This window comes from Malaclemys terrapin, chromosome 15, assembly GCF_027887155.1.
Source record: "Malaclemys terrapin pileata isolate rMalTer1 chromosome 15, rMalTer1.hap1, whole genome shotgun sequence".
Classification (NCBI taxonomy): Eukaryota; Metazoa; Chordata; order Testudines; family Emydidae; genus Malaclemys; species Malaclemys terrapin.
The window spans coordinates 5232294-5302714 of NC_071519.1; the positions used below are offsets into that span (position 1 = coordinate 5232294).

At 50.3% G+C, this 70421-nt stretch overlaps 1 protein-coding gene, 1 long non-coding RNA gene and 3 other non-coding genes across 7 annotated transcripts; 2 read left to right on the forward strand and 3 right to left on the reverse strand.

The window, feature by feature from the left end:
• Positions 1–10694: 10694 nt before the first annotated feature.
• On the reverse strand, positions 10695–10767 carry TRNAC-ACA (transfer RNA cysteine (anticodon ACA)). The gene has a single exon. It is a non-coding gene; the product is annotated as a tRNA-Cys (tRNA).
• Positions 10768–11154: 387 nt separating this feature from the next.
• On the reverse strand, positions 11155–16280 carry LOC128823126 (uncharacterized). Its single transcript, XR_008441678.1, has 2 exons — positions 16175–16280; positions 11155–12538 (listed from the first exon to the last, which is right to left on the reverse strand). It is a non-coding gene; the product is annotated as an uncharacterized LOC128823126 (long non-coding RNA).
• A 3017-nt stretch (positions 16281–19297) lies between these two features.
• Positions 19298–19369, forward strand: TRNAG-UCC (transfer RNA glycine (anticodon UCC)). The gene has a single exon. It is a non-coding gene; the product is annotated as a tRNA-Gly (tRNA).
• Positions 19370–34438: 15069 nt separating this feature from the next.
• On the reverse strand, positions 34439–34511 carry TRNAC-GCA (transfer RNA cysteine (anticodon GCA)). The gene has a single exon. It is a non-coding gene; the product is annotated as a tRNA-Cys (tRNA).
• A 7500-nt stretch (positions 34512–42011) lies between these two features.
• Positions 42012–56711, forward strand: LOC128823006 (zinc finger protein 154-like). Of its 3 annotated transcripts, none has more exons than XM_054005003.1 (10): positions 42012–42241; positions 43317–43403; positions 43936–44157; positions 45378–45400; positions 46741–46856; positions 47000–47032; positions 48636–48703; positions 49379–49505; positions 54609–54722; positions 55079–56711. In XM_054005003.1, the coding sequence occupies exons 1-10, from the start codon at positions 42179–42181 to the stop codon at positions 56014–56016; spliced, it is 1791 nt and encodes a 596-aa protein (XP_053860978.1). In that variant the 5' UTR covers positions 42012–42178; the 3' UTR covers positions 56017–56711. The 3 variants fall into 3 exon arrangements, with proteins under 3 accessions (XP_053860978.1, XP_053860980.1, XP_053860979.1); XM_054005005.1 differs by having other exon boundaries at positions 55082–56711; XM_054005004.1 differs by having other exon boundaries at positions 46744–46856.
• Positions 56712–70421: the final 13710 nt, after the last annotated feature.

Here is a 70421-nt window from a genome sequence, read left to right on the forward strand (position 1 = left end):
GGGAGCAGACGTCCGTGGCCGAGCTCCCGCTTGGGAAACAGCCGCAGGCCGCGACCGGCCTGCTGAGTCACCAGGCCGGCCGAGCCTACCTCTTGCCAGCTACCCCGAGGAGGACTGGCCAAGCCTGCCCCGTGCCAGCTACCCCGAGGAGGACTGGCCAAGCCTGCCCCGTGCCAGCTACCCCGAGGAGGACTGGCCGAGCCTGCCCCGTGCCAGCTACCCCGAGGAGGAGCCGAGCCTGCCCCGTGCCAGCTACCCCGAGGAGGAGCCAGTGCTGGTGGAGAGCACTGACGACAGCAAGACGGCCCAGGTACCATCCGAGGGGGAGTGTGGAAGTAGCCCGGGGACAGCCGACCACAGTCTGGCTGCTGCACTGCCGGAGCTGATGTCAGTGTGTTGCGGCCAGGATCCCCACTGACAGCAGCGAGTATCCGCTGCTGCTAGGGCCCCGGGCTGGGACGCAGTGGAGTGGGAGGGCCTGCGTCCCCCCTGCCACCCACTCCTTGGGTGGCAGACTCCCCCTTTTCCCCTGGCCTAGAGAGGCTGGGTATCTGACTAACTATTTGCTTGCTGCCCCGCCCTGACCTAGGGCCTGGGCTGCTACAAACCCCGACCGAGCCTCTGCTTAAGGGCCTGGGCCTCTGATTGACTATTTGCTACTGACCCAGCCCCTGCTTAAGGGCCTGGGCCTCTGATTGACTATTTGCTACTGACCCAGCCCCTGCTTAAGGGCCTGGGCCGCTGATTGACTATTTGATTACTGCCCCGCCCTGACTTAGGGCCTGGGCCGCCATAGGCTTTGCCTCAGCCCTTGCTTAAGGGCCTGGGTTTTGGACCTCTGGACTCAGCCCCTGCTTATCGGCCTGAGCCCCTAACTGTGTGCCCATTGCCCTGGACTCCCGCTGGACCAGAGCGAGGCGCTGGGACACCCCACAGCCCCGCTGAGGGCCAAACCTCGGCCCAAACCTACTACACCTTAGTAAACGACAAGGCTAAAGGGAAAGGCAGTGGTGCCAGATACAAGGAATGAAACACAACACAATCATAGTTATGCCCATAGTGACTGCAAAATCTTTTTATATACTTCTTATTATCATCAGTGTATTATTTTCTCTGGAGTCTAGACCTTAGAATCATAGACTCAGAGAAGATCAGGGTTGGAAGAGATCTCAGGAGGTATCTAGTCCAAGGCCCTGCTCAAAGCAGGACCAATCCCAACTAAATCATCCCAGCCAGGGCTTTGTCAAGCTGGGCCTTAAAAACCACCATCTCCCTAGGGAACCCAGTGCTTCATCACCCTCCTAGTGAAATAGTGTTTCCTAATACCCAATCTAGACCTCCCCCACTGCAACTTGACTATACCGTGACCAGGGCCATTCTTACCCATACGCAAATGACGCAGCTGTGTAGGGCACCAGGAAATGTGGGTGCCCTACGCAGCTGCGTGCTGCTCCAGTGGCCAGCCCAATCCCCCAGCCAGCTGAGCCAGCCAGGAAAGCTGCCCCCAAAGCCCCCAACCCTGCTCCGCCCCAGCCCCACCCCCACTCCACTCCTTCCCCTGAGCTGCATCCCAGGGGACTGCAGCAGGGGGTCGGACGCTCCCCGCACTCACCGGGTGGCGGGAAGTGGACCGACTCAGACCCAGCCCACTCTGCGCCGCCGGCTCCCAGCCATGCTGCCAGTGACTGCTGGGGGGCGGTCCCTCTCTGTCCCCCAAGTTCCAAGGCTGGGAGCCAGGGGAGCAGAGCAGAGCAGGCTGGGGCCAGGTCACTCCACTTCCTGTCACTCTGTGAGTGTGGGGTCGGCCCGCCCTGCAATCACCGGCCGGCAGGAAGTGAAGCGACCCAGCCCAACCTGCTCTGGTCTGCCGGCTTATGCTGGAGGGCAGTTTTCCCCCCTACCCCCAAGCCTGCTCGTGCCCCTCTGCGGGGGGAGGGGGTTGCATAGGGCACCAAAATGTCTAGGAACAGCCCTGACCGTGACCAACAATTTTGGATGTTGATAAAAATAATCGCCTACCCCTGGTTCAGACAATGGACTTGAGACCCACTGGGGTGTCCCTACACAGGTACAAGTACTAACAACAATGGCTGCCCTTTAGCCATAGCTTTTAATCAGGGCAATACATTGATACAAACCCCTGTTAAATCATTTCTCAGCCTGAGCCCTTCACCCACTTTCCTTAGGATAGGGGTGGGCAAACTACGGCCCATGGGCCAGATCCAGCCCACCAGCCATTTTAATCCGGCCTATGAGCTCCTGCTGGGGAGCGGGGCCTGGGGTTTGCCTCACTCCAGTGCTCCCGCCAGGAGCAGGGTCGGGGGCTCTCGGAAGCAGCGGGATGGATCCCTCCAGCTCCTACGTGTAGGGGTAGCCAGGGGATTCCGCTCTGCATGCTCCCCCCACCCTAAGCGCTGCCTCTGCAGCTCCCATTGGCAGACAGGGCAGCGTAGGAGCCAGAGATGGGACATGCCACTGCTTCCGGGAACCGCTTGAGATAAGCGCTGCTCAGAGCCTGCACCCTTGAGCCACCCCCCCTGATCCTGCCATCCAAACCTCTCGATCCCAGCCTGGAGCATCCTTCTGCACCCCAAATCCCTCATCCCTACCCCAGAGCTCGTACCCCCAGCCAGAGCCTGCACCCCTTCCCACACCCCAACTCCCTGCCCCACCCTGATCTCCCTCCTGCCCTCCAAACCCCTTGATCCCAGTCCGGAGCATCCTTCTGCACCTCAAACCACTCATCCCCAGCCCCACCCCAGAGCCAGCACCCCCAGCTGGAGCCTTCACCCCCCTCCCACGCCCCAACCCTAATTTTGTGAGTATTTAAGGCCCGCCATACAGTTTCTATTCACAGATTTGGCCCTAAGGCCAAAAAGATTGTCCACCCCTGCCTGAGGGCATTGGGCCATGTGGATGTTTCATTTCCCACCTCAGTTTCACACAGAGACACAATTTCCTTTGCACAGATCCATGAACAGCAAAACCTCCCTGTGTCCCTTGTCTGAGCCAGGGCATTCAATTCCATTGAAACCTTCTCTCCTGCAATGGCAATGGTCAGACAGATGGGGCGTGGCCACCTTCAGCCCTGACAGTGCTCCAGAGAAATCCTGACCCCGGCTCTTGGAATGATTTGCTGGAGATTTGAACAGGAAAGGGACTGTCTGAATTGTCAAAGTGGGGAATGAACAACAATCGACAGCAATGTGATTAACACAAACACAGTGTAATCACGCTCCAGCCGGAAGGGAAATGGGCAGGAATTCTCGCTGTTCGGCCACGGACACACTTACACTAATGCACAGCTGTGAGTGTGCTGGGGCAGCTGCTCTGAGCAATTTAAGTGATAATTCAGTGAGAACAGGGTCATAGCATCATGAGACAGCTATCCATTGAGTAGTTGTGGCTGAGTGGTTAAGGCAATGGACTACAAATCCCTTAGGGGGTCTCTCCCCACAGGTTTGAATCCTGCTCCTGCCAGATACAGAAGCACTCGGGTGGTGGTGTTGCTGTTGTCTTAGTGCCTGAGCATCCACAGTGTAACTGGAGCCAGATCTGGTCTCACTCTTAAGCGCCTACACTTAAAGCGGTGCTGTGACATTACTACAGCACTTTGTAGCAGACAGGGGTGGGGGAACTTTTTGGCTTGAGGGCCACATCTGGAAATAGAAATTGTGTGGCAGGCCATGAATGCTCACAAAATTGGGGTTGGGATGCAGGAGGGGGTGCGGACTCTGTGGTGGGGCTGACAGGTTTGGGGTGCAGGAAGCTCTGTTAATGAACTTCTTGAATGCAATGCGTTCATCTTCAGTGGCTTCTCGTGTGTCCGGTACTTCCATTCCTTCAATTGATATGCTCATTAGTTCATTCACATGATCAGGCAGAAGGCGACTTCTTTCAGAACACAAAATTCTATTCAATGATGAAAAAGAACACTCAACTGTAGCTGTTGTGACTGGAAGTAGCAAGAGATGAATTCCTACATCTTTCATCCCAGGAAACATAACACAAAGATCGGGTCGAGCCACTAGTGATGGTAAAAAAGAAGTTGAAGTCAAATCTTCATTCATTCGTCGTATGATATTCCACTCTGTGTTCAAATTCTCTATTCTGTCCTGATCACATGGCAGCCCCATTGCTGGTAGTGCCTCATTCCACTCAACTGTTGGTGTTTTATAGGACAGGCATCTGTAAAAGCTACATAGAGGTTGAGTAGAATCTATAAGTCGCTGTTGTAGATTTTTAAGAATCAAGTCTGTGTACTTTTTCAGTTGTCTTAACAAACACTTCTTGTCTTCTTCACTTAAGGATTCAATATAAATGCCTTCATTAGTCAACTTCTGGACTGAAGTCTTTGCTTCTTCCAGTACTTTTTCAATGGATAGCTCTCTGATTGATCCAAATGTAGCTTCTATTGCTGGACAATGATCTGCTACTGTTTGTAGCAGATGCCTGGATGGCATTGTTTAATGACCCAAGTGGTTTCAACAGTAGACTTACGAGAGAGAGAATGGCAATAATCTTCTCTGAACGTACTAGCAAAAGTAATACACCAGCCTCACTACTTAGAATCATAGAATATCAGGGTTGGAAGGGACCTCAGGAGGTCATCTAGTCCAACTCCCTGCCCAAAGCAGGACCTAATCCCAACTAAATCATCCCAGCCAGGGCTTTGTCAAGCCTGACCTTAAAAACTTCTAAGGAAACAGATTCCACCACCTCCCTAGGTAACCCATTCCAGTGCTTCACCACCCTCCTAGTGAAAAAGTTTTTCCTAATATCCAATCTAAACCTCCCCCACTGCAACTTGAGACCATTACTCCTTGTTCTGTCATCTGGTACAACTGAGGACAGTCTAGATCCATCCTCTTTGGAACCCCCTTTCAGGTAGTTGAAAGCAGCAATCAAATCCCCGCTCATTCTTCTCTTCTGCAGACTAAACAATCCCAGTTCCCTCAGCCTCTCCTCATAAGTCATGTGCCCCAGCCCCCTAATCATTTTTGTTGCTCTCCGCTGGACTCTTTCCAATTTTTCCCACATCCTTCTTGTAGTGTGGGGCCCAAAACTGGACACAGTACTCCAGGTGAGGCCTCACCACTGTCAAATAGAGGGGAACAATCACGTCCCTCGATCTGCTGGCAATGCCCCTACTTATACAGCCCAAAATGCCATTAGCCTTCTTGGCAACAAGGGCACACTGACTCATATCCAGCTTCTCGTCCACCGTAACCTCTAGGTCCTTTTCTGCAGAACTGCTACCTAGCCACTCGGTCCCTAGTCTGTAACAGTGAATGGGATTCTTCCGTCCTAAGTGCAGGACTCTGCACTTGTCCTTGTTGAACCTCATCAGGTTTCTTTTGGCCCAATCCTCTAATTTGTCTAGGTCCCTTTGTATCCTATCCCTACCCTCCAGCGTATCTACCACTCGTCCCAGTTTAGTGTCATCTGCAAACTTGCTGAGAGTGCAGTCCACGCCATCCTCCAGATCATTAATGAAGATATTGAACAAAACCGGCCCCAGGACCGACCTTTGGGGCACTCTGCTTGAAACAGGCTGCCAACTAGACATGGAGCCATTGATCACTACCCGTTAAGCCCGACGATCTAGCCAGCTTTCTATCCACCTTACAGTCCATTCATCCAGCCCATACTTCTTTAACTTGCTGGCAAGAATACTGTGGGAGACCGTATCAAAAGCTTTGCTAAAGTCAAGGAATAACATATCCACTGCTTTCCCATCATCCACACACCCAGTTATCTCCTCATAGAAGGCAATTAGGTTAGTCAGGCATGACTTGCCCTTGGTGAATCCATGCTGACTGTTCCTGATCACTTTCCTCTCCTCTAAGTGCTTCAGAATTGATTCCTTGAGGACCTGCTCCATGATTTTTTCCAGGGACTGAGGTGAGGCTGACTGGCCTGTAGTTCCCCGGATCCTCCTTTTTCCCTTTTTTAAAGATGGGCACTACATTAGCCTTTTTCCAGTCATTCAGGAGCTCCCCCGATCGCCATGAGTTTTCAAAGATAATGGCCAAAAGCTCTGCAATCACATCCGCCAACTCCTTTAGCACCCTCGGATGCAGCGCATGGACTTGTGCTCATCCAGTTTTTCTAAATAGTCCTGAACCACTTCTTTTTCCACAGAGGGCTGGTCACCTTCTCCCCATACTGTGCTGCAGTCTGGGAGCTGACCTTGTTCGTGAAGACAGAGGCAAAAAAAGCATTGAGTACATTAGCTTTTTCCACATCCTTGGTCACTAGGTTGCCTCTCTCATTCAGTAAGGGGCCCACACTTTCCTTGACTTTCTTCTTGTTGCTAACATACCTGAAGATGGCCTTCCTGATTTCACTTCTGCATCCCTGAGCAATATTTTTATACTCCTTCCTGGTCATTTGTCCAATCTTCCACTTCTTGTAAGCTTCTTTTTTGTGTTTAAGATCAGCAAGGATTTCACTGTTTAGCCAAGCTGGTCGCCTGCCATATTTACTATTCTTTCTACACATCGGGATGGTTTTTTTCTGCAACCTCAATAAGGATTCTTTAAAATACAGCCAGCTCTCCTGGACTCCTTTCCCCCTCATGTTATTCTCCCAGGGGATCCTGCCCATCAGTTCCCTTAGATCCATCCCATCTTGGTAGATACTTTCCAAAGCCAGTAATAACGGCTGGAGTAATTTTAAGACAACAGCCAAGGATCGCTCATGAGAAAGCCAGCGGGTTTTCCCAGGTTGGACAAATTTGAACTTCAGTCCCAGTATATCTTCTATATTTTCCAAGATATTCAGTCTTTTTGGACTCTTGCTGAAAAAAGAATATAATGAAGACATTAAATTTATAGCTTTTTTAATGTCTTTTGAAGATTCTGCAGCTCGTACTAGTGCTAGTTGGAGTAGATAGATGGCCTCTGCAGTGTGTATAGAAGAGATTAGGGTTACACTTTTCTCTGAGCAAAGCTTGTACTCCACCATGTCTTCAAGAGAAGTTTGCAGCTCCATCAAATGCACAAGCAGCCATCTGTTTGGGGTCCAATTGACAAGCATTTAACTCTTCTAAGATGTGGGTTGTCACAGATGCAGCCGATATGTCTTCTATAACTTGAACATCTAGAAATGCATCTACTGGCCTACCCCTGACATCAAGATAACATACACAATGACTTAATACTTGATGCCCATTTGCATCGGTGCATTCATCAGCCATGTATGCAAATGTTTTGTATGTGGTGAAAGAGTTCTTCACTTTTTCAACTGTTGAGTCTTTCACTGTTGCACCGCATGCTCCTAGCCAGTCAGTTGAGTTTCTTGCAGAAAGATAGTGAGCATTTGCTGGTCTTGTTCAGAACCAGTGTTCCACTTCAGGATGAACAAGTGACAATGCACTTAACATTGGCCTCCAGTTTGTAGTGTGTGGTATCTCTTGCTTAAATAGAAAGTAGGATGCCACAGCCATGTTTGTTCGCATGAACTGTGTTGTGTCTCCAGCATTCTTAACAGCCTCATTAAGTCCTTCTAAAATTGGCTTTGAAAGTAGGCTTATAAGGCTTTCTGCATGTTGATGCACTGCAGAGGCCTGGTGTTTCGCTGCCTTTTCACATAGTTTGTCAGCATTGGCTCTTCTGATTGGTTTGACAAACCAACCTCCTCCACTTCTACCAATTATAGCATTGTGAAGCTTTCCTTCTTCGTAAGCTTTTTTGCAAGAGGTGCACCAATAGCCATCTTTTGTAACTTCAATAAATGGGAACACTTTGACTGATAAACATTGGGAACAGCCTTTAGGTTTTGGAGATACTGTTTCTTCAGTAGGTAGCTGTATTTGTGCTGATAATAAAACAGAAAATATCATATCGACTCTATATAAATCCATGGTACGTGCACACCTTGAATATATGTGCAGATCTGGTCACCCTATCCCAAAAAAGATATATTGGAATTGGAAAAGGTACAGAGATGGGCAACTAAAATGATTAGGGGTATGAAACAGGAGGAGAGATTAAAATGACTGGGACTTTTCATCTTAGAAAAGAGACGACTAAGGGAGGATATGATAGAGGTCTATATAATCTTGACTGGTGTGAAGAAAGTGAATAAGGAAATGTTATTTAATCCTTCACATAACACAAGAACTAGCAGACACCCAATGAAACTAATAGGCAGCAGGTTTTAAAAATAACAAAAGGAAGTACTTCTTCACACAACATAAAGTCAACCCGTAGAACTCTTTGCCAGGGGATGCTGTGAAGACCAAAACTATACCAGGATTTAAAAAAGAACTAGATAAATTCCTGGAGAATAGGTCCATCAGTGGCTATTTGCCAGGATAGCGAGGGATGCAACACCATGCTCTGAGTGTCCCTAGCCTGTTTGCCAGAAGCTGGGAATGGGCAACAGGGGATGGATCACTTGATGATTACCTGTTCTGTTCATTCCCTCTGAAGCAGCTGGCCTTGACCACTGTCGGAAGACAGGATACTGGGCTATATGGACCATTGGTCTGACCCAGTATGACCATTCTTAAGTAAAAATTAATTATAATAATAAAAATGTTTAGTACAGAAACTCCCCAACATAATGACCTCTCAAGATAGCAACGATGTGAGATAACAACCTTGGCAAACAATGCATTTTAAAAATCTTGGCCTACTAGGAAAAATATTTATATAATATTCCATTCCCAGTCACAAATCTAGCATTCTGGAGCAAAGTCACTTAAAATATAGGCCAACAAACAAATGTTTATTTAACGTGCCACTCACTTTTCCCTCCACCGCACCTCACTCACTGCCCTTGGTCAGTGGAGACTCAGAGTTCAGAGGTGCTTTCACATGAGTTCACCTCCCAGGTGGGGGGCAAGAAGGCACCTTGCTCGTTCCTCCAGCTGCTCACTGTTTGCTGTGCCACCATTCACTCCACCACTCTGTTGCCAATGGCACTGCGCAGTCACCTTCTGCTGCCACTGTGACCTCTGCGAGTTGGTCTCTTGAGGTTCCACCAGCTCTCAGTGATTTCAGCTGAGCTCTCAGTGGGGGAACCTCGCTGCTAGTGCAGGCTGGGCTGTCTCTTCCACAGAAACACTGTCCCCACAGCAGGTCTAAGCACTTAGACCTGATTATCAGTGATTTCAGCTGCAGTGGTCACTTAACAGAACAAAAGACTATCTATGGAGCCTAATCAGCTCTGTCTTTAAACAGTGGAGAGGGGCAGGTCCCCACCCTCTCTCTTGATGCCCTCAATCAGCACAGACTAAGTACAGTTCTACTGCCCTTTACTCATACACTAAGAACAACAACATTTTTCATTACACTCCCCCCCGCCCCCGGGAATTCAAGTGATTTGTAACCCAACCCCAGCCAAAATCTATCACTTGGGCAACACAGCTCTGTGTGCTGGATACCTAGGGAGATTAGGTGTGAATGTAAACACAATCTGGTCCTGAAGCCTTTCTCCCCAGCCCCAGCTCATCACTAGCTGTCAGGGAGAGCTCATTTAGACTTTGCTTACAAAACATCATTTGAAATTATTAGGATGGCCAACATCACCGAAATGAATGCACTGACATTGTCATAAAAAACAACAGCTGTAGAAGGGAGCTAGTCTATGTTCATACTTTTCAAATCTATGATACTTTTTCAGATACACATATTTTATCATACACTTTAAAAGCATATAAAGTGTGTATTAATGTTTCAATTTCAATTCAAATTTCCAAACAGTCACTAAATTGGCATGTAACTAGTTCACAAAACTGGGGGGGAGGGTGTTGAGGAAATTCGAGGGGGTGTAGGGAAATCACTGCTTTGGGATTGGTTTTAGCCTTGCTCTCTCCTGTCTTGCTTTTAGATGGGCTGTTGACCACCTTCTGGGGCTTGGCAGCTTTGACCTTTTGGGAGCTTTTCTCTGCTTTTTTTGTCCCTGCTGCAGCCACCACTTTCTTAGGACTATTCCTAGCCCTGGGCATGGTGGCCTTTCTGGGGATCCTGAAAGTTTCTTGGTGGCTATTTTCCTGCTCAGAGCCACTGGCTTGTACTTGTGCCTTGTCCTGGGGGCCCAGCTGCTCCCAGCTGGCTGAGTGTGAAGGAGCCAGGGCCGGCTCCAGGGTTTTTGCCACCCCAAGCGGCGGGGTGGGGGGGAGCCACGATCACGATCGGCTGCACTTTGGCAGCAGCCCCACCGTGCCGCTTCATTCTTGAGCAATTCAGCGGCAGGTCCTTCCCTCCAAGAAGGACCGAGGGACCTACCGCAAAATTGCCGCCGAAGAGCTGGACGTGCCGCCTCTTCCCATTGGCCGCTCCAAGCACCTTCTTGGTGCGCTGGTGCCTGGAGCCAGCCCTGGAAGGAGCCAAGGTGCTGGTGACCTCGGCCTGCACCAAAGTGCCTTTGCTTGTCAGACTCCTAGCCCCAGCTGATGTGGTTCTTGTTCTTCTGCACAGCCCAGCCCATGGTGACCAAGGACCTGCGAAATGTACATTCATATTATACCTTTGTTTAATCAATGAAAACATAAACTAGAGCCTTGGAGGACTGGAACTGATTTCAGCTGATGGACAGGTTTGCTAAGTTTTTATACATTTGCCTAGGGAAATGTTAAGTGTTCAAATTCATTTTGAGCATCCCCATTCAGTGGAATTCCTGAACATACTGGAAATGGATATGAAAATATATTTCCATTAAAAAAAAAAAAAAACAACCCTCTCAGGGAGCACCTGGATTTGAACCAGGGAATCTCCTGATCTGTAGTCAAATGCTCTACCACTGAGCTATACTCCCTATGATAATGCATTGTTGGACATACTCATCTTGTGGATTATGAAGGATACACCCAATTTCAAAAGGTTTTTCTTCTATTCAGAGACATGGGTGGTTTTAAAAATGGCAGTTCATTAAATTTAATATATGCACATAAACACCACACCTTGCACAATCCCCACACCTGCTTCGGCTCACCAGAGCACAACAACTTTTGAGGGACCACACCCAGCTTCCCAGCTCTGTGCCCTTTAACCTCCTCACCATTGCGCCAATCCATTAAAGGCACAGGGCACATGTAACTTCAACCCATTAATTTCTATATCATTGTTGCCCGCCCTAAAGGGCTCGAGGGGACAACAATGGTCCGTCGCCCGGTGTGCTTGGCACCAATAAAGACACCGAGGGGAGAAAGCAAGCCAAGTTTATTTCAGAGCTCTGAAATGGCACTAGGAGACCAGCATGTCTCAAATCCAGTGCAACAAATACAAACAACTTTTACCTTTTATACTTCAAACTGTTTACATACATCTCTTTGTCTGGCTGTTCCCCCTTACCCCTCCCTTCCAGACAACTGTTACAATAAGCTCTACAGAAGCTTGTGAGAAAACTTTCTCAGTCTTTGCGACCTTGAGTTAGACGCCTGCAAACTAACTACCCCGCTTCTTATCTCTATTATTTCTGCTAGTGTGAGTGAAACTGCAGCCATCTGCTAGAAAGTTGACATTACATTTCTGCTTCAACCTACTTCAGAGCATGTAAGCTGTTAGCATAGAAGTAGGTGAGAGTTCCCAAGATGGAGTCACTGTGGTTCACAGACCCAGAGCAAAAGAGCTTCATCGGCACTTGTGGCCTTCCACTCTCCCGAGTTACCTGGTAGCTATGCCTAGTGGACCCCAACAATCCCTCCTTTGAGAACACTCAACAAACCTTTGTCAGAGTTTTCTCATACTCTAAAGACAGAATGCGATTAAGCTCCATGCAATCAGGATTATCAATGAGAGGGTATAAGGGAACTTCTGGGGTATGGGAGGTACAAATCTTACGTATGAGCACCTTACAGCAAATGAGCAAAAGAACAAGAACAAAACATATCACCACACCTGTGAGCAAGATGCGAACAATGTTTCCCCCTATATCCCCTAGTTCCCCTAAACCAGGTATCCAACCCCAAAGGGAATCCAAAATAGTGGGTTCTCTTTCCTGGGCCTTCCACTGGTTAAAGGCCCGTTCAGCTGACAAGATGTGCTTGTTAATGTCCTGTGAAAACTCTGGGACATAGGTACAACACTCTTCTCCAATAAGGGCACATACAATTACAACAACCCAAATGCCCAGAAGATAAGAAGAATTGTTGACACTAAACAAGTCAAAAAAATAACAAGACCAAATACATAGGCCAGGTCGGCCTTCTGTGAGAAAATAAAACCAATGCTCAGGGTTCTCGCGGGGAGTATGCTGTGACTGTTCAGAGAGATCACAACGCATTCCCAGTGACCCTTACTGTCTTTTGAATAACAGCTTAAGTCCCAAATCGTCGTTAGCAGTCTTCTCTGCAGGCTGGACAGTCCACTGTTCAGGAGCGGGTACTGCTTTTAGTTGAGAGTGATGAATCCAGTTCTTGTGTCCTTCGACCTTTGCCGCTGTATGGGTGACAAGCAGGACGATGTGGGGTCCCTTCCACTTCTCTTGGAGAGGCTCGTCCTTCCAGGTTCACACGAGAACGGAGTCACCAGGCTGCAGGGAGTGGACCGGAGTATCCAGCAGAAGAGGCTGTGAATCTTTGGTATACCTGTGAAGAGAAGAAAGAACAGCAGACAGAGAGCACATGTACTGAGACAAGAAACCACACCCCATCTCCCACTCCCCTGCCAGAACTGGGGTACCATTCATAGGCCATGCTCTTCCAAACATAATTTCGAAGGGACTAAGCCCTATCCTACCCTTAGGGAGAGCACGAACGCCAAGTAACACAAGGGGCAAGGCATCAGGCCACTTGAGAGGCCTCCTGACAGACCTTTGAGAGGTGTCGCTTGAGTGTCTGATTTGTGCGTTCCACTACTCCACTGGCTTGTGGTCGCCAGGGAGTGTGGAGCTTCCAGGGGATTTGCAGAGCACTTGATATCTTTTGAACCACTTGAGATGTGAAGTGTGTTCCATTATCAGATTCCATCCACTGAGGAAGGCCGAAGCGAGGAATGATTTCCTTGACAAACTTAAGAGCCACTGTCTTGGCAGTGTTGTTGCGACATGGGAAGGCTTCAGGCCATCCGCTGAATCGATCCACTAAGACGAGAAGGTATCTGTACCCTTGGGTCCTGGGAAACTCAGTAAAGTCTATTTGCTACACCAATCCTGGGCCTGGGGTAGGTTCCAGGGTGGCTGGTGGCACTGCTACTCCTGGTCGAGGGTTGTTCTTTTGGCAGATTAAACATTCAGCCTGTACCTGTGATGCTAGGGGTTTAAGTCTAGAGGTTAGAAAATCTTTATTCATAAGCTGGGTAAGAGCCTCTCTGCCTGCGTGTGTGGTTTGATGCAGTTTTTGCAACACTGGTCGAAGCAAGCCCTTGGGCAGGAGGATTTTTCCCTCTGTGGAATAAAGCCATCCCTCCTTTTCCTGGAGACCGAGACTGTCAGCCAGGTTTCTGTCCTCTTGGGAGTAGTGAGGAGCTGCAAACTCACCCACTGATGGGATGAGGGCATGCATTTGGGCATTCTCCTCAGTTGCTGATTTCAGGGTAGCAGCTCGCTTAGCTTCCCTGTCTGCTCTGGCATTGCCCTTGGTTACATCTTGATCTTCCCTTTGATGGGCTTTGCAATGCACCACTACTACTGCTGAGGGGAGTTGTACCGCTTCTAAAAGCCGGAGAATTTGAGACCCATGCTTGACCGGAGAGCCTTGGGCTGTTAGCATTCCCCTTTGCTTCCACAAACCAGCGTGAGCATGCAATACCCCAAAAGCATACTTTGAGTCAGTAAAGATATTAACCCGTTTGTCTTTTGCCAGCTCGAGTGCACGAGTCAGGGCCACTAGTTCAGCAAGCTGGGCAGATGTTCCTGCCGGTGAACTCTCAGCTTCCACGGTATCATGAAGAGACACAACAGCATAACCAGCCCTCCTTTGCCCATCCACAACAGTACTACTTCCATCTATATACCATTCCAAGTCAGCATTTGAGAGTGGCTGATCTTTTAGATCTGGGCGGCTAGAGTACTGAACATCTATGATTTCTAAACAGTCATGTTCCTGCTTTTCTGTCTCTGGTAGCAGGGTAGCTGGATTAAGGGAGGGACAGATCTGCAGGGTGACTTCAGGATTCTCTAACAGCTTCGCCTGGTACCGAGCAACCCGAGCCTGTGTGAGCCAAAGACCACCCTTAGTGTCCAGCAAGGCTCGGACCATATGGGGAACATACACTTGCACAGTTCCTCCCAGTGTCAGCTTCTCAGCTTCCCCAAGCACTAGAGCAGTAGCTGCGACCGCCTGCAAACAGGCTGGCCGTCCCTTTGAAACTTGATCCAGTTGTTTAGAAAAGTATGCCACAGGACGCTTCCAGGCACCTAATAGCTGGGTAAGCATTCCCAAAGCTACCCCTTTTCATTCATGCACATACAGTTGGAACGGCTTAGATATATCGGGCAAACCCAGGGCTGGAGCTTCCATTAGCTTCCTTTTCAAGATTTTAAATGCCCTGTCCGCTTCTGGGGACCAGTGAAAGGGGTCATGATCCGCTCCCTTAACACATTCATACAGAGGTTTAGCCCACAGTCCAAACTCTGGAATCCATATTCTGCAAAAACCTGCCATGCCCAGGAATGCCCTAAGCCATTTACGGTTGCTGGGGATGGGAACTTGGCAGATAGCCTCCTTCCTTTCGTTTGAGAGCTGTCTCTCTCCCTGCCTGATGTGAAATCCCAGATATTGAACCTCTGAAAGAGCAAATTTGGGCTTTGCTTTGAGATACCCTGTATCCTCGCAGTCCAATAAAGTTTAGGAGACTCTCAGTAGCTCTGAGACAAGGGCTTAGACCCACAGCAGCAATTAACAAATCATCTACATATTGCAGCAGGAGGGCTCTGTCTGAATTATCCCACTCCTCCAAGTCTCTGGCCAAAGCCTGTCCAAACAGAGTGGGGGAATTTTAAATCCCTGGGCCAATACTGTCCAGCAAAGCTGCCTTTTAACCCTTCGTTTGTCTTCATTATGCCTTGCAGTATTTTGCAGATCTCACAGTTGCTTGGGCACATTCAGGCCCCCCTTTCTCTTGGTTGTCAGCCAAGTCTTGGCTGTGAACACTGTCCTTGGATGAGCCAGCATGACTGAGCTGCTAGCTGTATTTTCCTCTCAGTTAACTCATTCTGTTCTCTTTTTCCTCTTCCTTTCTTGCTTCTTCTAACTTACAAAGGAACCTTCCACTCTTCACTTATACACCTTTTCTCGAACCATTAACACATACACATTGCCATCATACATCTTTCCCGTAACATAACTTCTGTACAGAACTTTGAAGCAACAAACCAGGACGAGCACACCCACTTCTGAGGATTCCACTCTGTACAACCTCTGGTATCCAATAGCTTTTCTTTTTAAACCTTAAATGCCTTCTCTGTGTTCATCCTTAGCCTTGGCTATAACCTGATTCCGCTCTACTTCAGGCAACAGGGTTCTCATAAGTATATTGCAATCATCCCAGTCAGGCTTATGGCTAGCCAGACACCCTTCAAAGATAGAAATGAACTTGCTTGGATTCGTTGAGAATTCTCCTGCCTCTGCCTTAAAAGCAGCCAGATGTACAGGGTTAAAAGGTACATGCGAGTATACAGACACTATCTGTGCTGGCCATTCTTGTGTTCCTGGACGGGCTACCACACTCTCAGTAATCAACGGATACAATCCCACGGGGGGGGGGGGGTACTCTCTGAAGCCTGTGGGGGTGGAGGAGCCGAAGGGGACACCGATTCTGGCATTACAACAGTGGGAGGGTTCTGGGGTTTAGCAGCCGTCACTACCGAGCCTGTCGGAGTCAAATGGCACTTGAGCAAAATATCAGTCCTATTTCTTAACACCATAAACGTATACGCATAGAGATGTTCATTCCATTTACCTGTTCTCTGACAGAACAAAAGCAATTGAAGGATCGTGTTGTAATTAAGTGATCCTTCCGGTGGCCACCTTTCTTGGCACTCTAGCTGGTACTGAGGCCAATCAACTGTACAGAACCTTTTCAATTTACTTTTAATCAACTGATCAGATCCAAACACCTTCCAGTTCACCAGAATGCATTCTAAAGGTGTACACTGTACCCTGCCGGCTGTACTCTGTCCCTGCCCCATACCAAGGGAGACTCTGGGCGTCCCCAGGTCACAACAGGCAGACACTGGGCGTCCCCAGGTCACAACAGATAAGTCCCCACTGGACTGTTCCTACCTTATCCAAGGGTCCGGTTCTGCACCGTCACCGTCGCCCTATCAACGGGACCGGTTCCCCACCGTCGCCCGCAGCTGCTTCTCCACTGTCTGTGTGCGTTGCACCGTTGTGCCCTCTGGGGTCGAGCAAACCACGTCTCTGCCGAGGCCCCCGATGAAGTCACCGGCGAGCTCTGGGCGTCGGTCATCGTCGTAATCCGTCGGCCACCAGGAGGGATCCGGGCAAGGCTAAATTTCAGCCTCGAGCCCACCCAGGGACGCCAAAACTGTTGCCCGCCCTAAAGGGCTCGAGGGGACAACAATGGTCCGTCGCCCGGTGTGCTTGGCACCAATAAAGACACCGAGGGGAGAAAGCAAGCCAAGTTTATTTCAGAGCTCTGAAATGGCACTAGGAGACCAGCATGTCTCAAATCCAGTGCAACAAATACAAACAACTTTTACCTTTTATACTTCAAACTGTTTACATACATCTCTTTGTCTGGCTGTTCCCCCTTACCCCTCCCTTCCAGACAACTGTTACAATAAGCTCTACAGAAGCTTGTGAGAAAACTTTCTCAGTCTTTGCGACCTTGAGTTAGACGCCTGCAAACTAACTACCCCGCTTCTTATCTCTATTATTTCTGCTAGTGTGAGTGAAACTGCAGCCATCTGCTAGAAAGCTGACATTACATTTCTGCTTCAACCTACTTCAGAGCATGTAAGCTGTTAGCATAGAAGTAGGTGAGAGTTCCCAAGATGGAGTCACTGTGGTTCACAGACCCAGAGCAAAAGAGCTTCATCGGCACTTGTGGCCTTCCACTCTCCCGAGTTACCTGGTAGCTATGCCTAGTGGACCCCAACATCATTCCTAAAGAATTCCAGTCTGACCAGAAACAGAGAACTCCCAGGAGTATCAGCCACACCCCTGTGCCCTGTAGCAGAGGGGGGCTCTGGCAATGGGTAGGGCCCATAGTGCATAGGTCACTTTTTATATTTTGCACACTTGTGGTTCAGTGGGAGAATTCTTGTCTCTCATCCAGCAGGCCCGGGCTTAATTCATGGCCAGGGCAGACCTGAGTTTTATGCTTAGATGTAGAAATTGCAGAATTTAAGCTTGAAATATGGGCCAGTTTTCCCCCGTAGCATTTCACATCTTTACATCCAAACACGATGACTTTCTGCATGATCTGGCCTCGTTTAACCTTAAGATGTTGGGGTTCATGTAGGACTCACTGGGTAAAATTCTCTGGACTGTTAGGCAGCAGGTCAGATCAGATGTTCACAGAGGTTTAACCTGCCTTTAAAATCAATGAATAAACACAAAATATGGTGTTAAATTAATCCTCAGAAGCTGCTTTTCCCATAGCCAGATCCTCAGCAAAGTGCAATCCAATCACTGTTGGGCCTGGGCACTTCTTGATCCTCAGGTGATTACATGCACCCAGGGTGGTATGGAACTCTACACCCAGCATGTCATCAGTTATAGAGGGGAAAAGAAAAAAAACTGGGGGTTGTTAATTGGCTTATAGCTTGTTTAACACTTCTTTAACACAGGTACTTTGTACACTAAATAAAAATAAATAGAATCTGCTTAAAATCTGCTTGCTTTCTCTAACAGGCACACCCTGTGTTACTGCCATTATCTCCTCTATTTTAGTTAATTGTTTTTCACTCCACTAAAAATGTAATTACTTAATTTTAACATATGTGACTCTTTTATTAAGAACAGTAATTTATTTTTCTAATTATTTTGGCATTTATGTTTGTCGAACACAATCATGTATGTGACTCACTAACATTTGACTCCGTCATTGCTATTAGTATATTTGGAACTACGTTTATTTTCATAGGAATTAAGTTATTTTACAGATATAACTAAAAATACAATTTTCACCCTAACCCTAAGCTATTATAAGAGACCATTGCATGTTAAGTGGCCTGTTAATGCCTCTCCAGTCAAAGGGGCGTTAGTGGGTTACAGACTATTGTCTCTTAGAACTCCGGGTAAAGGGAACTGGAGCGAGGACTCCGATCCTTTCCCTATCCGATTCCACCAGGGTCGTGCAGAAGCCAGGAAAGTTCCCCACAATAGCAGGACCATTCCCCCATTTACATAATTGGCATCATGAACAGGATACTGTCTGTAGGCTCCACCCCATTAGTTGACTGGTTGCGTTCTGGTAGCACTGTCCAGGTCTGGTTGATAACCCTACAATGGTGGAATAGAAGAACTACAGATCCAGTTTGCTGAACTTCAATGCAAATTATCGGACAAGGCTGGGGCATTACGACAAGCTAGATCTGAGCAGAGAGAAGTTTTATTGTCAGCCAGTGCGGTAATGGACCTCAGCTTGCCCCCCCCCAGCCCCTGAAAACTCAGGGCAGGGCTGAGGATTTCTCCTTTCACTCCCACTGCCGTGTGTAGGGATCCTAGGGGGGTTTCTAGACCAGCATTTTGAACTGAATTGGGGAAACCAGCCTTTCATAACAGAATGCTCAAGTTCAGATTATTTTTTAAACATTTGTTTCATATGATTTAATCCTTCAACCCTAGTGTCACAATCGATACAATTGTATCAGACTTGTAGGTTCCCAAGGGTAAAACTGAACAGCTCTTCAAATACGAATGAGGGGAGATCAATCATTCGTCAGTCACGCCGAGAGGAATCCTTATGTCCTGGCGCTTTCGTGGGGCCATTTCCTTTCCCTTCTTTTGGTGAAAAGTTTTGTTATTTTGCACAAAAACTTTATTCCCCCAGGAGCAGGGGCTGCCACATGTACCACACACCCAGAGAAGGGGGCAGACAACCTGACTGACAACCCCACAGACTGGAATCAGCAGCAGCAACGAACCCCGCTGTACACAGCAGGAACTCACACAAACGTTTACTTTCACAGGAGCTGTCTCCACTAAGGTTTGTCATTCTGGTGATTTATCTTCATTCCCCTTCTTGGAGGGGAGGGGTGGGTGACCCCTCACCCTGGGATGTAGCACCTCCCTCTCCACATTTCAGCCACTCTGGGAGCCTCTCTCTGCTTAGAGCTGACAGGTTGCCGCCTTCCCATTCATCTTGCTCACTAGCTTTGCAGGAGTGTGTCATTTTGCTAGTACATGTGACACCTGGGAGAATGCATTTTGCCAGATGCATTGGTGGTATAGTGGTGAGCATAGCTGCCTTCCAAGCAGTTGACCCGGGTTCGATTCCCGGCCAATGCAGTGATGTGTTTTTTCCTTGTTTGGAATTGGTTTAATTTCAGTCACATTGTGCTCTAATCACATTGTCAACACAAGTGTCAGAGGATTTATGTCCCAAATTCCAGCAAGTCATTAAAGACACAGTGAGGGGATGCAAGGAACAGGGCTAGAGAGGGAGTAGTAGGAGTCATCCTTGTGTCCTAGAGCCCTGCGCAGATACACAATTCGTATCCACAATTTGCAAAAATTGTCTGCAGATTTGCAGGGATGCACCAGTGACGTGGGGTTGTCCCAAACCCCTGACCACCAACCATCCTCCACTTCTCCCCAGAGACTTCCTGCCCCACTGCCCGCTCCACCCCAGATAGCCGCAGATTTACAGGGCTCTACGTGTGCCATTTGAGAAAATCAGAAACCGTGGGGACATGCATCTGTATCTCCTTCTCTTCAGTCACGAGGAGTCTGGTGGCACCTTAAAGACTAACAGATAAATCGTGGGTAAAAAGCCATGACTGCATGCATCTTCAGGTGACTCCATGCATATGAAGAAGTGGGATTTTTACCCACGAAAGCTTATGCCCAAATAAAACTGTTAGTCTTTAAGGTGCCACCAGACTCCTTGTTGTTTTTGTGGCTACAGACTAACACGGCTACCCCCTGATACTTGTCTTCAGTGTTATAATTCCAGCTATCGGAGGTGTTTGTATCTTGCTCATGCATGATGGGGAGAAAGTGGAAATATAAAGGTAAGCAGAAGATCACGGTTAAGCCAAACATTTCAAAATAATAATAGAAAGGGGGGAAAGCAAAGGCTCAGGTATATTGAGATTCCACTGCTAGTTGAACTCAGATTGCTAGAAGCAAAGTTCAGACTGTTACACTGTAGCCTATAATTTAATCTTTATTATATTGAACAGGAACAGGGGGCACTTACAGGCCTGTATCAGCTGTAAAACGTTAGCTTCAGCAAGTTAGCGGAAGTGTGGTAGGCCTGTGACTCTTGCCACAGATACATGGCCTGACAGCTACCCTCAGATTTAGGGGAACTAGGAATAGCTTGCTCCATAGCAGGAGTTGGGAACTGTCAGTACCAGACAGGAACATTGACGTGACCCTGGGCTTGGACATTTTAGGTTAGAATCGTTGGCAGATGTCAAACCACCAACTTGTCTGAGCAATAGGTGGTGTGGGTGATAATGAGTTAAACAGCATCAATATGTTAACCTATCGGCTAGGTGCACCCCAGTATTGTGAGGGGGAGGAAATTAGATTTGGATGTGGAAGGCTGGGCACGAGAATGAATATTCATGGCCGCGCTCAGGCCCTATAACAGGGCAAACCACCGTGTTGAGGGTGTTTGCTTTGCATCCTCTGACCTTTCAGCTCTATTGTTAGCTACCATCAATCTTGGGCATTGAGGAACCTGGACCGTTGAGCAGGCCTTTGTCTCTCACCTTAAGGAAGTGTGTGAGTACGTAAGTCCAAGTTCATATGCAAACAATGACACCACCGATATCCCCAATCCTGGATTCTTGCTGTCTATGCCTGTGGTTTGGAGCTTTTCTGTCTTTTATACTGATTCTAATAAAAATCACTGTGGCTTTGCTTTGCCCTCAGTGTTAGCATCCTCGCCATACCCCTGGAAGGTGTGTAGCCTGATAGTGAGCTGTGTAGCCTGAACCCGAGACAAGAATCCTACTACCCTCAGCTTATTAGTTAGGATCAATTGGCAATCAGTGCAAGAATTAACCATTCAAATGGGTCAGGCAAAAATGCCATAGGAAATCTGCTACTTCCCCTCTTGCTGAACACCTGTGATGAGCAGGATTGAGTTGGGACAACCTCCTGGCTTCAGCCACTGAGTGTTTCTTTGTGCTCCTGATCCCTTTCTCTCCCCTTCCCCCGTATTTCTCGCCTTCACTCTCTCTGCTGTTCCCCTCCTGCTCTCTCGTCCCCTGCACTCTCTCAGGAACTCGTCCCACAGCATTTGGAAAAGCCAGAGACTCTATAATCCGCACAAGTAGGAGGGGATGTGACCCAGTTCATAACCACTCACCAGGAGAAAATGAGCCTTTATGTGACTCTATTTCACACAATGCACACTCAACCTGTGGAACTCCTTACCAGGGGATGTTGTGAAGGTCAAAACTATAACTGGGTTCAGAAAACAATTGGATAATTTCCTACGGGATAGGTCCATCGATGGCTATTAGCCAGTGATGATCAGGACTGCAGCCCCATGCTCTGAGTGGCCTCAGCCTCTAGCTGCCAGAAGCTGCGAGCGGATGACAAGGGAAATGATTTTGTCTGGATATGTTACTGGCCACAGCAATAAAGTGAGTGGCTGCAAATCCCTTTTCAGAGCCCAGGCACACAGAGGAATCATGGGGCTCTTTGTTCCTTAGGCCCTGGCACCAGCAAGTGGCTGTTTTGGTTCATAAAGCTTTAGCAAAGACGTGTTATCTCCCTGGGAGGGAGCCGCGAGCGAAACCAAACCAACCAACCAACCAAAAAGATCAAGATTGAAATGTTTTCCAGGTTCCTCAGTCCCAACCTGCCTCTTGTTTGGCCGCCGATGCAGCTCCATCCCTCTGCCCCCCAGTAGATGCTGATTCCCTTAGCCCCAGCTGGGCAGGATGTGAAGCCCTGTCACTCTGCATTGCCTAGTTCCCCTAACTCTGAGGGACTTCAGCTCCTCTGTGTCCCCAGGGACCCTCCACCCCGCTCCCGACCAAACTCCCACATTGCAGGGGGCTGGGTCCCTGTTTGCCTTTGCTCTCTGTCTAGCCCAGTCCAGGCCAAGGGTCATGGATTCTTCCTAAAAGGAGGGGGGGCACTACGCCCCTGCCCCTCCTCTTCCCCCTGAGGCCCTGCACCCAGCCAAGCCGGAAGCCAGAGCCAGGCCGGGGAGCCCGGCTTGCTCCACCTGCCCAGGAGGTGACGAGAGCAGCCCTGGCCTGTGTCCCCTTCCCCTGGGCCCCCCTGCTCCTCACAGCTGCTCGTGTGGCTCTTAGCCTGACCTGAATCCAGGGTGCGGGCTGGGGCAGGGGGTTGGGGTGCAGGAGGGCGTGCAGGGGTTGGGCTCTGGGAGGAAGTTAGGGTGCAGGAGGCGGGCTCTGGGCTGGGGCAGGGGGTTGGGGTGCAGGAGGAGGTGTGGGGGTCGGGTTCTGGGAGGGAGTTAGGGTGCAGGGGGCGGGCTCTGGGCTGGGGCAGGAGGTTGGGGTGCAGGAGGAGGTGCGGGGGTCGGGTTCTGGGAGGGTGTTAGGGTGTAGGCTGGGGCAGGGGGTTGGGGTGCAGGAGGAGGTGTGGGGGTCGGGTTCTGGGAGGGAGTTAGGGTGCAGGGGGCGGGCTCTGGGCTGGGGCAGGAGGTTGGGGTGCAGGAGGAGGTGCGGGGGTCGGGTTCTGGGAGGGAGTTAGGGTGTAGGCTGGGGCAGGGGGTTGGGGTGCAGGAGGAGGTGTGGGGGTCAGGCTCTGGGAGGAAGTTAGGGTGCAGGGGGCGGGCTTTGGGCTGGGGCAGGAGGTTGGGGTGCGGGGGTCAGGTTCTGGGAGGGAGTTAGGGTGTAGGCTGGGGCAGGGGGTTGGGGTGCAGGAGGGCGTGCGGGAGTTGGGCTCTGGGAAGGAGTCTGGGTGCAGGGGGTGGGGTCTGGGCTGGGTCAGGGGGTTAGGGTGCAGGAGGGGGTGCAGGCATCAGGCTCTGGGAAAGAGTTAGGGTGCGGGCTGGGGCAGGGGTTTGGGGTGCAGGAGGAGGTGTGGGGGTCAGGCTCTGGGAGGAAGTTAGGGTGCAGGGGGCGGGCTTTGGGCTGGGGTAGGAGGTTGGGGTGCAGGGGTCGGGTTCTGGGAGGGAGTTAGGGTGTAGGCTGGGGCAGGGGGTTGGGGTGCAGGAGGGCATGCGGGGGTTGGGCTCTGGGAGGGAGTCTGGGTGCAGGGGGCGGGGTCTGGGCTGGGGCAGGGGGTTGGGGTGCAGGGGTCGGGTTCTGGGAGGGAGTTAGGGTGTAGGCTGGGGCAGGGGGCTGGGGTGCAGGAGGGCGTGCGGGGGTTGGGCTCTGGGAGGGAGTCTGGGTGCGGGGGGAGGGGTCTGGGCTGGGGCAGGGGGTTGGGGTGTGGGAGATGGTGAGGGGTGCAGCACTTTCCTCGGACAGCTCCCAAAAGTGACCTGCACCCTCCTCTGGCAGCAGCTCCTAGGCAGGGGGCCGGAGGGGTCTCCACACGCCGCTGCCTGCAGGCACAGCCCCCACAGCTCCCATTGGCTGCAGCTCCAGGCGTGGGCAGAACACGGAGAAACACACACACACACACATACCTGGGGCTGCAGGGACATGCTGGAGGCTTCCGGAAGCAGAGTGGACAGGCAGGAAGCCGCCTTAGCCCCATTGCGCTGCCTATGGTGGTGGCGGGGACACTGGGCCCTTTTAAATTGCCTGGGGGCAGCAGCCAGCGGGGACGCTCTGGGGGAGGCATGCAGGGGCAGCAGGTGGGGCCGGGGGGATGCTCTGGGGGAAGCACGCGAGGGCAGGGGGGACGCTCCAGGGGAGGTGCATGGGGGCAGCTGGGGGATGCTCTGGGGGAGGCATGTGGGGGCAGCGGGGGCAGCAGCGGGGAGGGCGCAGGGGCAGCACACGGGGCCGGGGCAGAGAACCGGCTCCAAACTATTGGAGCACGGGCACCGTGGGCCCATACAACTCGCCGCCCCAGCATTTCTTCTCTCCAGCAGCAGCAGCATCCCAAACCCTTGCCTCCCTTCTCCTCACAGGGCAGTGTCTCTGCGGTGTGAAAATCACTGGCAGCTTTGCTCTCTAAGCACCAAACAACTCCCATCAGCATGGGAACTAGGGGTGCAGTGGGTGCACCCCCTGCCACCGGCTCTGCTCCTGGCGCTGCCCCCAGCTCTGGCGCCAGCCTTGGCTGCCTTACCCCTGTCCATGCCCCCGCCCCAAGCCACATCCCTGCTGCCGGCCCTGGGGGGCGGTGAGGGGTGAGGACAGGGGTATGGGGGGGTGCAGCTCAGCACCCCCATGCTAAAAACTGTTCCAGCTCCACTGACTACTCCCCTTTTTCTTGCCATTTAGTCTGTGCTTTTGCAACCTTTCCCTTCAGGACTCAGCAGTTCCCTCCTTCTTCATCATCAACCGTCAACCCAAGAGGCACAGGGGACAGGAATCTCCATAGAGCCGAGGGGATTTAGGAGCATAAACCCCACAGACCTTCCATGAGACTGCGCATCTCTCCTGCAGTGAACAGGAACTGAGCTTGTGCAAAGCCGTAACTAGTAGATCATCGCAGCTGGGCAGGACAAAAGACACTGAGGATTAAATCCAGGGCCTAATGTAGGCAAAGCACACACCCTACCACCGAGCTACGCAGCCCTCCCGGTAGCAACACCCCATGAGCAACACCCCATGAACTTTCCCCATCCCAGCATCTCAACCCCCTTCCCCAGCCTGGGCAGCGCTTTAATGCCACTACTTCGATACAGGCCATGGCAAAGCGAGAGGCCCCTCCTGATTGTTTAATAACAACTGGCGACCCTGGGGATGTTTTATTGTGCAGATTAGAAATGGCAGCTAAAACAGCCAACTCCCCAACCCAGGATTCAACCCAGTACAGGAAACCCTCTTTGCAGTCTAATTACTCACGTCATCATTCAGTCACATACAGACAACATACAAAAGCCTGCTGCCAGGAGTGTCACACACATTCACATGCTAGGCTCCCCAGCTACAACGCTCTGTTGCTATCCCAATGGTGAGAATACCAGCATGGTTTCTCTGGCCTTGGCTACACTCGGGACTCAAGTGTAGTCGCATCGCCAGCTCTCGCAGCGCTGCAAGAGCTGCCTCGCAGTGCTGTATGTACTCCACCTCTCCGAGGGGAATAGCTTGCAGCGCTGCGAGTGAGCGAGCGTGCAGCGCTGCAGGCTCTGATTACACTGGTGCTTTACAGCGCTGCACTCGCTGCACTCGGGGGGTGCGTTTTCACACCCCTGAACACAGCAAGTTGCAGCGCTGTACAGCACCAGTGTAGCCAAGGCCTCTGTGTTCTTATTTCACCTGCTGCTGTTGTTCACAGCAATGAGTGATGCATTGTTCCAAAGACTAAATAATCCCCTAAACCTGCTTTGATCAATCAGAATAAGTTACTGTCACCTGATTTTTGTCTGTCCTAGTAAGAATTGACTTTTGTAGCTTTTAAATTTGGGGACTTCAAGCTCTGTGTTTGTGGTGTGTTTCCTAGCACACACCGAAATACTCACGGGGATCTAAGGAGGGAGAGTAGACCCAGGTCCGGTGGGGGGGTCGTGGATGGTCAACCACTAAACCGCAGCAACAATAACATGGATGCTCTATAGTCAGAAGGATTCAACCTGTGTCGGGAGACCTAAATGGATTTTTTAACAGAGGGGGTGGCTTAACAACTTGGCCACAAGCACCTAACACCCAGTTTTCTCACTCTGCTGCAGTTGTGTTCTCTTGGGAAGTCACTTCTAGCATCACTGTGTCTATTAGTTGCTGTTGGTCCTGCTTTGAGCAGGGGGTTGGACTAGATGATCTCCTGAGGTCTCTTCCAACCCTGATATTCTATGATTCATGATATATTCCATGAAATAACAACAGCAGCAGAAAGAAAGAGGAGAATCATTATCCCACTTTCAGGGCAGAAGGTAGCCATGTCCCATCTGCTATTTGCATTGTAGGAGAAAAAGTGTCAATGGAATTTAATGCCCCTGGTCAGAGAAGTAATACAGAGATTTTGCTATACAATCACTTGTGCAAAGAAAATTGTGTTTCTGTGTGAAATTGAGGAGGGAACTGAAACAGCCCCACAGTGGCACCGTACGCTAAGGAATGAGCGTGAAGGACTCAGAACTGTTCCCCCGGAGAACTGAATTCTTCCATTCACCTGTAGGGTTGCCATCCATCCGGGTTTCCCCGGACATGTCCGGCTTTTTCAGCCTTAAATGGCCGTCCGGGGGAGGATTTCTAATGAAGTAGAAATGTCCGGGATTTCCCCTCCTGCGGAGTGCGGCGCAGTTGATTGGACGCCTGGCCTGATTGAAAGCCGCTCGCAGCCACTAGGGCCTCCAGCAGCCAGAGTCCCTCCCCCTCCCCCACAGAGCAGCTCGGAAGTGTTTGAGTCCACGTGGAGCCTGCATTTCTCCCTCTGCCGGGTGAGCGGGGGGAGCAGGGCAGGTGGCGGCGGGGCTGTGTGTGTGGGGAGCAGGGGGCACAGAGGCTGCAGGGGCAGGGGGGGCGCAGAGGCTGCAGGGCGAGTGGGGAGCAGGGGGCACAGAGGCTGCAGGGGCGAGGGGGCGCAGAGGCTGCAGGGCAAGTGGGGAGCAGGGGGCACAGAGGCTGCAGGGGCGGGGGGGTGCAGAGGCTGCAGGGCGAGTGGGGAGCAGGGGGCACAGAGGCTGCAGGGGCGGGGGGATGCAGAGGCTGCAGGGCGAGTGGGGAGCAGGGGGCACAGAGGCTGCAGGGGCGGGGGGCACAGAGGCAGCAGGAGCGGGCAGGCAGGTGGCACAGAGGCTGCAGGGGCAGGGCAAGCAGGGGGCGCAGAGGCTGCAGGGCGAGTGGGGAGCAGGGGGCACAGAGGCTGCAGGGGCGGGGGGATGCAGAGGCTGCAGGGCGAGTGGGGAGCAGGGGGCACAGAGGCTGCAGGGGCGGGGGGCACAGAGGCAGCAGGAGCGGGCAGGCAGGTGGCACAGAGGCTGCAGGGGCAGGGCAAGCAGGGGGCGCAGAGGCTGCAGGGCGAGTGGGGAGCAGGGGGCACAGAGGCTGCAGGAGCGGGGGGGGTGCAGAGGCTGCAGGGTGAGGAGGAGCAGGGCAGGCAAGGGCATAGAGGCTGCAGGGGCTGCGGGGCGAGTGGGGAACAGGGAAGCACTTAGCAACCCACAACCAAGATCAGAGCGGGAGGGAGGAGGGGGAATGCGGGGTGCTCAGAGGAGGGGGCAGAGTTGGGGCAGGGACTTTGGGGAAGGGGTTGGAATGGGGGCGGAGAAGGGGTGGGGTTGGAGTGGGGAAGGGGGCGGGGAAGGGGGCGGAGTTGGGGCAGGGGCGGGGTGGGGCCCTGTGGAGTGTCCTCTTTTTTAAATGTTTGAATATGGTAACCCTATTCACCTGGGACTAAAGAGACATTTGGTTGTTCCAAGGAGACATTGGGAAATCGTGACATTAAGTCAGATCCGGGTGGCTCAGGCTTCTTTATCTCTCTTAAGAAAGTGACCTTGATTCCTAGGAAGGGAGAAAAGGCCTGGAGCTGCCTTTAGTCACATGCAGGGGTCTCCTGGCTAGGGTTATCATACGTCCGGGTTTTCCCAGACAATGCCTCTTTCTTGAGCCTCTGCTTGGGTGGATTTTTCAAATAAGAGCCAATGTCTGGATTTTCACAAAGCAGATGCTGCAGCTCAGAAAGAGCCTTGATTGGTCCAGTTCCTGATTTGCCTTTCCCCATCTGCAGCTGATTGGTCCATTCCCCTGCATATGCAGCTGTCCTATTGCACCCTGCTCCCAGCCCTGAGGAAGGGTGGGGGGTCCTGCAGGGAGTCACTGACTAGTGGCTGTTGCTGCATCCTCTGCTTGCACCAGCCGCCCTGCCACCGTGACAGGGAGTGACACCTCCAGTGAGTACCCTGCAGCAGGTACCACTTCCAGCAGCCCCAGCTCCTCCTCCAGCATCCTGAACTGCGATTCACCCACTTTTCTCTTAAGTGTGATAATGGGGAAAGAGTTATTTCTTTGCTAGTCTCCGTTTTGTATTTTTCTTGTATCAGGCTTTTTTTTTTTTTTTTTTTTTTAAACTCTATCTAGTTAATTGAACGTGTGGTTAATTGGTTAGCTGACTAGCTAACTAGTGATTTCAGAGGAGGAAGAGTTTGCATAGATTCCAAGCAAGGATTTCTCCAAGCAAGGGGAAATTGGGAGGGAAGAGATTGCTGTTGACTGTATAGATCTGGTGATCAAAGACTCTGAGACTCACATGAACTAGTCTCCGCCTAAGGTTTGGGGGAACTCTGAGTTTCTTCTCACTGTGTTTCTGTGGGGACTGACCTGTTTAGATTGATGTTTTCTTTACTGATGTTTCCGTGTAACTGTGAAGATCATGTAGGTGGATTATAAAGTAGCCATATCATGTTGTAGAAATTACATTGCAGTGATTTATTATTCATGTTTCTTTATCATAAGATTTTATAAAGCTCGCACTTAAGAATTACGTTTATTCCTTTTGTTCTTTTGGTGACTTGAATGTGGGGAGGTTGACCCTGTGCAATCCTTGCTGAAAAAACGTAGAGACTAAATTCTGGGTTTCCAGGTGGTTTTCTCTGGGTTTTCTTTACGCACCGGAGAAGAGCAACGCCATAAACTCTAGCCCACCCAAAGGTGACACTGGCTCAGAGCTGATCAGCAGGAGGCTCTGAGTTAGTGTCAGAATCACAGCTTTCCAATCAGGGACTGAAGCCCAGTCCCGCATGTGACAGCTGGGGATAGTCACCACTGTACTCACGAGGTAGGAATTGGCAGCTGCCTCTGCACAGGGATGTTGGGGCACTGTGGCTGCCAGGAGCTCCAGCTGGGCTCTGCAGGGTGGTTTCAGCTGGGAGAAGGGTGAGACTAGGGTAGTTTGTATCTCATTTATCGGAGGCTTTGCCAACAGGAAGGCTGTGGGTCCCCTGTTGGGGGGTATCAGTGAGGTCGTTGCTGGGGCAGCAGCAGGGGGCAAGATGGGGAGTTTGTCACTTGATCACAATGAAACTGGAAAACCTCTCCCTGTGCTCCAGCAAAAGACTCTCCTCTATCCCTTAACACTCCCCCTCCATGAAAATCTCCATCCCTGCCCTGACACTCAGAGACCCCCTCACTCCCAGGCAGATTTTTAGCTTTTCTTATTTTCACTTGGCCTTCTACAAACATTTTATCCACCAAGATGATCAAGGACATTTACAGTGTGAGAAAGAAACAAATAAAAACCAAAGAACCCCCCCATCCTCACCCCACCCCCACACATTGATCTCCCCACCACACAGTTTGGATCTGACATTTTCTAAGCAATAAAATGCAGCCCTCTGTTGGCCAGAGAACAAAGCCCGGCCTCCCATGCTGCAGGGAAGATGCCTGCTCCCGACCCACCAATCCCCTAGCTGCTTCTGTGTGACATTTCCAGCTGTCCAATACTGCTACTACCCCAGGGGAGCCATTGTTGACTGCAGTAAACGTTTGTCTTACTCTGGGTCCGGTGACTCTATAGCAAAGGGCAGTGCACGGTTCTGTGATCCTCATTCTAATCAAGCTCCAGCCCAGGCATCCTTTCCCTTTCCCACCCTGTAGGAGGGGAGACTTTTAAACGTGCTCTCTGTGCTATTGTACACAAGTAAGGAATGAGAACAAACCCTGACATTCACTCTCTGCTTTGGGAGCCAGGTTTGCAGTTTGAATTCTGTATTTCAGACCATTTCAAGTGCGGGCATTGTGATTCTTTTCCTGTTTCTCTGAGCTTGGGGTTTCCATTTGCTTCTAGCTGTGATGGCTGATGCATTGGACTCGAAATCCACCAGGGCTTCCTACTCAGGTCAAATCCCGCTCCCAGTGAGGACTGCCTTTTAGCTGAAGTTCCTAATCAGGGCAATAAATCATTCCGAACTCCTGAGACAGTCTCAATTCACTCCCCATCAGTAAGGAGAGGAAGGGCCAAGGGTGAGGGGAATTGTCAAAACCCTAACCTCACCCACCCACTCCTGTAATAGACCCCTAACCTCTGGCTGAGTTCCCGAAGCCCTCAAATCATGGTTTAAAGACTTCATGTTACAGAGAATCCACCATTTGCACTAGTTTAAACTTGCAAGTGACCCATGCTCAAGAGGAAGGCGAAAAAATCCAGGATCTCTGCCAATCTGACCCAGGGAAAAATTCCTTCCCGACTCCAAATATGGTGATCAGTTAGACCCTGAGCATGTGGGCAAGACCCAGCAGCCAGACACCTGGGAAAGAATTCTCTGTAGTAAATCAGAGCCCTCCCCATCCAGTGTCCCATCCAGGGCCACTGGGGATATTTGCTGTTAGCCATCGCAGATTGGCTACATGCCATTGTAGGCAAGTCCCATCACACCATCCCCGCCATAAACTCATCCAGCTCAGCCTTGAAGCCAGTTTGGTATTTTGCCCCCACTGCCCCCCTTGGGAGGCTGTTCCAGAATTTCACTCTTCTGATGTTAGAAACCTTTGTCTAATTTCAAGGCTAAACTTGTTGATGGCCCGTTTATGTCCATGTGTTCTTGTGTTCACGTTGGTGCTTAACTGTTGTTTATGTCATTATTATTGTAGCATAAAAAGAATCGGCAGTGGCAAAAACTGAGCCAAAACTTTATTATTTTAGATTGTCCCCATCCTGCGGCTGCATAGTACAAACACCTCATACAGCTGGAATTATAACACTGTGTAGTAGGAAGAGAGCCCAAGACATACGCCCTTGTTTCAGAGGCCTGGTATGAGGCCTGAGGCCTGGGCTAAAGTAGTAGTCAAAGCTTTACTGATATAAAGCAAAGACAAGCTATGAGCAAGAGGCAGGCCCTGCTCACAGAATCTGGCAAGAACAGGGCTGATATTGCAGAAATTCAGATTCCTAAGAAGTGCTAGGCACAGAGAACTCATGCAAACGCGTCCCGATATGAAGTGGTACCAGAACATCCTGATATCAAGGACGGTACAAAAACCTTCCCCAACGATAACAGGAACACACTGAGCCCTCCTCAAAGATAAGGTCAGGATGATAGTACGTAACAGAGATGTTTTGATTGACCCAACATGTACAAGGTGATGGGTGATAACTAGCCACGTCAGGGGACAGTAACTAACTATGTCAGAGGGGCTGTACTAACTTGTTTGCATTGGGGTATAAAGAGTGTCTTTGTCTACCCTATGGAGGAATGGAAAGTCCCACTGAGCTGATCCGTTGTTACGGGCATACATGTCTTAGTGGTCCGGTAGGGTCTGCGGGATACTAGTACCATGCTTTGTCAACAATAAATATGGCCTGGAGCCTTCGTACCTTGACGTCATTGGGTGAACTCGAGGTCTGCTTTGCCAGCTGTCTGCGCAGAGCTGGGGCAGCACACAGGGAGAACACACACACGCACACACAGCCGAACATCTAACCACACCAGGGACCCTGACGTGACATCTACCTACACACTGAAGACAAGGAGATACAGATGCATGTTTCCACCATTTCTGACTTTCTCATATTTCACAATGGTGATTCCTACAGATCACTGTATAGTCCTGCCCCCTGCAGGCCCCCTGTGTTTAATGACCTGCTGGGATTTGGGACATAAATCCTCTGACACTTGTGTTGACAATGTGATTAGAGCACAATGTGACTGAAATTAAACCAATTCCAGACAGGGAAAAAACCCATCATTGCATTGGCTAGGAATTGAACCCAGCTCAACTGCTTGGAAAGCAGATATGCTCACCACTATACCACCAATGCTTTTGCTGAGAGCAGAGCTCCTAGGTCCTACTTGTGCAACCAAAATGAGTCATTGCCACACAGTAGGATGGATGGTCAGGAGGCAGTCTGTCAGCTCTGAGCACAGACAGGTTCCCAGACCCAGGGTGGCTGGAGATGGAAAAGGGGCTGCAGGCTGGAGCCGCATCACCCACAGCATAGGGGGCAGGCTGTGACAGAGGTCCCTGAAAAATACTAGGATCATGTCTACACTACAGAGCCTGTACAGCTGTGGTACTGTAGCTATGTTGGCATAACTCCATAGTACAGACACACCCGACAGTGATGGGAGGGGCTGGACACTGTGGCTCAGAGCCAGGGGACTAGTCCCTGTCCCCCGCTCAGAGCCAGGCTCCTCCCCCTGAACCAGGCAGGGGCAGCTATAGGAATGGGCTGCAGCTGCCATGGACTCCTTGCACTGCGGCAGCTGCTCTGGGGCTGGGATTGTCACAGACAGAGCAGGACTGCTGGGGCAACTGAGATATGACCAGCCCCTGCCCAGGGCTCTGCCTCACTGCCCGACCACAAGTCTGTGCCTCTCCCTGCAGCAATGGTGACTCTGGACCCAGATGGGACAGATCCCCAACTCCCATCTGGGAGGGCCAAAGGACCAGGTTCTCCCCTCCACTCCAGCCATCTAACTGCTCCCCTGCATGCTGGGCTGGAAGGGAGTTATCACTGGTAGTTGGGACAGGGGCAGTTACTGGGTCTGCGGTGACACCAGGGAATATGTGTGACAGTCTATTCATCCTTTTGACAATGTCCAAGTTTGTGCAAAGTATGCCTTGTAAGATATCATTTAAAAGCTCATAATTTGCTGATCATTATTGTCCTGGTAAAATATGTCCAGCAACGTTATATGTGAAGATATAAGATTCTACTGCATGATAGTACTAAGACAATTCTGGAGGATGGTCCCAAACAGAGACAAAAGGCTAGCCAGGTGAAAACAAGATCACCTGAGGAAGTGGCCATTCATCAGCAGGAAAGAGTGAGCCTGTTGCTTTTCATTCCTGATGTGGTGTCATCGTGTGGCAGTCCCTTTTATTAAATAAATGTGTTTTTTTCCCCACAAAAATATTATTTTCCTCCTAGAGACACGGGAACTGATTAATTTCCAAAGGGGCAGGTGATCCTGAGGCAGTGCTGCAGGGAGAAGGAAACATTTTCAGCATTACTAAATTAATGTGTTGTGCTTCACACACAGAGAGAAAATTAACAATTATTGGAGCTACCAACGCACTTCACAGAATGAAATAAACACCTTTACATGCAACGGGAAGGATGCATTAAATAACTCTAAAATCTGTTTTAGGCAATGCATAAAAAAGATATTGCATTGAACAATCCACTTGATATAATTAATGTACTACATAATATATAAAGAAGTTAAGAAAGATGTGGTTAAAAATTAATGTGTTGTGCCTTTTACACACACACACACACACACACACACACACACACACACACACACACAAAACTGAATGATTTAAGCTACTCACATTTCCACTTTCTCATGGCATTTTAGTTCTGAAGGTTGTTTTAATGTGGCCAGAATGTTAGAATGAGGCAGAGTACTGTGAAATTATCATAATAAATAAATTAAAAACTGGGATTAAGCAAAGCTGAGATGCAGACACAGCCTATTGTACAGCTGGTGAAGTGACAGGGACACACTCCCACTAGTGCAGGTTCTGAAAGAGAACGAACTCATGTCAGGAGCTATGGGCAGCTGCCCTGTCAGCACATCACTCACCTGGGAGGTGTTTCACAAAACACAGCACTTCCCCTCTGGGAGAGAAACACTTCCCTGCTGTCACCAACTAACTTTACTCTCCATGAGGCGATTTGTCCTCGGGGACCTGGCTCTCTCTGGGAGGTCCATGGGGATTCTTAAAAGAGCCGTTGGGGGGCAGGAGTCAATCCCATGGAAATCTCTTGATTTTTTTCTCAGGGCCACCTGCTTAGCCCTGGCTTTGGGGTTGGCTTTGGCCTCGCTCTCTCCTGTCTGGGTTTTAGGTGGGCTCAGGACCACTGCCTGGGGCTTGGCAGCGTCAGCCTTTTGGGGGCTTTTCTCTGCCGTTTTGGTCCCTGCTGCAGCCACCACTTTCTTAGGGCTATTCCTAGTCCTGGGCATGGTGGCCTTTCTGGGATCCTGGCAGCTCTGACCAGCTTCTTGGTGGCTATTTTCCTGCTCAGAGCCACTGGCTTGATCTTGTTCCTTGTCCTGAGGGCCCAGCTGTTGCTGGCTGAATGTGAAGGGGCGAAGCTGCTGGTGACCTCGGCCTGCACCAAGGTGCCTTTGCTTGTCAGACTCCTAGCCCCAGCTGGATGTGGTTCTTGTTCTTCTGCACAGCACAGCAGTGGTGACCAAGGACCTGCAAGTATGCATCATATTATACCTTTGTTAAATCGATGAAAACATAAACTAGAGCCTCAGAGGACTGGAATTGATTTCAACTGATGGACAGGTTTCCTCGCTGTTTGTACATTTCAACAGGAATATTTAAATTCATTTCACAGCCGCATTCAGTGGAACTCCTAAACATACTGGAGATGGAAATATATGTTCATTAAAAGCTGCAAGTGCTTAGGGAGCACCTGGATTTGAACCAGGGAACCTCTTGATCTGCAGGCAAATACTCTACCACTGAGCTATACTCCCAGTGCCAATGTTTTGCTGGATCTAGTATCTTGAGGATTATAAAGGACATGCCCTATTTCAAAGAGTTGCTGTTACATTCTCAGATATGGATGGTTTTAAAAATGGGGTTTTGTTAAACATTATAGGTGCATGTAAACACCACACCTTGCACTACCCTGACCCCCTGATCATTACATACAGTTCAAGCAAACATAACGTATTAACCAGCAATCAATTTAAAAAATAAGGACAAAATAGGAAAGGTTACAGGAAAACCTGTCACCCCGCTCCATGGCACAGGGACACCACAACCAGCATCTCTGGACTGCAAGGGCAGTTCACAGTCTGTTCCTCACATGTCCCAGGCCCCTGCCCAGGCCCTGGCTGTGCTGCAGGGATGCCGCGGGTCAGACACTTGCTCTGGCTCTAGGTGACAGGACCCTTCTTCCCAGCATCAGCCCCCATGTCAGGATTATGATCCCCCCAAGCCTGGCCTGCAAGGCCTTTGGCTGGAGTCATCTACCTGTGCTGGGCCCTTGGCCCAGGGTCCCCCTCATTCTCCCCAGCTGCTCACCGCACTCAGCTCCAGACTGCTCCAGGCCCAGCTCCAGCCCTGCTGCTGCTGCTCTGCCTCCAGCGTAGCTTCCTGGGCTGCGCCTCTGGCCCTGCTCCTCAGCTCAGCTCGGGCTCCTGCTCCCTCCTTCGCTCAGCCCTGCTCCGGCCCAGGAAGCTCCAGCTCACGTGGAGGATGGGACCCCCCTGGCCTCCTGACTCCCTCATTAGCCTGCCCGCCCTGTCAATCAGGCTAACCTGGGGCATTGGCCTCTCCCCATTGCCCCTGGGGACTGTCAGTCTCAGGGTCCTGGTTTCCCATCAACTCTTCCCTTTCTTTTGGTGCTGGGAGAGGGCGAACAAAATACCCCACTAAGTTTTAGTAAGGGGCCAACAGTCCCCTTACATTGAGAGGTAGAAGTGACTGAATTTAAACTTTAAATAAGGGCCAGTTTTCCCAGTATCATTTCAAGTAATTTCATCCCAACATGACGACTTTCTGAATGAACCATCCTAGTTCAACCATAAGATGTTAGGGTGGATGTAGGACTCCCTGGGTAAATTTTTCAGGATTCTCTTATGCAGCAGCTCAGACCAGCTGTTCATAGTGATCTCGTCTGCCTTTGAAATCTAGGACTAAACACAAAATATGGTAGTAAATGAATCCTCAGAAACTGCTTTTCCCCTCTCCTGATCCCAGCAAAGGGTAATCCAAGGAAGGGGGCTGTTCAGGAAGGATAGATTAAGGATGTGCTCCCCGGGGAGGAATCAGATTCCAGCCTTGTTATGCACCGAGATGGCCTCCTTTCGCCTAGTTCTCAAGATGGTTGAGCAGCGTGTTCAAGTTAAAGACATCCTTGGGAGAAATGGGTTTGAATTGGGTCACAGTGGGTGGGGGAGAGGTGCTTGTGTGTGGTAGAGCTGGGGGCAGGCACTGAGTCACAGAGAGAGAAGAGGAGTAAAATAATAGTATTTGGGGAAAGTCTGTAGAATCAAGTGAAAGTGGAATGTAACACCAACGGAGTGCCGGCTCCAAACCAGCAGGGCCTCAGCAAGGACTGTGTGTTAACTGGTTGGGATTCCTCCCCCAATCCTGATTCTCCCCCGCCAACTCCCATCTCCTATGTCCCACTGACCCCACCCCCCACCTCCGCTTAGTCCCGTTTCTCAAGACCCCCTGAGATGGAGTTGCGGCTGCTCTGCAATACTGATGAATGCTGCATGTTGTCTGGGCTGTTGGGGTGGTGACGGTATGATTGATTTGGTTTAGTTTAATAGGGGGCTGTATGGAAAAAAAGAAAAGGAAGAAGACTGAATTGCAAACCGTGAAGGCAGTTTGCAATTTTAAAATCATTTTTCTCTTACCCTTTTTTTCCTACAGCAAAATAAACATGACTTCAATTTGCAGAAGGCGCTCTGTCATTGTGCACCACTGATCCCAGACAGCCAAAGGTGTCTGTGTAATGCTGACAGACTGTTGGTGGGCAGGATCGAACCAGGGACCTTCTCAAGCTTAGTGCATGAGCCTCTACAGCATAAGCTAAAAACCAACTGCCTGTTAGGTAAGAGTAGAGCAGATTCATTAATTGCTCTCGCTAAGTGGTCTCGGTGCCACTAGATGAGACAGACCACCACACCCAGAAGGTGTGTGGGTTACATCTGCACACTTCTTGTAGTTTTGAGAGGGGGAAGAGAAGGAAAATCGGTGGTGGGTTTGTTTCTGTATTTAATAAATGGATAGGAAGTTACCAGCATCCCCTGCCGGGGTATTCACACAGGCAGAGGGAGCTCTGGGGGATGCTTCTTTAACAGAATGGAAGGGATGGAGGGGCCAATTTCCATGCCCTGTCACTGGCAAATAGCAGCCACCATGGACCCACCCCAGAGGTGGCTACGTCTCAGCACTGGATGACGCAACCCCTCCTGGAAAGCGTCTGTCATGGGGTGTTTGACTCCTGGTGAAATCGGGGATGGGAATGTGAGGGGTTAATACAGTAGTATGGTGATTCTCAGACCTCCTTAGACATTGAGCATTGAGGGGAGTGAGCCCCTCCTCCCCTGCCCCATGGGAAAAAGAAAATTGTTCAGCCAGCTATCTTGTTAGCAGCAGGAAGCCACTGATGCCCCAAAGAGGGGGAAGGCTCTGGCTTTGATGTCTATTAAATATGGGGCAAGTCTCTTTTTTCAGCAAACATTTTAATGGTGATAAAGGGGGGAAGGAATGAGTCCCCACCAACAGGGGAAAGTTGATCATTTGGGAATTTAACTCCCTGTAACCTTCACTATGGAGACTGACTCCAGGCAACCAGTTACCCCCCAAAAAAGAGAAGTTGCTGTAATTAAAAGACATAGGGAACAGCCCTTGAGCTGAGAGGATTTGTAATTGACATTTGATCATTACACAGAAAAGGCAAACTCTGAGACTTGATACCAAAGTTCAGTCATTAAAGAGAGAAGGGTGGAAATCTGAAGAATGTTGGATCAATTTTTGCAAATTAGAGAGGAAAATGGAGAAAGTGGGAGAGATTTTATACCAATAGTCAATAATAAATAGAGGTTATTTTTCAGGTAATGTTTCTCAATATTTAATAAAGAGACAGACAAGGGACACAGTTTGCAAGGATGTTCTCTCCATATTCCAGAATTTGAAGAAAAGAGCAAAATGGGAGGAGTTTTTATGTTAATACACCTCTTCCCCGATATAACGCGACCGGATATAACGCGGTAAAGCAGTGCTCTAGGAGGGCGGGGCTGCGCACTCTGGCGGTTCAAAGCAAGTTCGATATAACGCGGTTTCACCTATAACGCGGTAAGATTTTTTGACTCCAGAGGACAGCATTATATCGGGGTAGAGGTGTATTTTATAACTAGAGACAGCAAAAATCTCAGGGTATATTAAAATAGTAATCGAGAACTCAGGAGAAAAAGGGGCAAAATTTGAGGGTATTTTATATCAATCTTTGAAAAATTTGTGAGAAAATGGGTCAAGACTATTTGATAATGAGAGAGAGTGAAAAGCAAGAGCTGTGGGATTTTATATCCATATGAAACAACTAGAGGGAAAAGTGCGTCAGTTATGAAAGTAAAAAAAAAAAAAAAATTGCGTGAGCCCCGGCACCTCTTTCATTACAAATGAAGCCCTGCCTGTCCCTGTCTCAGGCCCTGTTGGTGGCAGGGAATGAACACCTCATTCCCATGCAGAGGCAGCCACCCACTGTCGATACAAGGTGAGTGAGGGAATAGCTTTGATTGGACCAACTTCTGTTGGGGAGAGAGAAAATTTGGTCCAATCAAAGCTATTCCCTCACCCCACTTGTCTCTCCAATATCCCGGGACTGACATGGCCCCAACTCCCACCCCAGAGGCAGCTGTGTCTCAGGGCTCCCCCAAGCTGCACCCACTAACCCCCTGCCCAGCTAGGGGCTGACTCCAGGCAATGATTTCCCACCTAATCAAGGACAATTTCCCACAGATAAAGTGGGTGGGAAAATATCCCCAGTGTGAGAATTTTAATTGAGACTTGAAAATCAGAGGGAAATGGGGTAATGTGTGAGGAGGAGAATGGGGAAAGGGCCAGTAACGTGAGAGAAAGGGGGACTCTAGGGGGATTTTACATCCCTATGTGAGAGTTATGCAGTAAAGGGAAGAACTGGGGAGAATTTGATCGGGGATTTGACAGGGAAGCGGCAAACCAGAAGAATTTCATCACCCCTTGGTATCTCCTGTTTCCTCCCTACCCCCCCAGCCACTTCCTTCACACTGTCTTTCCCTCCCTCCTTTTCTGGCTCATTTTTCATCCCTCCCTTCCTGACCTCATCACCTCAGGGGACACCTGCTCTCGACCCCCCCAACATCCCTCCCCAGTTGTGCCCCTGGAGCAGACCCTGGCAGGGGCTTTGAGCAGCGACTGCACTGTAGTTAGCTAGCTCTGATCACTTTTAACAACCAGGGAGCAGGTTCCCGAGGGCTGCAGATCTGAGCCCCCAGGGCCCCCAGTGCAGAGAGTCATTTCCTGCCCCTCCCCAGCATTTCCTAGGTCCCTCTCATTGGCCTGGAGTCTCTGGCCCAGGGGCTGGTGTGGGCAGAGCCCGGGGATGCCCCAGGGGGCTAGTTGCAGCTGGAGAAAGTCTAGGGTTGCCAATTTTCTAATAGCACAAAACCAAACACCGTTGCCCCGCCCTTCCCTGAGGCCCCACCCCCACTCACTCCATCCCCCTCCCTCCGTTGCTCATTTTCACTAGGCTAGGGCAGGGAGTTGGGGTGCAGGAGGGGGTGAGGGCACCGGCTGTGGGCTCTGGGCGGGGCCAGAAATGAGGGGTTCAGGGTGCGGGAGGGGGTGAGGGCTCCGGCTGGGGGGGTCAGGGTGGGGCAGGGGATGAGGAGTTTGGGGCGGAGGAGGGGGATGAGGGGTTCAGGGTGCGGGAGAGGGCTCAGAGCTGGGAGTTGCGGTCAGTGGCATAGCCAGCTTCTATGAGGAGGGGGAGCAAACATAAAAAAGGCAACCCCCCTTGGCTCCTCCTCTGGCCACGCCCCCTTGGCTCCTCCTCCGGCCGCTCCGTGCCTCCCCGGCTCCTCCTCCGGCCGCACCGCCCCCCCCCATGGCTCCTCCGGCCCTGCCATGCCACCCCCGCATCCCCCCTCACTCCTCCAGCCGTGCTGCAGGCCGCCAGTCTGTGCCCCCCCTTGCTCCTCCGGGCGGGGCTGCCGGCTGCGCTGTGGGCCCCCCCTGCTCCTCCGGCCACACCTGCCGCTCTCCCATGGCTGCCGGCCACACTGTGGCCTGCCAGCCTGCGCCCCCCCTCACTCCTCCAGCCGCTTTTGCAAAGGTTGGGGAAGCAGCTGCTTCCCCTGCACCCTGCTAGCTATGCTACTGGTTGCGGTGCAGGAAGAGGTGAGGGACGCTTACCTCAGGCAGCTCCCAGGAAGCAGCCAACATGTCCCTCTAGCTCCTAGGTGTAGGGGTAGCCATGGGGGCTCCACACGCTGCTCCCACCCCAAGCACCAGCTCCGCACGCTGCTCCCGCCCCACGCACCGGCTCCGCAGCTCCCATTGGCCAGGAATTGTGGAGCCGGTGCTCAGGGTGGGGCCAGCGTGTGGGGCCCCCATGGCTGCCCCTACACCTAGGAGCTGGACAGACATGCTGGTCCTGCCCATGGGCTGGTGTCGGCAGAGCCTGGGACTGCCCTAGTGGGGCTAGTTTAGGGTTACCATTTGTCCGGAATCCCCCAGAAATGTCCGGCTTTTGAGCTAAAAATAGCATCCGGGGGGAATTTGTAAATGTCCGGACTTCCCCCCCCCCCCCATGCAGAGCGCGCGCGGCTAACAGGGCAGCCGGCCGGATGGTGCCACTTACATGGGGCCCCGACAGCCAGAGAGAGCCCCTCCTCCGCTTCCCCTGCAGCAGAGATCACTCCCTCCCTCCTTCCCTCCCTGCATTCGCAGATCGCCTCTGGCAGTCTGGAGCTCCTCCCCGGCTCCTCCTCCCCTGCTGCCCAGGGTGCCGGGACCAACGGCTCAGGCCGTTCCTGAGCAAGTTCACAGAGACATTAGGCGAAGGCCAACAAGGGGGTCAGGGGGTCGGAGAAGGGGCAGGGAGGTTTTGGATGGGGCAGTCAAGAGACAGGGTGCGGGAGTTCGGGGGGGAGCTTTCTGGGGGAGGTGTGGATAAGGTTTTGGGCAGTCAGGGTACAGGGAGAGGGAATGGTCCTGGGGGGCAGTTAGGGTGTGGGGGGTCTTAGGAGGGGGCAGTTAGGAGACAAGGAACAGGGAGGCTTAGGTAGGGGGTGGGGTCCTGGAGGGCAGTTAGGAGCAGGGGTCCCAGGAGGGGTAGTCAGGGGCCAAGGAGTGGGGGGGGGGGCTGTCAGGGGGCAGGGGTAGGGAGAGGGATCGGAGCAGTCAGGGGACAGGGAGCAAAGGGGTTTAGATGGGTCGGGAGTTCTGGAGGGGGCTGTCAGGGGGTGGAGAGTGGTTGGATGGGGCGTGGGAGTCCCAGGGGTCTGTCTGGGGGTGGGGGTGTGGATAAGGGTTGGGGCAGTTAGGGTACAGGTAGGGGGTGGAGTCCTGGGGGGCAGTTAGGGGCGGGGTCCCAGGAGGGGGCAGTCAGCGGACAAGGAGCGGGGGAGGGTTGGGGGTTCTGAGGGGGGGAAGTGGGAGGGACAGGGGCGGGGCTAGGGCAGGACGGGGGCGGGGCTCCTCCCGTCCTCTTTTTTGCTTGCTGAAATATGGTAACCCTAGGTTCCATGTGGAAAAAATCCCCCTTGCATGGCACGGAGCGGTTAATGAAGGTCTCCCCCCTGCACAGACTCCATGGAGGGAGCAGCAGCTACCCAGCCCAGCTCCCGGTCAGAGCCCAGCCCACTGAGGCACCAGCCCCTTGTATTCACAGAGCCCAGGAGCTGGGCAGCATCTGACGCATTTTTGTTCTCCCTGCTTCCCATCCCACCCGCCAGTCTCAGCCCATCCTGTGCCCACAGCACCCAGGCAGCGCTCACTGGGCAGGGGCTGCCCCTCCCGCTCCCTGCCAGTCCCGCAGCCCTGCGCAGACTGAGCCAGGCGGCCGGGCCTGATCCAGCTGCGGGAGCGAATGGGCACAGGCCTTAATTTGTACGAAAGAGGTGCAGCGTTTGTACATTGCTGGCTAACGCAGAAGCCCAGAGGTGCCCCAGGGGCTCTGAGCGGCCAAGCCCAGAGCACAGGTGCTGGAACTAGGGGTGCCGGGCAGGGAAGGCGAGTTGTATGGGCCTGTGGTGCCCGTTCTCCACCAATGAGCAGCGGGTCCCCGGCTCCACCAAAGTTCGGAGCCGGGTCTCTCCCCCAGCCCCGCCTCCCCCGGAGCGTCCCCCCCAGCCCAGCCCAGCCCAGCCCAGCCCAGCCGCCGCTCCCCGGCGAGTTCCCCCGGACGTGGTTTCCATCCTACACAGGGGTTACGGTTTGGTTCACCGGCTCTCAGCCCCGCCCCCCGGCTCAGAGGAGCGGGAGCAGGAATTACAGCCCCCGCACGGAGCAGGGGGAGCGAGGGGGGTGTCCCCGGCAGAGCCCGAGTCCCCGCGTGTCACAAACACCCCGCGAGGGGCCGGGCCGGGGCCGCCCCTTCCTGTCGCGGCCCCGCGCACTCCCGGCGCGTTGCAGCGGGGCCATGGCCGGGGCCGGGAGCGCAGCGCGGACGCTGCTCCAGCCCTGCAGCCCGCAGGGCAGCGCGGTGGGTCCGGGGGCAGCGCGGAGCGGGCAGGGCCCGGGCCGGGGGCGGAGACACGCGTGGGGCGGACACAGTCCTGCCGGGAGGGGCCGGGCCCGGCTGCCTGGTTCGCCCCCTGCCCGGGTGGGTCCCCGAGCTCCCCGCGGCCGGAGAGGGGCTGCGGCGGGGGGCGAGTGTCCCGGGCGGATCGGAGCGGCCCCTGCTGCGGGGCCGGGGCGACGGAGCCCGGGAGCGGCTGGGCCCGGAGCCTGGTTCGGCTGCATAGCTCGGAGCCCAGGCTGGGCCCCAGAGCGAGGGGATGGTGGTATCAGAGCCGGGCTGGGGGTCGTGGGTTGTTTGGAGCTGGGAGTTTGGGGGATGTCAGTGTTGGGGAGCAGAGCTGGCAGTTTGGGGGATGTCAGTGTTGGGGGGCAGAGCTGGGAGTTTGGGGGATGTCAGTGTTGGGGGGCAGAGCTGGGAGTTTGGGGGGGTCAGTGTTGGGGGCAGAGCTGGCAGTTTGGGGGATGTCAGTGTTGGGGGGCAGAGCTGGGAGTTTGGGGGGGTCAGTGTTGGGGGCAGAGCTGGCAGTTTGGGGGATGTCAGTGTTGGGGGGCAGAGCTGGGAGTTTGGGGGGGTCAGTGTTGGGGGCAGAGCTGGCAGTTTGGGGGGTGTCTGTGAGGGGGGCAGAGCTGGGGATTGGGGCTATTTGGCTGCGGGGGTCCATTTTCAGATCCGGCACTGATGTTAATGGTAAGGGTTGTGGGTGGGGCCAGAGGACGGTTGGAGGGGGGAAGTTGGGGGCAATGCTGGAAGTTGGTTGCTTGAGATGGGTGGGCACAGGGGACATTGGGAGCTGGGGGGTTGGGCTGCACCCTGGTCACTTCTCCAAGGGGTCCTGTGTTTTCCCTGGGAAACTTGGTCCCCGTTTCACCAGCCCCTCAGAGCTTCCTGGCTAAGGTTGAACTAGGCCTGGGGAAAAAAATTCAAAGTGCATCCCAGGGACTCTGCTTGGGCATCTGCAGGGCAGGATGGGCCTTGAAATCTAGCAGTTGTGAGGCCGTTTGCAGCAGTTTGTAACCCCCTCCCCCGCTTCTTCCAGGAGCCCCCACGAGAGCGTCTGGCCCCTCTGGGAAAAGAGAGAGAAGCAGCCAAAGCCGAGGAGCAGCAGCAAAGCGAGGAGCTGCTGGTAGGTGCCCAGGGCCCGCTGCCCCTCAGGTTTGCCTGGGATCCCAGAGCCCTGAGTGACAATGAATGACGGGCCCGGCCTGCCAGCCTCAGCCGGGGAACCATCCCCACTGGAGCCCAGGGAGAGGCAGGGTCAGACACGTGGGTGACATGATGCCCTTAGGATGCAAGAGGCTGCTGGGCAGGAGAGAGTCAGTCTGTGTGTTAGCCCAGAGACCCTCCTACAGTCTGTCTGCATGTTACAGGGATCCTTTATAGCTGCGGCGGCGTGGGGGGGAAGGAGAGGAATTCTAGGCTGCAGAGATGGAGGGTTTGGCCCAGGGCAATCTGATGAGGTTTGGGGAGAAAAATCCCCCCTGTGAGCGATGTACAGCTCACCCCGGCCCTGATCCCTCTTCCCTTCCTGGGGTAAATAGCTTTTCCATCCCCCAGTGCAAGAGATCCTGTGCTCTGGTAAATAACTCCCCCACCCACTGGGAGGTGCATTTGTGGTTCTCCCCTGTTACCAAACTGCCCTCTCCCTGTGTTTGCAGAAACAGACGGAAGCCGAGAGGCAGATGATCATCTGGGAGTGGAAGGAGCTGCGAGGGTTTCTGGAGGAGCAGGAGCAGCGGCTGCTGTCCCGGCTGGAAGAGCTAGAGAGAGCCATTGTCCAGAGAAGGGATGAGGGCATCTGCAGACTGTCCTGGGAGGTTTCCCTGCTCAGTGAGAGGGGAGGAGCGAAGGGACAGCAGCCACTGAGCCAACCCCTGCAGGTCAGACTGTCATTGCAATCATAATGTGCAGCGTTTCTATAGGAGCTTCTGAGCCGGGGTGGGCAAAATACGGCCCGCGGGCCAGATCCGGCCCGCCTCTCATTTCTCTCTGGCCTGCCAGGCCCTTTGACTGCCCCCTCACGATCTCTGGTCGCTAAAAGTCCCACGGCACAGCGGGGCACTCAGGCAGGCTGCCTGCCTGCGGTGGCCCCATGCTGCTCCCAGAAGTGGCCGGCTGCTGCTGGCATGTCTCTGTGTGCTGCCCCCACCCCCAGCACCGGCCAATGGGAGCTGCGGGGGTGGTGCTTCCGTGAGCGGCGTGGAGCCACGGCAGGCAGGCAGCCTGCACCTCGCACCTTCTCCCGCACCCCAACCCCCTGCCTCAGGTCAGAACCCCCTGCCCCAAATCAGAACCCCCTCCTGCACCCAAACTCCCTCCCAGACCCCACGCCCCCTCCTACACCCTAATCCCCTGCCCCAGCTCAGAGCTCCCTCGTGCACCAAACTCTCTCCCAGACCCCGTACCCCCTCCTGCACCCTAATCCCCTGCCCCAGCCCAGAGCCCCCTCCTGCACCCAAACTCCCTCCCACACCCCTCACCCTCTCCTGCACCCCAACACACTGTACCAGCCCGGAGCTCCCTCCTGCACCAAACTCCCAGGCCCCACACCCCCTCCATTAATACAGTAGAAATGTGCGGCCCATGACAACTTACCAAAATTCATGGAGTGGCCCCGCTGCTAAAATTATTGCCCACCCCTGTTCTGAGCCCTAGTCCCCAAAGCACTTTATGAAGTGGGATCAGGGCACTGTTCCTATGTTACAAATAGGGAAAGTGACACACAGGGTGGGGCAGAGCCTTGACCAAGTCACACAGGAAATGCCATGCCAATGTCTAACTGCATTTGGGCTGGAGGGTGACATCCCCTCCCTGCCATGCCGAGGCCCCGAGCCAGGCCTAAGGCCCCTTGTCACCCCAGCAAATGGGTTTAATGGGGTAGGGGCTTGCGGGGCTCTCGGCACTAGTGGGCATTTCACTCTCAAGGCAGATGAATATTTTCTTCCTGTAAAGTGCCTGGGCAGAAACTTTCCCCCGATGGCGACGTCCCAGCAGCTGCTCTCTGAACATGACCCAAGTGTCTGAAATGCCCCAAATGCCAATGGTGGCTCCCCTGCCTGGGACACTCCCCTGACTGCCTCTTCTTTCTCTCCCTCTGCAGGGTGCCGGGAGCACTGGGAGCAGGTGAGTCCCCGGCTCCATTTCACTCCCCCTCATGCTCAGTTGTGCTTGGAAACTGCACTAAATACGGTGCTTTCCCCTGCCCCTTGCAGTGTGACACGCTGGCTTGGTGCCTGTGATCACGTCTTCCCTGGCGGCTGCCTCACAAGGGGGAAAAGCCTGTTACTCTGACAGCTAATGAGGTCCCACCAGGGCTGTCAGACATATGGGCCAGACCCAGCCTGTCTGACGTATTTATGTGGCCACCTCACGTATTCACACTTTGCAGAATCTCGGCTTTCAGTTTTTTCGTAAGTTTCTAGGCCTCATGGTTGCAAAGAAACCCTCCCAAATGCAGATGTGGACGCTGTTGTCTTTGTGTGTCTGCCAGCAGCCTGAAGTCCTGGCTCAGCCAGGTATGAACTCCCCTGTCCTCCGTTCATCTCATTGGAGGGTCAGCTGAAGTGACGACACTTTAATGTCAACATTCAGTATTCCATGGCTGGTCACTGGTGGAACGGGCAGGGGGTCGGAGTGAAGCCTTTGAGGGGTGGGAATAGGGAGTTTCTGTAGGGAGGGGAGAACAGCAGGGAGACAAAACAACAAGGAAGAGCTGGAGAAAGGAGGGTGGAAAGGAAAGGAAAGGAAAGAATGAGCAAAAATAGCAGGAGCCCTAGCAGGTTTGGGAGGGGGCTATTTTCCCACGGAGTGACACTGATTGTGACCAGGAAGGACTTAATAAAAATGAAAAGCTTATTTCCTCTCCAAAGGGCAGACTCTCCCCTTGACATCTGGGCCTGGGTGTCCCACTGAGAGCAGTGAGTGCCCTGCTCTGAATGGAGCCGTGTTCGGAGTCCGAAATTGATCCCCTGGCCCACTGACCATCACAGACAGTGGAATACGTCCCTCTCTGCCAAATGAGTTGGACACCCCAGAGTTACAGCTTCAGCTGAAGGGCTATGGGCTTTTGGCATTAAAGGGCCCAGGCTCATTCCCTGCTGAACACCTGGGCTCTGTCTGGGGCCACAGTGAGCATGTGAGACATGCCCACTCTTTGGTCCATGTCTCCTTCCTTTCCCCGTAATCCCAGTGCTGATGCCCCTTGTTACCGGAGTAACCCAGCGCAGGGGGTGGCTCACCACCCTACAGAACCAGTATCCCAGAGAAAGCTCCAGAACTTGTCTCCATTCCTCATGTCCCATCTCTGTGGATCTGTGGAGAGCACAGGGCTGAGGGCAGGTGACTCACCATAACCATGATCACCTCAGGCTACAAAGCTCAGGTCCAGGTTTCCTGGCGTTTGGGGGTTGCTGGGCTCAGGGATTGGGGATTGGGCCCATTCTCACCCCTCCTCCTTTCCCCAGCAGGGCGGACGGGATGTTTCAGAAGCCAGATCCGGGGTTTGCAGAGCTGGAGAAGAGACTCAGCAATTTCTCTCTGAAAAGCGCCATGCTGCAGCAGATGCTGCTGGAATTCAAAGGTGAATTGGAATCTGGGGGTTGTCTCCCCACGAGCTAGAGCAGCCCTGGACCGGGGGAGGAGTCGGGGACTCTGGTGATGTTACTGACCCCGGGCTCCATCCTCCCCTGAATTCTCACCACTCCTGTCCTCTCCTTCCCCTAGAGATGCTGCGACTGGAGCTGGGGAGCGACACAGGTACATGTCTGTCTCTGATGGGTCCTGGGGAGATTTCAGACCAATAACCATTTTAGCAACAGGGGGGCGCTGCCTCCAGTCCCAATGTGCACCTGGAAATGGTGGAACAATGTGAAGCCGGGTGAGGCCCATGACTGATTCACTCCTGCTGTGACATCAGATGGGGAGTGAATCCTGATCTCAGGGGGGTGTTTCCCTTTGGGAAAAGGAACAACCACATCTGACAGGTGTGATATAGGTGAGACAAGAATAACACATCCATACCCTGAACAGTCTGACCGCTTTAATGAGTGACTGAACATGGCCACATGGGGGCAGCAGAGTCTCAAGAGTGAGGAGCGGGGTGGAGCCCAGTTGTACCCTGAATAGACCCTGACCCTGAATGAGAAATGGGACTGGTCTCCTGTGTCCAGACTAGCTGTAAAGGGGAGGAGAGCCGTAGATTGTATTTGGGATCATTGTGAGTGAGAAGGGAGCTGCTAGAGTGCATGTCAGTGTGTCTCACACTTTTCACATTGGTGACCCCTTATTTGAAGTTAGGTTTTTGGGGGGGATCCCCTTACATTTACTGTGAAAGGAAGAATAAAATGTGTCTCAAGGCTGAGCCTCTATAACTTGGATGGGTGTTTCAAGAGGCTGACAGAACTGTTGACCTTGAAAGATAAAAGTGGGAGAGTGAGACTTGCTTTGCTTTAGCTAATAACAAAACTGATCATATCTCACGACCCCTCTTATTGCCTGTCGTGAGTCACCTGGGTTAGCTTGAGAAACGCGGACTAGATGGCTCATTGTCTTGTATCCCTGTTGGCTCTGACAGGGAAGAGGGCATTTCTTTGTATATGGACCTACTAGATATCGACTGAGCCAAGGAACAATTCAGTCCCATAAAACCCCCATTTCTAAAATCTTTCCGTATTCAGAATCCCAGCTTACAGCTGTGCCCAGTGACCCTTTCCCTGCTGTGTCTGTCACAGCCAGAGAGACTGAAACCCCTTCAGTGGTTAGCAGAGTTGAGGATGCAGCACAAAGATTGGCTCCAAAATGGCATTGGTACTAGTAGGATAGCGAAGGCCTCCATGAATAAACAGTAACCAAGTCCCCCAGCCGGAGGGAGGGGAGAGAGAAACTGAGGAGAAATAAGTGAGGAGAGAGGTCACAAGCTCACAGACCTGCTCAGCTCCAGTTCCTGTCTCAGCACTGGACAGATTTTATCCATTCCCTACCTCTGCCTAGATCCCACCCTGCCGGTGGATGTGCTGCCCTCGGGGACCATGTCGGGTGTTAAAGGGTCTCAGTGGATTTAGCCCTGGTGGGAAGGGTCGGGTCTGCACTGCAATAAAGCGACTGCGTGTTTTGCCAGTAGGAGAGTCTAGAACATTTCTCTGCAGGGAAAGAGCCTGGGGGATGTGCTGTGAAATTCACTAAAGCTGGTTATGAAATCTCTCCAATCCCCTTCCTCACCCTGACATGTTGCTTAATGCACTACTGGAAGGCGCTCAGATACAACCATGGTGAACGCAATATAAGAACCTGTATAGAACAGTTTTTTTTTAAATGAGCACCAGCATGGTTCCCTGAGACTGTTATCCACACAAACTGACAGGCTGCAGAACGACATCCACCTTTCCCTCCGGATGGGCCCAGCCTCCCACGGCCGAGGAGCTGGCTCAGGTAGGGATTATCAGGGAGTTGCTGGTGGGTTCCCTCTGCACTGACAGGGGCAGTAAACACAGAGGAGGTGGGAGCTTCTGGGGAGTTTAGTCTGGAGGTGGGAGGGGGCAGGAAATCCACAGGGTGGAGGAAAGGAGGGGGACAGGGTGTGACAGACCTGCTGGGACTTGTGTGCTTAGATTTTTAGGAACAGACCCATGGAGGTTGGGAGAGGAAACTGCCCTATTTATGTGACAGGAAACACCCCCTCGGACAGAGCTGGAGAAATGACCAGACTGCCAGTGCTGCAGCCAGAACCCACTAACCAGGGACTGCTGCGAGATACAGAAGGGCTGAGGGGAGATGCCCCATCCCTTCACACCAGCTACTGGTAATAAGGAGGGTGTTTGGATTCCCACCAGGGAGCTGTCCCTGGGCACTGCTGGGGACTCCATGTCCTATATCAGCCTATGAGGCATGAGAATGTCCTACCCCAGCAGGGAGAGGGGAGGGACAAGGGTCTCTCTCTTTCTCCTCTCACCCTGATGCCTCCTGGCTGCTCTGTGAGGGGTGCGGATGGGACTCTGCTGACTGCGAACCTCCCAGAGCTTCCATTTGATTGGCCCTGTGCCCCTGTGAATCGTGGGGCTGTGAGTGGGGCAGCAGGTACTGAGTGTTGGCCTCTTGCTCTTTCAGGGGCCCGTGACCTTCGAGGAGGTGGCTGTGTATTTCACCAGGGAAGAGTGGGCTCTGCTGGACCCCATTCAGAGAGTCCTCTGCTGGGATGTCATGCAGGAGAACTATGAGAATGTGACCTCGCTGGGTAAGGATTCCCATCCCCTTGGTTCTTAGAAGGGGAAATGCAGGGTGAAGGTTCACATCACCCCACAATGCCACCTCTGCTCTTCCCTGTTTCAGCATCACCCTGACGTGGCAGTGACACAAACACTAGCACTCTGCCCTCCCATGCTAGAGAACACTTTGGGAGCAGAGCACAGGAGCAACACAGCACAAAGTCTAACATCTTCTCTTGGCTAAAGCAAAATGTGGGTTTAGGTCTGGCATAAAGAACAGAAGTTGCTGACCCCTGGCAAACACTCAAACACTGAGCCTACCGCACACAAACCAACTCAGACTTGCAAAATGTTGCCACCCCTTTATCCCCCTCCCTCCCCCAAGGATGACTTCTGAGTCATTGCCTTCACTTACCCCTCACTGAACCCTATAAGCAACTGACATGTATGGCACCAGAGTGCTGACAATTCCCCGGCAAGAACACATCCTTGTGCACAGTCACTGACACAACCTACAACACTGAGCACTGAGATGAGGCATACACGGTTCTTCAAGGTTCACATGCACGTCTCTTCATACCACAGTCAGAGCTCTGCCCAGCTGCTCCAACTAATCCTTCCCCCATCCAGTTACAGCTACAGCTGACACAGTGCCCACAGCTGGAGTGCATGCCGATAAATGCTGGGATTCCAGTCTGTGGAACAGAACACAAACTGTGACAGGTTCTCTTAGTCCTTCCTCTTAGATATTATTGATTCATAGATTAAAAGGCCAGGAGGGACTATTAGGTCATCTAATCAGACCTCCTGTACAACAGGCCATAGAATTTCATCCAGTTACTGCTGTACAGAGCTGAATATCTTGTGCTGAACTAAATCATCTTCCAGAAAGGCATCCAGTCTGCACTTGAAGACTTCAGGAGATGGAGAATCCTCCACTTTCCTTGATAGTTTGTTTACCTTTGCACCAGCCTGACTGAACTGTTCCCAGCTCCAGGGTAGGGGCTTGGGGCAAAGTTAAGATTGTTGCAGAGGTGTTGTGGGCTTCAGCTTTTCATTTCCTGGTTTTCAGAGGTTGGTTTAGCCCCTGTCCATGTGGTGAAAGGCATGAGGCAGCTGCTGCGTGTCTGAGTTAATGACTCAAGATTGTCGAAATAACAGGCTCAATTGGAATGACTTAATCTTAGTCAGAGATCAGTACAGCACTACAGAGAGCACAGACAGAAAGAGTGTGGATCTGTGTCTCTCCTGCATCTGGAGGGGATGAGCAGTTTTCATTCCCTCCCAACTAAGTTCCCATATCAGTATCATTAGATAGGGTTTCAGACAAAGGAAACCTCATTGCCAAGAATATTCTCCCAGAAACATATGTTCTGGTGTCATTTCTCAGTTTATCTGATTTATGTGTGACGGCATGATTATTTACAGCTGGTCGGACTAACAGTTCTTCAAGCTAATCTCTCTCAGTGGGTCCTTCTTATCCCCACAGTCATTCTTCCCTGTTGATTTCCCAACAGGAAACATCTGCTGTAACGCTCATCCCTTATTAGTGTCCCAAGTCTATACGTGCTTATGTCAGCATTGTAGATATATGTTAAGGAGATGGTTTCCACGAACATCTGGACTTGTGTAGACACGAAGATGGTTCAAATTCAGCATTATAGATACAATTCCTGAATAGTGTTCTGGGTCTTCGAATTCAGACACACTCTTTGCTGAAGGTAAAGATTTTAAAGAATGGTTAATATATAAATGAATCAAATATACAGAAAGAACTAAGTGTTCATATTCAATAACAGGTATGAACACAGCACTGGGCAACCTGAACTGCATTAATGTGGTTTATGAACATTTCATTACCTTGATTTTTTTTAAATGGACTTTTTTTGCCACCGTACCCCAGGGCTTTTGCTGGCGTAGCTATTTCAGTTATACATCGTTGTCTTCTTCAGTATGGCACCATTGTGTTGCTGACAGGGAGGCTTTTTCAGGACATTCGGTCACCAATTTAATACCATTCATTGTGCTTATATGATGTAGCAGGGGAGACCGCAAGCAGGGTGTCATCTCCTCCCGCACTTCCATTACTGACGTGATTTTTCACATAGGTAACTGACATGGCTGTGATAGCAAAACTTCCAAGTGTAGGCCAAGTGAAAACCTGTGTTTGGATTGGAGTACTTGAAATATTATTTTTCCCCAGAAATTTTGGCCTCGGGGCAAATCTTCCAAAGGGAACCCCTATAAAATGCAAAAAAAAAAGCTCAACACACATGGTCTGAAAGCTGTCAATGGTGGGGCTCACATTCAAATGTAGTTCAGATTCAGCAATGGCCCCAGCCGTCCCCTAGAGACAACCAAACACCGTGAGAGCTGATTGCAAGACACCCTCTGCTGTTAACAGAGTCTTATTCTTCCTGCACATGCTCATTTCAATCTCTTTGATTCATCAGTTTGGCTCCTGCTGATCTGAAATTCCAACTTTTACAGTTCACTTTTTCAAGACTGCTTCCCCGGAGAGGCAGTGGGTGCCCTGTACCAGCTGAGATAAATGCCAAGTGACTGAGATCCTTCGGGGGCAATTAGAAGCTCATGTCCATCCTAGGTGTGTGCAAAAGTTGTAACAAGGTTCACACTCACACGCACCCCTCTTCCCTACAAACTGTGACCCCAGCCACCGTTTCCAATTCCGTACACTCCTCCCAGTCACAAGGTGACTTCTTCCCTCTTGGTGATGTCCTAGGTTGATAATGAAACTTCTGGGGACTTGGAGGGTCTCGCTCCCCCATCCCTCTCTGCAGCAGCCACAGTCTCTCTTCCCTGGAGGCTCCTTGGAGCTTTGAGGCAGTCCCTCCTGAGATCACACGGTCTTATTCTTACTTTTCATTTTCTCCTTTTCCAGAGGAATTAGTTTGCTGCTACTGAATTATAATATCTAATTCCCCAAGCATGTCCTGTCTACTTCAGGAACTATCTGAGGCAATCTCAACACCAATAGCAATTGTTTTTGAGAACTCTTGCAGGACAAGTGAGATCCCAGAGGACTGGTGGAGGACAAATACAATACCTGTCTTTAAAAGGAGAACAAAGAGGATCAGAGGAATTATAGATCAGTCAGCCTAACTTTGAGAGTTGGAAAGATACTGGAACGTATTGTTAAACAATCAGTTTGTCAGCACCTGGAGGATAAGAGCGTCATGAGGAATAGGCAGCATGGATTTGTCAAGAACAAATCATGCCACACCAACCTAATTTCCTTCTTTGTCAGCATTATTGGCCCAGGGTATTACAGGGAGGCAGCAGATTTGCTATATCTTAATTTTAGTACATCCTTTGACACAGGCCCAGATGCCATTCTCATAGGGAAACTAGGGAAATGGGGTCTAGATTAATTTATTATAAAGTGGGTACAAAACTGGTTGAAAGACAGTGCTCAATTTTAATCTGCAGCAAGGGTGATTTTAGGTTAGATATGAGGGGAACATGTAACTACATGAGTAGTTAAGGTCTGGGATAAGATTCAAAGGGAAGTTGTGGAATCCCCATCGCTGGAAGCTTTTAAGAACAGCTTAGACAAATACCTACCAGGGATGGTCCAGATTTCCTTGTTCCTGCCTCAGTTCATGGGCTGGATTAAATGACCTCTTGAAGTCCTGTCAGCCCTACGTTTCTGTGATTCTATCATTCTAAAACCTTCACCATCCACTGGGGGATTTTCATGCTCCTTTCCAATATACCTGACTCGCTATATTCCCCAACTTCTCAAAATGTGCTTTCCTGATCCCTAACACCCCTGACATACAGTAACACCTCACTTAAAGTTGTCCCAGTTAACATTGTTACGTTGCTGATCAATTAGGGAACATGCCCATTTAAAGTTGCCAATGCTCCCTTCTAACGTCATTTGGCAGTTGCCTGCTTTGTCCACTGCTTGCAGGAAGAGCAGCCCATTGCAGCTAGCTGGGCTTGGAACCGTGTTGGACCGGCAGTCCCCCTATCAGCTCCCCTAAGTTCCCTGTGCAGCAGTTGCCCAGCAGGCTATCAATTGCTGGGCAGTTCAGCTGTCCCTCCCCCCACGGCCATGTGCTGCACTCTGCCTTGGAGCTGCTCCCCGAGACTCCTGCTTGCTGTGGAGAGGGGGAGGGGAGGAAGAGGGGGGCTAATGTCAGGGTGTTCCCCTGCACCCTGCTTACCGCATCTCCAGAGCGGGGGACACACACGACAGAGCTCAGGAAGGAGGGAGCTTGCTGGCTGCAGCTGCAGTCTCAGCAAGCTGATCTAATTAACAAGGCAGTGTACTTAAGAGCAAGGTCAGCATACTTAAAGGGGAAATGTGCATCTCTCTCCCCCCGCCCCCCACAGGTTGTGTGTCTCTGTCTGCGATGCAGTCTCCCCTCCCTCCATTCCTGCTGCCTTGTAGAGTGTGAGAGTTAACCCTTGAGGGCTCAGCCAATTGCTAGTTCATCATTTATCAGTAAGGCATTCCCTGGGAAATATCCCACCCTCTGACTCCTCCACCTCAACAATCATCATCACTGTGTACCAGTATTAAATTGTTTGTTTAAAACTTATACTCTGTGTGTGTCTGTGTGTGTATATATAAAAATAGTCTTTTGTCTGGTGAAAATTTTTTTGCTGGAACCTAACCCCCCCATTTACATTAATTCTTATAGGGAAATTGGATTCTCTTAAAGTTGCATTTTTCAGGAACATAACTACAACGTTAAGTGAGGAGTTACTGTACTGCACTCAGTGATATCCCCTCTCCTTCCTATTCCTTACTGTGCTGAGCCCCACAAACCCATGCTCCCCAGTCCCAGTTCCCCCTATGACTGTCTCATTCCCTTTTGGTCTCGGTAAGAAGCAGTTCCAAGATGACTTCCCCTTGGAGTTCCTTTCTCTGGGTTTTAGGAGCCCCTTTGATGAGGAGTGTCTGGCTGTGTGTTTGCCAGCAGAATTAATCTCCTTATAGGCAGAGTGCCTGAGACCGCTGAGCACCTGGAGAGCTAGCTCCAGAATTTCAATGCTTTAAAATGAGCAGGGGTTAAAAAAAAAAAAAAAGGGCCATGTTCTTTCTGACAAAGGTCTCATGAATTCACCTGATTTCACTTGTTTTCCTTCATCTGAGCTAGGGTCTCCAGTTTCCAGACCTGAGGTGATGTCCCAGCTGGAACAAAGAGAAGAGCTGTGGGTCTCACATCTTCAGGGCTTGGAGGAAAGAGAGCTCCTGAAAGGAACCTGCACAGGTGAGGAATTATTAGACCAATTCAAATACTGTGTGTGCCTGAAGGACACAGCTGAGATTCCCTACCAGGACCTTGAGAGCTCTTTGAGTTCAGGATTGTCCCCCAGCAGGTGTCGTATCCTCAGAGCAGATAATGCTTATGGCTTCCTACCCATCCTTATCAACACGTTGCAATAGCTCAGTTCCCAACCTCCTTTCATCCTGAGCGCTGGGATGGGATGTGGAGACAGAGTTGATCCCCTTCTCTCTCTTCTCTGGGAAAGAGTTTGTGGGATTCATTTCCTGATCTTTTCCCCCCTCTCTCCAGCACTTACTTTGGTTTTCCCTCCCTGCCTGAGGCTTCTCTCTCTGTCTCAGGAGATGGTGGGATGGTGAGTGAGAACAAGGAGCAGAATCCAGAGCAGGAAGATGCTGAGCACGTGGAACTGTGCGGGGGATTATCACAAAGAACTCAAGGAATCATGTCCTGGAGTCGTGAGGAGAGGCAGCCAAAGGAGGAAGTGGGTAAATCCATCAGTTGTGAGGAAAATCACAAGGACCTCAAGGAAACCACAGCCCAGCAGAGAATCCTGATGGGAGAGAGAAAAAACATGTGCCCTGAGTGTGGGAAAACCTTCCCTCGGCGCTCACACGTTATTGAACATCAGAGAATCCACACAGGAGAGAGACCCTATGAGTGCTGTGAATGCGGGAAAACCTTCAGTCGTCACTCACACCTAATCAGACATCAGAGAATCCACACAGGAGAGCGACCCTATGGGTGCTGTGAGTGCGGGAAAACCTTCACTCGACACTCAACCCTTATCAAACATCAGAGAATCCACAGAGGCGCGCCCCCCTATGAATGCTGTGAGTGCGGGAAAACCTTCCCTCGGCGCTCACACGTTGTTGAACATCAGAGAATCCACACAGGAGAGAGACCCTATGAGTGCTGTGAATGCGGGAAAACCTTCAATCGTCACTCACACCTGATCAGACATCAGAGAATGCACACAGGCGCAAGCCCCTATGGGTGCTGTGAGTGCGGGAAAACCTTCACTCGACGCTCAACCCTTATCAGACATCAGAGAAGCCACAGAGGGGCGCCCCCCTATGAATGCTGTGAGTGCGGGAAAACCTTCACTCAGCGCTCAGAGTTTATTATACATCAGAGAATCCACACAGGAGAGAAACCTGCGAGTGTGGGAAAACCTTTGCTTGACAGTCACATCTTATTAGGCATCAGAGAACCCACACAGGCGCCAGCCCCTAGGAATGCTGATAGATCAGCCCTTATTAATCATCAGAGAATCTAACAAGGAGAGAGACCCTACGAATGTTGTGAGTGTGGGAAAACCTTCATTTTTCACTCAGACCTTGGGAGACATCTGAAGATCCACATGGGATAGACACCGTAGACCAGTGGTCACCAACCTGTCGATTGCACGGCTCCGGGGTGGGGAAGGGGTCTCCATGCCCTGCTCCTGCCTGCAAGCTCCCATTGACCGGGAACAGGGAACTGTGGCCAATGGGCACTTTGGGGGCAGAGAGGGGCAGCGTGCAGAGCCACGTGCCGCCCGCGCTTCCCCAGGGGCCGCAGAGACGCGTTGGCCCCTTCTGGAAGCAGTGTGGGGCCAGGGCAGGCAGGGAGCCTGCCTTAGCCTCCCTCTGCCACTAACCTCAGTAAGTACCGCCCAGCGGGAGGCTGCACCCCAGCCCCGAGCCCTGTCCCAGAGCCAGCACCCCATACCCCCTCCTACATCCCAAACTCCTGCCCCAGCCCTGACTCCCCCCTACATCCTATACCCCCTCCTACACCCCAAGCCCCAGCCCTGAGCCCCCTCCCAGAGCCAGTACCCCATACTCCCTCCTGCACCGCAACACACTGCCCCAGACTCAGCCCAGAGCCTGCACCCTCTCTCGAACCCCAACCTCCTGCCCCAGCCTGGTGAACGTGAGTGAGGGTGGGGGAGAGCGAGCGATGGGGAGGAGGGGAGATGGAGTGGGTGGGGCTTTGGGGAAGGGGCAGGGCCTAGGGGAAGGGAGGGGGTAGATCCTGGGTTTCCCTTAAATTCAAAAAGTGATCTTGGGCATATAAAGCTGGAGACTACTGCCGTAGATGCTCCGAGTGTGAGAAACGCTTCCATCAGAGTTTACACCTTATTTATCATCAGGGAATCCACAAGTTAGATAAACAGCATAAAAACCTAAATATTATTGCTAATTCTCACATGTGGCCGTTAAGGCTGTCAGTGCGATTTCCTTCATTGTGGTCTCAGCTCCCCCAGGTGAGTGGTCCGGTTTTGCTTTTTGCAGCTCTTGAATCTCCAAAGAGCCTTTCTATCAACTGCTTTGTTCCATGAGTCATGGGAGTATGAGTCCCTCTTACTAGGAATGCACATCAGCCCCAGGTGGGGGGGAACAGAAACCTGCATGGGCCTGGTGTCATTAGCATTGTTTGTAGTTAGCCAGCTCCAGTGAGCTATCAGATGTAAAATGACAGCTGTGTTTTCTATACTGACATGGCCCAAGTACAATATGTTTCCTAGTCTAGAATCCTGTTGCTAATTTATCATGATGCTAAAACTTTTGCAAATAACAACTGAATAACAATGAAACCGCACTGAGTGAAGCAGGTTTCAGTGGATCAGAGGACAACGCAATGGGAAAATCTGTGGTCCTGATTCTGAGTCATCCGACGTAACCTGCCCTAGAATCTCATTCTATCTGAAATGGAAAATGTCTTACACCCCTCTGAGATGTAGATTTTTTTTCTCTTTCCTGAAGGCTGGTTGGTCACACAACTGGATATTAGTTTTCTTTGGCAGAATGTAGTTCAGATTTATTGAGGACTTTGAGACAATTTCCCATTTGCTTTAATAGCCATGTCTTCTTTTGTTTTTGCTTTTCTCCTACGCCTCCGTGATGTCATGGGGAAAGTTCAAATGCAACTCAGTCAGCTGGAGCGAATAGTCCCAGTTATGGGATACGCTACCAAATAAATGGTAGTGGTTTGAAATCTCCAGTCTGAAATGGTGAAGAACAGCACACCCCAAACTGTACAACTAACTTAAGTAACTGGATATAATCACAGGGTTGTTCAGTTATTTAGGTCAATATTATTTCAGATCATCCGGGGAGAGAGTTTCACAGTAAGTGACTTGGAACTATGCAAAATGCCCACGTACTTGTTTCTTAAAACAGTTGTGACCCAGACCCTTGAGGTGGTTACTCCTGAAGATATCTCCCAGCTAATCCTAATATTTGGAAAATATTGTCTCTAGCAATGCAGATGTGCAGGAAATAGAAGTGGTTTTTGTTGTTGTTTTTGAATTTACTCTTTGCAACGCTTCAAATGTGTATAAAATGAAATCAGTGTTTAATGTGAGACAGCTGCAGAAAAAATACTCGTTTTGAATAGAAACCCCACCTCTGGTCCTGTATAGTGATTCTCATCCAGGCTTGTGTCTAGTTTCTGATTTAAACATGTGCAATCGAATGAAGGAAATAAACTTGGCATGTTTGGAGAAGCCATTCCTCACTAACACTGCTGAGATTTTGGGTGGTTTGGTAAAGGATTCTTCTCCAGAGAAATGTAAATTTGCCCTCATCAACACCAAAGATTGGCAAAAACTACTCAAGTAGAAATAGCCCCAGGTCGTTGGTTCTCACCGCAGAGATGAAAGCTGTGGTGAGCTACAGTCCAAGTAAAAGTGTGTTTAGAACAAAGCTCCCGAGCTCAGTGGCATTGATTAGAGTCCCCAAGGATGCCCTAGGAACCAGGGTGTTGGATGGAATTTATCACACACGCCCGCCCTGCTCTCCAGAGCCCCAGCAGGAGAATCTAGAGAAGGGGGAGCAGGAGAATCTAGAGAAGGGGGAGCATTTCTCATCTGTATTCCCAGAAGAGCTGCCAGGACTCCTCCCTGACTGCAATTCACTGCCTGGATTGAGCCCTTGCTCTGTCATTAGATTGTCCCCGAACAGATCGCAGCTGGGATGGAGTTCGGGAGGGGAAGGGGTTTCTCCTGAGAGTGATTTTTCTGCTCTGAGGGGATCACTGCACAATCTGAAATGACCAACTTGGTTGCATCCCATCCCCGTGCAACTAAAAAGTCACTATTGCTGCAATCGTGGCTACTGTGGTTGTGTTCCCAGAGCTTGGGATAACTTGCAGAATTTAGACGCGTCTCAGAGGTGAGCAGCAGGAGGGTCTGAGTTACTCTCAAAATCACAGCTCTCCACTCAGGGACTCATGACCCAGTCTCCCATGTGACAGGTGGCGACAGTGCGAATGTTCCCTCTAATTTTTCCATTCATGTGCAGAATGGATTTTGTTATGGGCACCAATAGCAAGGTGATGTGTGGATGTGCGCCACCAGTAGAAACCAAAAGCCTAGATATGATTACACACACACACACACCTCTCTACCTCGCTATAAGGCTGTTCTCAGGAGCCAAAAAATCAAACTATATCGAACTCGTTTTGATCCGCCGGACTGTGCAGCCCCGCCCCCCCAGAGCACTGCTTCACTGTGTTATATCAGAATTCATGTTATAGCGGGTAGCGTTATATCGAGATAGAGGTGTATTTAAAAGTTACCATAGGGATAATTACTCCAGCCAGGACAGGTTAGGGCATTTTAGAACTCACTACTCAAAGAATTTAATGTAAGCATAAGAGAGAAATAAAATTATGAAATGCACAGACCAGTCAAAAACTAAACCAACAGCACTTTGAAAGAATAAAATGACAGAGAATATCTGTGTATTGCAGGAAGGGGGGAGGGGCACCTGAAACAAGTCACCAGATGTGCGGGGCACTTGACTGACTCTTGGGCAGCTGTGCAGGCACGCAGCTTAGAGGGAACATAGGTTACCACTATACTTATGAGGTCGGAACTGGCAGCTTCCCCTGCACAGGGATGTAGGGGAACAGCCTGGCAGCTCCTCTGACCGCTGTGGCTGCCAGGAGCTCCAGCTGGGAGGGTGTTGCTCTGGGCTTTGCAGGGTGGTTTCAGTGTGAGACTATGGGAGTTTCTCTGATTTACAGGGGGGTTTGCCAGAGGGGAGACTGTAGGTCACCTATTGTGGGGTCTGAGCTGGGGCAGCAAGGGGCAAGATGAGGAGTTTGTCACGTGATTAAAATGAAGCTGGAAAACCTCTCCCTGTGCTCCAGCAAAAGACTCTCCTCTATCCCTTAACTTCCCCCTCCATGAAAATCTCCATCCCTGCCCTGACACTCAGAGACCCCCTCACTCCCAGGCAGTTTTTTAGCTTTTCTTTACCTTGAATTGGCCTTCTACAAACATTTTTGCCACTAAAGTCGTCAAGAACATTTACAGTGAGAGAAAGAAACAAAACAAATCAAAACCAAAGAAACACACACATACACGATCTTCCCCACCACACAGTTTGAGTCTGACCTTTTGACTGAAATTTCTAAGCAATAAAACACAGCCCTCTATTGGCCAGAAAACAAACCCCGGCTTCCCATGCTTCAGGCAAGACACCAGCCACAGACCCACCAATGCTCTAGTCGCTCCTCTGTGACATTTCCAGCTGCCCAATGCTGCTACTACCCCAGGGGAGCCATTGTTGACTGCAGTAAGTGTTTTTCTTAGCCTGGTTCTGTGTTTCTCTAGCAACAGCCTGAGCATCCTTTCCCTTTCCCACCCTGCAGGTGGGAAGATTTTAAAAGCACTGTGTTACTGCATCTAACTAAGTAACTTGCTGGTACTACACTAACCCTGCAAAAGATGCAGACACACCCAGCTCTGTGGTTGGCAAACTTAGGGAGACTGCTGCGAATTATGAAATAGGAGAAGCACATTAACTTTAAACACCTGCCCTTTCAATGCATCTGAAAGTTACAAAAGAACAGTGATCTGCGTTAAAGGAAAACTGCCATTTATTAGTGCCCCAATTTCTATTGGGTGCACAAAGGGAGGTTTGAATGTGTAACAGATAGTTTGATAAAACTTGGCTATTTTATTTTTTTAACATGCTTGTGCCCACCTCCAGTAGAGTTTTCAGTCACAGATTATGGCAATTTTTGCACCAAATGTAACAAACTAGTCCATTCCTCCCTTTATTCGACCTCTGACCAGAAAGTTAGAATGAGGTGGAGTGTTGTGCAATTATCACAATAGGAATAAATTAAAAACTGGGATGAATCATAGTGGAGATACCAACACAGCCTGTTCTGTAGCTGGTGGAGTCACACACTCTCTCTAGTGCTGGTTCTAAACAGCAGAAGCTGATCAAAGACAACAAGCTCCTGTGGGAGCTCTGGGCAGCTGCCCTGTCAGTACATCACTCACCTGGGAGGTGTTTCACAAAACAGCACTTCACCTCTGGGAGAGAAACACGTCCCTCCTACCTTGCTGGACTCTCCATGGGGCTGCCTAGCCTGAGGGACCTGGCTCTCTCTGGGAGGTCCATGGGGATTCTTAAAAGAGCCGTTGGGGGGCAGGAGTCAATCCCATGGAAATCTCTTCTCAGGGCCACCTGCTTAGCCCTGGCTTTGGGGTTGGCTTTGGCCTCGCTCTCTCCTGTCTGGGTTTTAGGTGGGCTCAGGACCACTGCCTGGGGCTTGGCAGCGTCAACCTTTTGGGGGCTTTTCTCTGCCGTTTTGGTCCCTGCTGCAGCCACCACTTTCTTAGGGCTATTCCTAGTCCTGGGCATGGTGGCCTTTCTGGGATCCTGGCAGCTCTGACCAGCTTCTTGGTGGCTATTTTCCTGCTCAGAGCCATTGGCTTGATCTTGTTCCTTGTCCTGAGGGCCCAGCTGTTGCTGGCTGAATGTGAAGGGGCGAAGCTGCTGGTGACCTCGGCCTGCACCAAAGTGCCTTTGCTTGTCAGACTCCTAGCCCCAGCTGGATGTGGTTCTTGTTCTTCTGCACAGCACAGCAGTGGTGACCAAGGACCTGCCAAATGTGCATCATATTATACCTTTGTTAAATCGATGAAAACATAAACTAGAGACTTAGTGAGACATTCCCCAGGGTACAACCTGGACCACTGAACTGCTGTGTTCCCCTAACGCTCCAGCCCACTGCTTTGCTGGTGAACAACAAACCCCTCCAGGCTCTTCTCACACAGCCACAAGCATGCAAAGTCACTCCCAGCTGAGTTACATGAATGCTGTCCCAGCCACTCATGACTTATAGAAAGGACGACATCCCCAAGTTCTTAGTCCCAGCCTTGCACCCCAGAAATGTGCAACTTGCTCTGTCCAGCATACTACTGACCAAAGCAAGCTCGTTAATAGTCCGTCAGTTCATCCAAGGAAATGATTGTGCCCCAGCCTTTGTTAATCTGAGTAGCGATTCCCCACACACTTCAATCAAAGCACACTGCTTTAGACAGAACAATAAAAACAACTTTATTAACTGGGGAAAGATATAATCACTTCAAATCTAAGTAATAAAGGCATAAAAGTTGAAACTGGTTACAAAGAAGTTAAAAGATAAAACCCGAATCTGATTCCTAAGCTGTACCAAGCTAAATAAGTTTTGAAAAAGGTTTCTCTCACCCATAAACGTTCATCAGTTCATACTAACAGAAAAGCCTTCCAACTAGCACCCCCCACCAGATCAATGATGCTCCTGCTGTGTTTCAAGCAATCCTGTTGCCCTGAGTAGAGAGGGGGGAGGAGAGTTCATGTGGCGGTCACTGTCTCTTATTTTATACCCTCCCCCTCTCTTTGAAGATTACCCACCATGCTGCGGAGTACAGACAAAACAGTCCCCTGTGTCTGTGAGAGCTGAAGCATCTTTCGGGTGAATTCTCAATTTCTTGTTCACACCTTATGTATATGTGAATTTTGAGACATCTTCAGGGATGATATGCAAATCCTTTGTGTACAGTCCCCCCCCCTCCCAATGGTGAATGGTTTCTTCAGTAGCTAATAGATTTTTAACACCTGTGGTCAGTCCTTTGTGGACACTGATGAGTCATTCCCCAGAATTACAACATACTTCAATAACAAGCATATTAGAAAATCTTGTAGCTCCACATACAATGTTGGTGCACTCATTTTAATAGGACAATGACCTTCAATAGATCATGAGTTTTTAAATGATACCTCACAAGGCATACTTTGTACAAAATGTAACCATATGACAGTGGTGAATATGGGGGTACAGGGTGTTACATGGGGGTACAGAGTGTCATACTTAGAGCTCGGATTTCAGCTGATGGACAGGTTTCCTAGGTTTTTATACATTTGCAGAGGAAAAATGTTGAGTGTTTAAATTCATTTCAAGCATCCACATTCAGTGGCACGCCTCATAATTGAATCTCAGAGCTACGAACACCTGGGGAATCAGATTGTTCATAACTCTGAAACATTCGTAACTTTGAACAAAACATCATGGTGGTTCTTTCAAAAGTTTACAACTGAACATTGACAATGCAGCTTTGAAACTTAACTATGCAGAAGAAAAATGCTGCTTTGAAGCATCTTAATTTAAATGAAACAAGCACAAAAACAGTTTCCTTACCTTGGCAAATCTTTTTTTAGCTTTCCCTTTTTTCCTTTTTTTTGTACTTTACATTTAACATGGTATTGTACTGTATTTGTCTTTTTTTGTTTGTTTTTTGTCTGCTGCTGCTGCCTGATTGCGTACTTCTGTTTCCTAAGGAGGTGCATGGTTGATCCATCCATTCGTTACTCTGAGGTTCTTGAGTACTGGAGATGGCTCCGGAAATATATTTTCTTTAAAATAAAAAAGCTCATTGAGGGGGCACCTGGATTTAAAGCAGGGAGCTCTTGATCTGTAGTGAAATACTCTACCACTGAGCTATACTCCCTATTCCAATACTCTGTTGGAGGGAGGGAGCTTAAGGATTCTAAGGGACAGATTCTGTTTCAAACAGTTCTTGTTACGTTCTCAGACATGGGTGGTTTTCAAAATGGGGGTTTGTTATACATTCTATGTGCATGTAAACACCACACCTTGCACAATCCCCCACACCTGCTCAGTCCCACCAGAGCACAACTACTACTTACCTGGGACCATACCCTGCTCCCTAGCTCTGTGCCTTTTAACCTCCCCAGCATTGCTCCAAACCCTTAAAGGCACAGGGCATATGTAAATAGAACCCATTAATCCCCATACCATTAATTAATTAATTTCCAAATAATGGCATTCTGATCAAGGAAATAGAGTTCCCAGACTCTGATTTAGAAACACAGAGCTCCCAGGAGTGTCAGTCACACCCCTGTGCCCTGCAGCAGAGTGGGGCCCATAGTGCACAGGTCACTTTTTTATATTTTGCACACTTGTGGTTCAGTGGGAGAATTTTTGTCTCCCATCCAGCAGGCCTGGGCTTAATTCACGGCCAATGCCAAGCTGAGTTTTATGAGCAAAGGCTGAAGGAACTGGGTATATTTAGTTTGAAAAAGAGGCGATGAAGGGGGGACATGGTAGCCGTCTTCAAATACTTGAAAGGCTGCCCTAGAAAAGATGGAGAAAAGTTGTTCTCTCTTGCCACCAAGTGAAGGACAAGAGGCAATGGGTTCAAACTACAGCACAGCAGATTTAGATTAAATCTCAGGCAGAACTTTCGAACTGTAAGAACAATAGGACAATGGAACAGACTGCCTAATTCATGGAAGCTCCTTCACTGAAGGTTTTCAAAAGGAGGGTGGAGAGCCATCTGTCTGGGATGGTTTAAACACAACAAATCCTGCTTCTTGGTCAGGGGTTAGACTAGATGAAGCACTTGGAAGAGAGAAAGGTGTTCAGGAACAGTCAACATGGATTCACCAAGGGCAAGTCATGCCTGAACAACCTGATTGCCTTCTATGATGAGATAACTGGCTCTGTGGATATGGGAAAAGCGGTGAACTTCAGCAAAGCTTTTGATATTCCACAGTATTCTTGCCAGCAAGTTAAAGAAGCATGGATTGGATGAGTGGACTATAAAGTGGATTGAAAGCTGGCTAGATTGTCAAGCTCAATGGGTAGTGATCAATGGCTTAATGTCTAGTTGGCAGCTGGTATCAAGTGGAGTGCCCCAGGGGTTGGTCTGGGGCCGGTTTTGTTTAACATCTTTATTAATGATCTGGATGATGGGATGGATTGCACCCTCAGCAAGTTCATCGATGACACTGGGGGGAGAGGTAGATATGCTGGAGGGTGGGGATATGGTCCAGAGTGACCTAGACTAATTGTAGGATGAGGCCAAAAGAAATCTGATGAGGTTCAACAAGGACAAGTGCAGAGTCCTGCACTTAGAACGGAAGACTCCCATGCACCACTACAGGCTGGGGACCGACTAGCTAAGCAGCAGTTCTGCAGAAAAGGACCTGGGGATTACAGTGGATGAGAAGCTGGATATGAGTCAGCAATGTGCCCTTGTTGCCAAGAAGACCAACGGCATATTGGGCTGTATTAGTATGAGTATTGCCAACAGATAGTATTCCCCTCTATTCGGCACTGGTGAGGCCACACCTGGAGTATTGCGTCCAGTTTTGGTCCCCCAACTACAGAAGGGATGTGGACAAATTGGAGAGAGTCCAGTGGAGGGCAATGAAAATGATCATGGGGCTGGGGCACATGACTTACAAGGAGAGGCTGAGGGAATTGGGATTATTTAGTGTGCAGAAGAGAAGAGTAAGGGGGGATTTAATAGCAGCCTTCAACTACCTGAAGGAGGATTCCAAAGAAGATGGATCTAGACTGTTCTCAGTAGTAGCAGGTGACAGAACAAGGAGCAATGGTCTCAAGTTGCAGTGGGGGAGGTCTAGGTTGGATATTAGGAAACACTATTTTACTAGGAGGGTGGTGAAGCACTGGAATGGGTTCCCTAGGGAGGTGGTGGAATCTCCGTCCTTAGAGGTTTTTAAGGCCCGGCTTGACAAAGCCCTGGCTGAGATGATTTCGTTGGGGTGGTCCTGCTTTGAGCAGGGGGTTGGACTAGATGACCTCCTGAGATCTCTTCCAACACTAATCTTCTATGATTCTATGACCCTTGAAGTCCCTTCCAAACCTATGGTTCTATGCTTAGATGTAGAAATTACAGGATTTAAACTTGAAATAAGGGCCAGTTTCCCCCCTAACATGTAAAGGCTTTACATCCAAACACAATGACTTTCTGAATGATCTGTCCTAGTTCAACCTTAAGATATTGGGGTGGATGTAAGACTCACTGGGTAAAATTCTCTGGACTCCGTTATGCAGCAGGTCAGACCAGATGTCCATAGCGATCTTGTCTGCCTTTGAAATCAAAATATGGTATTCAATTAATCCTCAGACACTGGTTTTCCTCTATCCTGATCCCCAGCAGAGGGAAATCTAAGGAAGAGGGCTGTTTAGCAAGGATGACCGTCTCCCCATTGAGGAATCAGATTCCAGATTGGTTAGCTGTCATGCTGCCCTCCTTTCTCCTAGCTTTCAAGATGGTTGAGCAGCATGTGGTAATGTGTCTAAATTAGAGATTTCCTGTGGAGAAGTGGGTTTGAATCGTGTTTCTGACAACTGGCTGAGTTTGTCTTGAATTTGTTCCTCCCCACCCCCAAATATTACCTAGTAATTTTAACATATCTTCAATGAGGTGTCACATTCCCCTCCTCATTTCACCCTGAAGGTTCCTGTCCTCACAGCTCACTGAGAGGGATTGATTTTGGGAAGGGGTTTTCACTTTGAAGTTTCCATAACAAGACATTTCCAAGTCAGGCCCAGGAGTGCAGAATCCCAGATCTGTGTGAATGAAGAGAGAAAATAGAACCGTTCACACACAAACTGCCCACCCACACACTCTGCTCCAGGCAGCGTGAAAAGATCCTGCAGAGCAGATTGAGTACAGGTGTTCAACTTGACATGCAGGTAATTTAAAATGACGAATCAGGGGTCAGAAAACGTTTAGGTTGGAAGCGCTGAGGGCATAGTGGCAGGAGTAAAGAAAGCAGTAAGTACAGGCCTGGGGAATTCAGATCCCTGGAATGGTGAAATCTGAGTTGATGAAGGCGTCATTTTGGGAGCTAAGCAAGTGATTTAAGGAAAGAGAGTGAGACGTTAGCTCTGCAGAAGCTGGAGGGAATTAAGCAGTTGAGTGTTGTAAAAATGTTAAAAAGGAAAAGTGTTATAGAAAGAGAATTCTTGAATTCTTTGCAGCCATTCTGAAGGGAAATGGGCCCTTTTCTAAAGGAATGTCTGTAAATAAGCCAGGCAAAGAGACTATCTGATTTACATCATTTGATTATGGACAATTTAGTTAAATTCACTAAAAGAACATAAGGGGTTTCCATTGGAACGTAACTGCCCCCAAATGTATACAAATGTGATCTATGTACAGCTGTGTAAAAATTAAAGCAGTGTAAGGAATGTTGAGAAAAAAATATGTATAATGTGTATAAATATATTGTGTAAATATGTGGAGTGTTTAGGGCCTAAAGCAACACTCCTGGTTGTAAAACTCTTGTTTTGTAGGCTTCAGATGAATTGGGTTTGTTTTTAAATAATATCTCTAAAATCCATTTGAATTGTTCCTTCAAAGTTGCAAAACTGAGAAACACTTTTTGCCATACACAGGTAACTAGTGGTGTTTGGCTTTGGTATTTAGCATTTACCCTTAAGGTACCTTAATGCTTTATAAGTTCAATATCTTTTTAAAAGACCAAAGTCGTGGCTGCAGCAGGGCAGTCACACCCAGGAGAATGGGAAAAATTCCGGATTTGTTTTTTAGTAACAAAATAGCAAATAAGAGTTGTAGTACAAAATAAATAAATAAATAAAATAATAAAAAAAAAAGACAGTGTCCCAGACAGAGCCTTAAGGTGGCTCTGTGTCATCAAACTGTCACTTTGATAAGGCTACATAAAAACTCTGTGAGCACAGAAGAAACAGTTACACCTTATGTAAAAATTAATATGGCTAATGTTATAAAAGTTAAACTATGGAAGGAATGTGCGTTTTCCCCCAAACGTGCAGTGTATATTGTAGAAGGGGTAAAAGAAATGCAAACGCAGACCATACTACCTAATTAAGATCCTATTAGGGCTCCAAAGGGAGCCACAATAGGCTGTTTTCTTTTTCAGATCGCCGGATGTTTTGGAAGCAGGAGTTAAAAGTGGAAAGTAATCAAAATTCTGGTGGAAGTTGATTGTGTCCCTTGTAAGACAGAGTCTCTCAACTGCTGATGGCTTTGGATCCAAAGGAAGCCAGAAAGCATCAGTGTTCATGCAGGTTTCAGAGGGTAGCCGTGTTAGTCCGTATCCGCAAAAAGAATGAGGAGTCCTTGTGGCACCTTTGAGACTCACAAATTTATTTGGGCATAAGCTTTTGTGGGCTAAAACCCACTTCATCGGATGCATGCAGTGGAAAATACAGTAGGAAGATATATATATACAGAGAACATGAAAAAATGGAGGTTGCCATAGCAACTCTAACGAGACTAATCCATTAAGGTGGGCTATTATCAGCAGGAGAAAAAAACCTTTTGTAGGGATAATCAGGATGGCTCATTTCAAATAGTTGACAAGAAGATGTGCGTAACAATAGCGGAAAAATTAGCATGGGGAAATAGTTTTTGTTTGTGTAATGACCTATCCACTCTCAGTCTTTATTCAAGCCTAATTTAATAGTGTCCAGTTTGCAAATTAATTCCAGTTCTGCAGTTTCTCATTGGAGTCTGTTTTTGAAGTTTTTTTGTTGAAGAATTGCGACTTTTAGGTCTGTAACTGAGTGACCAGGGAGGTTGAAATGTTCTCTGACTGGTTTTTGAATGTTATAATTCTTGATGTCTGATTTGTGTCCATTTATTCTTTTGCGTAGAGCCTGTCCAGTTTGGCCAATGTACATGGCAGAGGGGCATTGCTGGCATATGATGGCATATATCACATTGGTAGATATGCAGATAAACGATCCCCTGATGGTGTGGCTGATGTGATTAGGTCCTATGATGATGTCCCTTGAATAGATATATGGACAGAGTTGGCACCGGGGTTTGTTGCAGGGTTTGGTTCCTGGGTTAGTGTTTTTGTTGTGTGGTGTGTGGTTGCTGGTGAGTATTTGCTAGGTTGGGGGGCTGTCTGTAAGCGAGGACTGGCTTGTCTCCCAAGATCTGTGAGAGTGAGGAATCGTCCTTCAGGATAGGTTGTAGATCCTTGATGATGCGCTGGAGAGGTTTTAGTTGGGGGCTGAAGGTGACGGCTAGTGGCGTTCTGTTACTTTCTTTGTTGGGCCTGTCCTGTAGTAGGTGACTTCTGGGTACTCTTTTGGATTTGTCAATCTGTTTCTTCACTTCAGCAGGTGGGTATTGTAGTTTTAAGAACGCTTGATAGAGATCTTGTAGGTGTTTGTCTGAGGGATTGGAGCAAATGCGGTTGTATCTTAGAACTTGGCTATAGACAATGGATCATGTGATGTGGTCTGGATGAAAGCTGGAGGCATGTAGGTAAGTATAGCGGTCAGTAGGTTTCCGGTATAGGGTGGTGTTTATGTGACCATCGCTTATTAGCACTGTAGTGTCCAGGAACTGGATCGCTTGTGCGGACTGGTCCAGGCTGAGGTTGATGGTGGGATGGAAATTGTTGAAATCCTGGTGGAATTCCTCAGGGGCTTCTTTTCCTTGGGTCCAGATGATGAAGATGTCATCCATGTAGCGCAAGTAGTGTAGGGACGTTAGGGGCCGAGAGCTGAGGAAGCGTTCTTCTAGGTCCATCATAAAAATGTTGGCATAGTGTGGGGCCATGCGGGTATCCATAGCAGTGCCGCTGACTTGAAGGTATACATTGTCCCCAAATGTGAAGTAGTTGTGGGTGAGGACAAGGTGAGCGGGGAGGGATAGCTCAGTGTTTTGAGCATTGACCTGCTAAACTGAGGGTTGTGAGTTCAATCCTTGAGGGGGCCATTTAGGGATCTGGGGCAAAAATCTGCCTGGGGATTGGTCCTGCTTTGAGCAGGGGGTTGGACTAGATGACCTCCTGAGATCCCTTCCAACCCTTATATTCTATGATTCTATGAAAGTCACAAAGTTCAGCCACCAGATTTGCGGTGAAATTATCGGGGATACTGTTCCTGCCAGCTTGTAGTCCATCTTTGTGTGGAATATTGGTGTAGAGGGCTTCTACGTCCATAGTGGCCAGGATGGTATTTTCTAGAAGATCACCAATGGATTGTAGTTTCCTCAGGAAGTCAGTGGTGTCTCAAAGATAGCTGGGAGTGCTAGTAGCATAGGGCAAGGAGAGAATCTACATAGTCAGACAATTCTGCTGTCAGGGTGCCAATGCCTGAGATGATGGAGCATCCAGGATTTCCAGATTTATGGATCTTGGGTAGCAGATAGAATACCCCTGGTTGGGATTCTAGGGGTGTGTCTGTGCAGATTTGTTCCTGTGCCTTTTCAGGGAGTTTCTTGAGCAGATGGTGGAGTTTCTTTTGGTAACCCTCAATGGGATCAGAGGGTAATGGTCTGTAGAATGTGGTGTTAGAGAGCTGCCTAGCAGCCTGTTGTTCTAATAAAGGAAGAAAAGAACTGCCCATAAACGACAGCACAAAGGAATCAAACCAAAGAATAAGAAGGAAAACAGGTAGATCAGAGGAAGGTAAGGGTAGATCAGAGGAAGGTAAGGTAGAAATGCCGGCCCCCACCGATGCCCACTCTTTAAGAGTACTACTAGGAGGATTCAATTTTCTTAGACCGCACATTTAAAAATAGGCTGAAATAACTCATCCATTGTGAAAACTGCTTTAAAAAAAAAAAAAGACAAA

What these genes read in the sequence shown, in the direction of transcription:
- LOC128823006 (XM_054005003.1), top strand. Translation starts at nt 42,179, where the DNA reads ATGGCCGGGGCCGGGAGCGCAGCGCGGACGCTGCTCCAGCCCTGCAGC. An exon ending in GCAGCCCGCAGGGCAGCGCG is followed by an intron (nt 42,242 to 43,316) that starts GTGGGTCCGGGG and finishes CGCTTCTTCCAG; the next exon opens with GAGCCCCCACGAGAGCGTCT. An exon ending in CCTGAAAGGAACCTGCACAG is followed by an intron (nt 54,723 to 55,078) that starts GTGAGGAATTAT and finishes TCTCTGTCTCAG; the next exon opens with GAGATGGTGGGATGGTGAGT.